This window comes from Panthera tigris, chromosome C1 (assembly GCF_018350195.1).
Source record: "Panthera tigris isolate Pti1 chromosome C1, P.tigris_Pti1_mat1.1, whole genome shotgun sequence".
NCBI lineage: Eukaryota > Metazoa > Chordata > Mammalia > Carnivora > Felidae > Panthera > Panthera tigris.
In genome coordinates, this window is record NC_056667.1 from 84,611,908 (window position 1) to 84,668,550 (window position 56,643).

Here is a 56,643-nt window from a genome sequence, read left to right on the forward strand (position 1 = left end):
AGACTGCTCCAGAGCTAATCTCGTTTTCAGTGACAGCGACAACTATTTCTACGGCTGGTTTCCTGGATCCGCCTCCCCACCCCCTCTCGGGGTCCTTTGCCCCAAAGGACTTTGCCTTTCCTTTCCCAGTTGGACACCTGGCACCCTCCACAACCGGACATGCCCGCAGAAGCCCGCGGGCGGGAGCCGCTCCATCTGACTCTTCCACCTGGAACACATCCAGCAGGAGGCAGTGCCCGAGGTGGCGACGCGACAGTGAAGCCTGCACCGGGAGCTGCCCGCCGGGCTGCCCAGGTGCCTCGCTTTCGGGACAGAGCGGGCAAGTGCCAAGCTGGGGCCGCGGGAGCCGAGCCGGGAACTGCGTTTGCCCGGGCCGAGGCGGAAGCCGGAGCATTTGGGGGACGGGACCGCGGGAACCCGGAAACGCCCGGGCCGCACTAGCTGGCGGCGGCGAAGGCGGCAGGAGCCGGCAAGCTCTGCGCGTCGGGGGTCGCGGGGGACCCAGCGGGGCTCCGGGCGGGGCTGAGCCGCCGCCCGGGGTGCGCGCAGCCGGCCGAGCTGCGCGGGAGGTGAGCGTGGCGCGCTCCTGGCGGGCGCAGGGCAGCCGGCTGCTGCGGCGGCCGGCCGGGGCGCGAGGGGCTGCTAGCGGGGGGCTGGGGGGCGGGGGCCCGGAGGAGCTCCGGGAGGAGGAGGAGGGGGAAAAGGTGTGCGGGGGCGCTGATGGAAAGTCCGAGTGAAGGGGACCGTGTCGAACTCAGCAAGGGTGGGAGCGGGTGAAGTGACGCGTTTGTACCTCCGAGGGAAGACGTGCGGAATGTGCTGGGTGGAGGAGGGAAAAGGGCCCGAGGAAAGGGGTGTGTCAAGCGACTGAAAACGGCGCTGTGAGCCTCAGAGCCCGGGGCGTGCGGGGCCAGGTGGCCCGTGGGCCCGGTTGGCGGTCATTCCTTCAGTGAACGAACCTTGGGCTCCTGCTCCGAGTGTAGCCTCGTGGTAGGCGCTGATCCACCAGACCAAGGACCCTGCGCTCAAGAAGCTGCAGGGACTTAAGGAAATGGAAGTGCTGTCCTTGGTAAGGGTAGTACATAGGCAAGGGCTGTCCGAAGCTGGGTGAGATTAATATCAGAACAGGTTGTGTGTGTGTGTGTGTGTGTGTGTGTGCGCGCGCGTGTATGTTGGGGGAGGGTTCTGAGTGTCGAGGAAGGTAAGATGTTAACATTTATTTAAACCAACTAAACACCTCTCGGGAATGCTGGTTCACATGAGTTAAAGAATGATATTAGATGTAATGGGCCAAAAAAATAATAATAAATGTAATGGGCCTTGCTTAGCAAACCACTTACACTTCATTACTTTATAGTGGAAAAGGCTGAATCTTTTATTATGGCCTATTACATGCAGTATTTGAAAGTGGAATCAGAGTTTTTGGTTTTCCGTCAGCATTCAGCTTGGATAGTTAAAGATGAAATGTGGTAGTTTCTCACTTGGTGCTCTTATTTTCATTGGTAAAACTTGGGTTGTTTCCTTTAAGGTAATGACTTTTTAAGTTTACATTTCTGGTCTTAACATTTCCTCCCAAGTATAGATTCTACTTTTTTCAGCATTTCAATTTGCTTCTCCCCTATTTCATTCCCACTCCCTGTGTGCGAAATGTGGTGCTTCTGCCCTCTTACTTGCACTATAGCAGTGACTTCCAAACTGAACTTGCTTCCCTCAATCTGCTCCTCTTCCAGTCACTCCCTTCCATACTGCTTCTTAAAGATAGGGAGCTTATGCAGTCCCTGGTTATTTCCCTCAGAAATATTCCGTGACCCACTATTGGCTCCCAAACAAACGTAAAATGATTTAGGGTGGCATTCAAACCCTTCAAAATTGGAGCTGTTCATAGCTCCACTCAGATCGATATATCCTTTTCATTTTTTAAAATTACTGTATCCCACACAATTCTATTTTTTAGCAAAACCACAGTACTTGCTTGGAAATGTTATTTCTGAACATGGTCTATGCCTACCTGCCTTGGTCTTTGCTTGTATCCTTTATTTTACAAGGAAGGTCTTCCTTACCATCTTTGTAGAAATTCTACTTATTCTTTAATGCCACCTTCTTTTAAAAAATATTTCTTATTAAGATATAATTGACATGTTACATTATATTAATTTCAGGTGTACAACATAAGGATTTGATGTTTGTATATATTGCAAAATGATCACCACAATAAGTCTAGTTAAAGTTCATTACCACACATAATTACACATTTTTTTCTTCTGATAAGAACTTTTAAGATCTACTCTCTTAGCAACTTTCAAATATATAATACAGTATTATTAACTGTAGTCACCATGCTGTACAGTATCCCCAGGACTGACTTATTTTATTTATAACTGGAAGTTGACACCTCCTTTAAAAAAATTTTTTTTTAATGTCTATTTATTTTCTAGAAAGAGACAGAGAGCAAGCAGGGGAGGGATCAGAGAGAGAGGGAGACACAGAATCAGAAGCAGGCTCCAGGCTCTGAGCTGTCAGCACAGAGCCCGACGTAGGGCTTGAACCCACAAAGGGCAAGACGGTGACCTGAGCTGAAGTTGGATGCTTAACCAACTGAGCCACCCAGGTGCCCCTATACCTCCTTCTTATAAAGCTTTTTGAAGTCTACTATTAGTCCAAAGTATTCTTTTTCTTTCTTTCTTTCTTTCTTTCTTTCTTTCTTTCTTTCTTTCTTTCTTTCTTTCTTTCTTTCTTCTTTTTTTTAGGTTTAATTTTGAGAGAGAGAACAAGGGTGGGGTAAGGGCAGAGAAAGAAGGGGACAGAGGATCTGAAGCAAGCTGTGAGCTAACAGCAGCCAGCCCAGTGCAGGGCTTGAACTCAGGAACCATGAGATCATGACCTGAGCAGAAGCTGGATGCTCAACCAACTGAACCACCCAGGTGCCCCCAAAATATTCTTTTTCTCTCGTGTGCTGAGCTTTGTAATTTTATAATACTTGTTAAATTTGTACTTTACTATGATTATTTGAGGAATTTATTTATACTATCTCAAAGATTTATTACTAGGGTCAAACATGGAACAGAAAAGCAATTTCAGGGATACCAGGGTAGCTCAGTCAGTTAAGCGTCTGGTTCTCGATTTCAGCTTGGGTCATGATCTCCATGTTCATGGGTTTGAGCACCACATCAGGCTCTCTACCCCCCCCCCCCCCCCGCCCCCCACCCCTCCCTTGCGCACAGGCTGTTTCTCTCAAAATATATACTTAAAAAAAAAAACTTAAAAAAGAAGCAATTTCAAATATAATATTATTAATAAAAATCTGAAATAAGGTTATACCAAAACACAAGAATTAATCCTTGTCTCTAGGATTACTTGTATCACAATTTGTATCAAGTTGTTCAGCTTCAGCTTACAGGGCTTTAGCAAAAGGGCAGTTTTTGTTCTTAGTGATTCCAAGTTGGAAGAGTGGGAGAAAATTGAAAATGTTAGTTTGGAGAGTCAGCCAGATATTGAAGGAAACTAGAAGAATTCAGGGTCCAGTCCGGTTTATAGGTAGGTAACAATACCTCAAAGACATTGAACAGGACTAGTATCTGATATCCACAATACTGTGCTACCGAAATACAATTTCTTTTTCTCTACAGTATCTCTGTTTCTGCAAAAATAAACACAGTAAGACTATTTTTTTGCAAAATAGTCTGGTTTCATGAAGCTTGGTCTGATTAGTTATGTAAGAATAGGGATTAACCATCTAGGCTCTTTTAAAGTCTGCTTTGCTGGAACTTTTCAGAAGGAGTCTCAGAGTGGACTTTTAAAAGCTTCTCAAGGCTGGGAAGCCAAGCCAAGGACTCGCCATTAGACTTTGCCAGCAGTACCTTTAGAATTGGGTGAATTCCTATCTTCTGTCTTCTAGAGGTTTCCAAGAGATCTTGAGGTTCTTGGGCCTGCTAGGAATTGACCTTCCTTACTCCCCTGGTGAGTTTAAGAACCCTGAAAGCAAGATACCAAATGGCTTTATTGTTTGTTTTTTGAAGGGACTTTATTGGCTCTATAAAGTCAATCTTAGTTCCTTAAAGCTGTCTGGTCATATCTAATATTACACCCATCCTTCTCAAATGAGACATTCCAGTCAAAACTTGGGCAGTATAGCCTGTGTTTCCAATTGTGTCTTGTTACTGGAGAACAGATTCTTATTCAACTTATGCAAATAACTATGTTGTCATAAATTAAAAATACTATGAGTTTCTAAATTCTGGAGGAACTAGGTAAGAAGAAAAAGATAAATGTTTCAATTCTGTTTACAAAGGTACGCTTTACCAAATTGATGTAAATTATAGAAAGCTTGAGAGAAAAGGTTTCCTTAACTCTTTTATACAAAATGTTAAAGAACCAGTAATGTTTCAAACAAAAACTCATAAAAATTATAATCATCCTCATCTATTTATTCCATCCCATTTAATTAATTCTTGTTTTGCTTGATCTTGGATTAGTAGTTTATGAATCTATCAGTTTTTTTCCATGGAGTTCTGGAAATTCTTCCCCAGTCCAATGGTATGATCTTAAAGTTATCAGAAACCTGTATTCTAGAGTACTTGTGAGAATCCTTTCCATGAATCTTTGAGAACAAGCATTTTTGGATTGTAGCAGCTTGTAAAAGCTTTCATGAAAGCATCAGTGTAAAAAAAAGAACTATCTGTAACTGACAAGTCTTAAAATGGCCATTGTTAAAGATCTGAGGAGAGTTCATTTTAATATAGTTGACAAGGATATTTGGTTATTTCTGTGACACATATTTTAAGATGATAACTGAAATTATGACTGATAGCATTATACCAGGATAAATCAGATTTGTAAGGAACTTCATACAATTTCTGGAACCATATTAATAACATTTATCCATACAGATATAACCTAAGAAGGTTAAATATCACTTCTTATTTGGCAATATTTTCTTTTATATATATATATATATATATATATTTAAGGTTTTTTTTAATTAATTTATTTTGATAGCATAAACTGGGGCGGGGGGGGGGGGTGGTCTGAGAGAAGGAGAGACAGAATCCCAAGCAGCCTCTGGGCCATCAGTGCACAGCCCAATGCAGGGCTTGAACTCACAAACTGTGAGATCATCATGATTTGGAAGCTTAACCAACTAAGCCACCCAGGCATCCCTGACAATGTTTTCTATATAATTTAACATATCAAATACACCTCATTAGTTTGACATCTTTCTTTTTATAAGGAGAGAGAATATATCTTTTGAGATGTTTCAGGGACCCTCTGGAACAAATCAAAGTTCTAGCTCAAAAAGACTTCATTTAGAACTTGATTTTTGGGAATTTTGCCAAACATATTAAGTTAAAGAAAAAAATTTTTAACGTTTATTTATTTTTGAGAGAGACAGAGTGCAAGCAGGGGGGTGGGGGGAGCAGAGAGAGACAGAATCTGAAGTAGGCTCCAGGCTCTGAGCTGTCAGCACAGAGCTGGATGCGGGGCTTGAACTCATGGACCATGAGATCATGACCTGAGCCAAAGTCGGACGCTTAACTGACTGAGGAACCCAGGCACCCCCAAACATATTAAGTTTTAAAATACATGATTAAATGGGATCATAGGTCCTATGAAACAATACTTCGTTATCTATTTAACCAAAGTGACAAACACATTGAAGGCAAATACTGAAAGTTGCATAGTTATATATATTTATATATAATAAATATAAATGAACTCTTTTAATAGAAAAGACTCTGTTTTCTTAAGTAATCAAAGACCGGATAAAGAAAATGGGAAGTACAGGAAGTTATTTTGATAAAACATAGGATCTTTGTTTTCTAGGCAGATTACTTAAAAGGTAAAGGAAAACTTTTCACAATCTTATCAAGAGCAGACCCATAGTCCAAGAAAGCTTTGCTCTTTTAGAAGAGACAAGACTCAATTCTAGTTTTGCATCAATGTACTTTAGATATTAAGGCTCGTTTTTTATAACCTTATAATTAACGCACTCAATTTTAGCCATCATGACCATTTGAAATAGGTATCTCCTCTACTCTCTTCCCAGCTTTCTATATCCGTTTAGTTTTTGTCTTTTATTCTGCTCTTTCTCATTCTAGAACAACGAATTATTCTATGTTAGGGCAAAATTACTCTTTTTTTTCCTTTAGCAAAAACATATCTCCATATCATATTTTTTTCGTACCAAAACACGTCTTACTTTCCTTGTATATACTAAGTCCCCTCACCTTCTTCCTAGTATTTTAATTACATATATTAATTAGAATTCTTAACCTTAATTCTAGTGAAAACTAGGAAGTAATTGTGAAGTGTTTGTCATACACCAACATTCTGTACATTGGCAAATTTATGAATACTTCATTTCCTCATTTCTAGAGCTATATGCTTCCTCATGGTATAATTTTTTCATTGTTTTTCAACGTGGTACAAAACATGTTTGCGAACAGACCCAAATACCCCTGGTTGCTTTTTAATAAGAAGCAAAAAGTAGGTTAACTTACATTCAGTTATTAATGTTTCACCATTTTGCCTTATGTGGGATGATATACATATTCAGTGAATATTCATCATTTCACTTGACTTAGCAAAACTCTAAGGCTGTAAGTTACCAAAGATATTTGGTAAACTTTCAAGCAGACATATTATAAAAAAAAAATTGTTGAAAAGTTCATTTATGAATTTTTATATTTTTTAACTTTTTTACATTAAACTTACAGTTATTTAATTTGGTTGTTTTAAATAAATATGTTTAAATTATTCATGAAAATTTCATGAGATGGCAACTAGCCATCTTATTAAATTACTTTTCCTGCTGACCAATTTTGTAACACAGAGATAACATATGCTTATTTGACTAGTAAACCCAGGTAGAAAAGCTGTATGTCATTTATATTTAATGCTGACAACTCTGGAGATATATCCATTTTTTGTTTGGCTGGTTTGGTTTTTTTTTTTTTTTTTTGCTTTTTTGAACTAATTCAACAATATTCTTATTTGCCAAAGATTAACTGAGTCATGTGAACTTAAAATTTGAGTTAGTTTCTGTATTTCTCTGAGAGAATACTAAATTAATATAGCACTTCTTTTTCTTTAATTCAGTTAAATTGAGCTCTTTTACAAATTAATTTTGGCAAGACCATCCAAAGGTAGAAAAATGTCACACATCTAAAACATACAGAAAAACACAAATAGAGATCTTACAGCTTTTCTTTTAAATTCTTAAATTATTGTACCATGTGTCAGGTACAATAATACAAAAATCTCTAGTTTGTAAAAGAACAGTTGGATCCAAATTGTGTTTATGGCAGATGGAAGAAGATAAGGTTACCTGCTCAGATGGCTAAAGCTTTTTACAATATTTGTTGAGAAGACTTTGAAGATTATTCATTTGCCCAGTTTCCAAATAGCTCCATTTCCCTTTTCAGCATCAGGTAGTTGCTTCTGGGTAGTTTTCTCTGACTCCTGCTGCTTCAAGTTCAAGTGACAGTAGGCATCTGAGGGCTGAAGTGGGAAGGGAGAAGTCTTGCACGTGGACAGAGGGATGGAGGAAGTAGGGGCCTGAAGAATTCAGGGAACTGAATGGAAGATCTGAAGGTAGCGAAAAAAGGAAGGGGGAGTGGAAACCATGGGAAGGGAGAGAGGTCTTAGAGGAACAAGTTTGGGAAGATGTTAGGTTCCCCAAAGAAGCCAGTGAAGTTCCAGATTATCCTCAGTAAAATCATGCCACCAAGAGGGAGGTGGACAGAGTTGGCAGAGCATATGGTCCAGGGGTTCAAGAAGAGGTTTCAGTTGACTGTAAAGTTCCCATGGGAGGAACAGGATGAAATAGAACAAGAGCGGCCTTAAAAAACAAAAAACTCCCATCAGGCTCTGAATATCAGCTTCCAGTTAGACTAACTTTTGACCAGAGAGCTCCTTTAAAAAATCCCTTCAAGGGGTGCCTGGGTGGCTCAGTCGGTTAAGCGGCTGACTTCAGCTTGGGTCATGATCTCGCGGTCTGTGAGTTCGAGCCCCGCATCAGGCTCTGTGCTGACAGCTGAGAGCCTGGAGCCTGTTTCGGATTCTGTGTCTCCCTCTCTCTGACCCTCCCCTGTTCATGCTCTGTCTCTCCCTGTCTCAAAAATAAATAAAACGTTTCAAAAAAAATTTTTTTAAATAAAAATAAAAAATCCTTTCAAATATCTCATTATCTATCAGGTTTCAGCTGGGATAAACAGTAAATATTCCTGGCAGTATTGAACTCCTTTAAAAATATTTTTTTTCCTGGGATGCCTGGGTGGCTCAGTCAGCTGAGCATCCAACTTTGGCTCAGATCATGATTTCAGGGTTCATGGGTTTGAGCCCTGCATTGGGCTCCATGCTGACATCTGGGAGCCTGGAGCCTGCTTTGGATTCTGTGTCCTCTTTCTCTGTGCCCCTCTCCTGCTCATGCTCTGTCTCTCACTCTCTCTCAAAAATAAACATTAAAAATAATTAAAAATAAATAAAATTTTTTTCTTTTTTTTTAAACCAAGGGTATACCTATCAAGTGACTCAAAACCAAAACCAATACCATTTATAACTTAATGAAAGAGACATCCCCAAAGAAGGTAGAAAAGTTGCAGCCCTCCAGAACCACTCCCAAAGATAGCCAAAAGAAAGAGACAACACCTCATCCCACCTCATCCTACCTCCCCCCCCCCCCACAGCTGGCAACAGTGAGTAGGATGCTAGTTTCCAATGGGATGTGACCCACATTTCTGTCCAGCTCCTATTCTATATTCTGTATTCTTATATTCTTATTCCATATTCTTCTGGCTCCTAACCTGATGGTTGAGCCACTTTCACACTCAAGAACCAATAACCAGCATGCCCCAGGCAAGCAGAAAGCCAAGCCAAATTCTCAGGGCACAAAATGAGGCAAATAGGAAACTAATAGCTGTACCTTGGGAGACAAGGATCAGTAACCAATGGGTACCCCAAACCAAATTCCCAAGACTGTTAATTCAGAGAACTAATATTTACAAGTGTTTTTCTTCTGCTAATCTGAATTTGGAAAGGAAGGGACAGTGAAAATTTACCTTCCTCTCTGGACTGGGCATTACTGACAAATCAAGGAGAGCTGGTTTTGTAAGAGTTCTTACCGTTTCTGGCTTCTGCCAGTTCTTCCGGGGTCCATCTGTAAGCTCTAGAGTGAGCCGGGTGTCTCAGCAATCCCATCCTTTGCCACCAGGGGACATACAGGGGAGGAAAATAATTTTCCCTCTGATATTCTGAGTTCCTAGCTAAGACCCTTACAATAAAAGATTAACAAGAGAAAAACAGTTTATTAACATGTGTTCTCCATGTATACAAGGTATACATACACACTCAGGGAAAATTAGAAACTCATAGAAATAGCTTTAGCATTCAGGATTAAATACCATTTTAAGAGGGAAAAGAAAAGGGACATGTAGGTTTCATAGGGGAGAGTAAGTGATTTTTAGGAAAGATGAATGGGCCCTTAGAAGAACAGATTGGAGGTAAGATAGTTTGTGACAAGGTTTATCTGGGTGTGGTGTTAATTTCTAATCTGCTCTCCTATAGTGACTCAATCCTCCCTGGTTGATGAAACCCCTTTGGGGAGGGGATTTATGACAACTGAGTTCCTTTTAGAGGATTTGTTTTTAGGCAGATAAGGGAGGTTTGGGGAAAGCCTCCCCTGCTTTTGCTGTTAAAAATTGTTAAATGCCCAGGGGCACCTGGGTGGCTCAGTCAGTTAAGCATCTGACTCCTGATTTCTGCTCAGGTCATAATCTCACAGTTTCATGGATTTGAGCCCTGCATCAGGAACACTGTCAGTGCAGAGCCTGCTTGGGATTCTCTGTCTCTCTCTCTCCACCTCTCCCCAACTCTCAATCTCTGTCTCAAAAATAAATAAATGAACAAACATTAAAAAATCTTTTTTCTAAGTACCTACAACTGAAAACAGCCAATATGCTAAAGTGGCATATTTTTGGGGTGGCATGTTCTATTTCCTTTCATCCCCATTGTAAAGATGAGAATATTAAAGGTCAGACAGGTCAAATAATTGACCGTAGGGTCTACACACACTATTTACACTGTCTCAGTTATATTTGAAATGGTTATAATTTGTATCCTCAGATGTGCCTTTCACTCAGTAGGAACTCAATATGATGAATGCATGACTGGATAAACATTAGAACCAACTCAGTTGGTTAAAGCCCAATCTTATCATTCAGTAGCTGTGAAGTACAACTTTTGAACTTCTTCCTTCTGAAAGTTTTAGAGAAGGAACTTTCTATTTGATATTAATCTGTGGAATTTTTGTGCATGTTTAGGAAACTACAAAAAAATTAAGAGTAAATTCTTGATCTGTCTGGGTAACTGAAATCAAACCAACAATTACTAATGTCATTGAACATCTCCATTTGAATATTATCAAACCAGCAGTTAATATTTTTATTCATGTGTATGAATTTATTATTAAAGTTCAGATCAATGTGAATTGGTAGTGCAACATTAGATTTCGACCCTCTAAACAGCAAGCATATTCTAAGTATATTCAACTTGTCTCCTTTAATGAAAGAGTGTAGTGCTGTGGTTATATATTTTTAGTGGATTTTTAAGTGTCTTTTGCTATGTAGATTTGAGAGTGTTTGGTATACAATATGAGAGTTTTTACTTTATAAGCTTGAATGTTATCCGGCTTCTCTACCTAAACTGGCTACTTAGAATTCTTATTAGTGTATCATTTTTTAGATACCACTCAAAACCCAAAGAACCAGTTGCTGTCTGAAGATAAATGTTTTGATTGAAAAAGTATGCTGGATCAGGTAATATAGTAGAAATTAGAGCTTAAGATGAAGCAGAAACTCTTACGTCACAACAGGTAAAATGCTAAAAAAAAAAAAAAAAACATTTTAATAAGAGAGTGCCTACATACAACTTTATACCTGCTTTACCTACTTTTTCTGTAAAAGTTGGATGTGAAGTTTTTTCTAAACTCATGTATTCTTTAAAGCCAATTTTAAACATTTCTAGTAGTATTTTTTAACATGAGTAAATCTTATAAAGATATTCAATGAATATTCAAATAAAGCATTGTATTTTAACCATTTTATCTGATTGATACCTTGTAATCCTCATAACTGTGCCACATGTGGGGTACATACTGTTTTTCCTCCATATTATACATGAATGAGAGGAGGGACAGAGAGGTTAAATAGTTTGCTTTATTTATCAAGTGGTGGGGACAGAATGTGAAATTAGGCAATCTGAGTCCAGAGGCATACTCTAATTTACTATGCTGACTGTCCCTCTAAAACTTAGACTTCCTTAAACACTGAGCCTTCACTGTGAAGACCATGCAAAAGACTTACTGCAAAAACTCATAAGCCATGAATTGGTAGCTTTGAAAGAAGTCTTGCTTTGTATTTGAGCTCTGACATGTTATGCAAGGCATATAGGTATTAAGTAAATTATATACTTAATATCTCAGAACCTACAGAGTTTTAAATCTATAAAATGAGTGATTCCTCCTTTTACAGATTAAATGAGATTTATTTATTTATTTTAAATTATTTTGTTTTTAGTTTATTTTTTGAGAGAGCAGGGGAGGGGCAGGGGAGGGGCAGCCCAAACAGGCTGCACATAGCACAGAGCCCGATGCGGGACTCGAACCCACAAACCATGAGATCATAACCTGAGCCGAAATCAAGAGTGGGACGCTTAACCAACTGAGCCACCCAGGCGCCCCCAGATTAAATGAGATTTAAATGAGATGATGCCTGTAAAGCACCTAGTGCAATATCTGATGAGCTGTAGGGTGCTCAGTAAATGTTCTTTTATTAATTTAACATCTCTTGTGAAGTTACAATTATTAGAAAACATTTCATGAGAACCAGTTTCTGCATGGGTGCCTCTACCTTTTATGTATTATACAGAGAAACTTAATTCACAAGGATCATTCTAACCTTCTGAGAATTTACTTATTGTGGAGTTTACTTATTTTATAAATCCAATACAGAGTAAACGCCTAGTATGTGATAGGCACAGGTAAGGAAATGCAAGATATACAATGATAAATGAAACACAGAAGTGCATATATGTCAACAAATTAGATTAATAAAATTTATAAGTGGTATTATAAAATACAAGTATAAAATTACATTGGAATATAGTAGAGGGAAGGCTTCAGTCTCCTTGAAACTTAGGAAAATTTCACTGAGAGTAGACTTGTATCTTAAGGCCTATAAATGTACAAGTTCTACAGGTAAAGAAGAGGAAAAGTTTTTTAAAAAGGGATATTTGTTCAGAGAATGCACGAAGAAAAGTGTCTGAGACAGGTCATAGTTTATGGCAGGGAATTTAGGTTGGGGCCAGATTTGTGAGGGACTGCGTTATGTGAGTTTGTATTGTATCTTCTATTTGTAGGGAGTTAGTTAAATTTTACAAAAAGAGAAGGAATGTGATCAGGTCTACAGTTTATTAAGACGTCGGCTATATGGAGGATAGAGCTGTGAGAGTCTGAAGGCTGTCCCATCAGTTAGTAGGCAGAGTGCCATGAGACTTGAACAGTAAATATTGAATAAGCATAATCAAAATGTACTCATAATCTGTGTATGAACCCATATATACGTAATCTCCTAAGACTGTAGGCTTACCTGGGAGTGGTTGCAATTTCCTGTTTAGAAAGGGCGGTGGTTAAAAAAACCACCACTACACAGAATTTGAATTCTAATAATGGAATTTTGTCCTTAGGGGAGGGTGGTAATCTTTCCTTAAATACCCAAGCACAGTTAATAGCTAGAGTTAAAAAAAAACAAAATTTGTCCTTGACAGTCTGTCAAACTATAAACCCATAAATACCAGCTCATTCTATATGTTCTAATTTCAGTTAAATTATTTTAAACATGTTTTTCTAAAATTTTTACCATTTGTGAGTGGTGCAAAGAAAAACATCCTAAGGTCCCTGATCTTTCAGGTTTTTCCTCAGGCTGAATTAAATAAATGGCTAATCATCATTCTTGATTATCCTTGTACATTTTAATACTTAAACATTTGAAAAATGCTGTAACCTTGTTATTAATGTTAGTGCTTGGGTAATAACACTTACAGAATTATTATATTATGTTTGGTTTTCTGCATATACATAGATATGTTTTAGATGGCATGTTCTGACTCATGTAGTATAACTGTAACTGGACAATAAATCATGTTTATTTAAAAAATTTTTTTTAAACTTTTATTTTTGAGAGAGAGACAGATGTGAGCAGGGGAGGGGCAGAGAAGGAGGGAGACACAGAATCCAAAGCAGGCCTCAGGCTCTGAGCTGTCAGCACAGAGCCCGACGCACAGGGCTTGAACTCAAAAACTGTGAGATCGTGACCTGAACTGAAGTCAGACGCTTAACAGACTGAGCCACCCAGGCGCCCTGGACAATAAATCATGTTTAAAGGAGTCAATTTGAAAATAGTCTAGTGTGAACAGAAAATTTTAGATTGGGAATTGTTTTCTAGTTTATAAACTATATCTGATTATCTGCTATGAATATTTTAGGTTATAAAAAACAAAGACATGAATAAAAATGTGATGATCTGTGTATTCTTTGTCTTTCATGTCTTTTAAGATAAGAAAGAAATGGATGTTTTCTAAAATAAGCACTAGTAGAAGAATTACTTTGTAACATTTAGTTAAGTCCTTACCTTCCCTATAGAAATGTTATTAACCATTTAGTTTTGTGAACCAAGTGGATGGGCTTCAAATTTTCCGTGACAGAACATCACTAGAGTAATATCTTATTTATTTGGTATCCTTGATTTTTTTCCTGAGTCTGGCATTTAGTTTTAAAAATATTTATTAAGCACAAACTGTGTGAGAGGAACTGTTGTATGCACTCTTCAATGTAAACCAGTTTCCTGGTAACTGATTTATTCGTTTGAGTACTGAAAACTTAATTTTATTTTCTTAAAAAAATTTGTTTTTAACATTTATTCAATTTTGAGAGACAGAGAGTGAGTGGGGAAGGGGCAGAGAGAGAGGGAGACACAGAATCTGAACCAGGCTCCAGGCTCTGAGCCATTAGCACAGAGCCTGAGACAAGGCTCAAACTCACAGACCTGCGAGGTCATGACCCCAGCTGCAGTCAGATGACGCTTAACTGACTGAGCCACCCCTGTGCCCCTGAAAGCTTAATTTTAACCAGTCTTCCTCCTAAACATTTTAAATGCTTTCTGCCTAGGTAGACATAGAATGGAGAACAATTAAAAATTTAAAATATAGATTCTTGTATTGATTTCCTGTGGCTGCTGTAACAAATTATCCCAGCTTGGTTGCTTAAATGAAGAGAAATCTATTCTCCCAGAATTCTGGAGGCCAGAACTCCAAAATCAGTATCATTAGGCCGATAATCAGAGAGGCTGGTAATCAAAGACTCTGGAGGCTCTAAGGAAGTATCCATTCCTTTCTTCTCCCAGTTTCCTTCCTTGGTTTGTGGCTGCATTACTCATGGACAAGGCCAGCATCTTCAAATCTCTCTCTGGATCCATCTTCACACTGCCTTCTCCTCTTACGTATTTGTGTTCTCCTTTTCTGTCTGTCTTTCATAAGGACACTTGTATTTAGGGCTCATTTAGCTAATCCAGGATAATCTTCCTGTCTCAAGATCCTTAACTTAATTTCATTTGCAAGATCCCCTTTTCCAAATAAGGTATCATTTACAAGTTCTAAGGATTAGGACCTTTATCTTTGGGGGCCATTATTCAGCCTACTACAATCCTCAGACATATTTTAATATCTGGACATGTGCTAGGATATAGAGATTATAAAAATATACAGAATGTAGGATCCTGGGGCCCTATGAAGTTGTAAAGTCAATTTGCTTTTTATTTCAAGTCCTTGACAGGATCAGACTTTGGATTTCTTTTTTAGAAATACTGACTTTGTAGCTAAAAGAGGTAAGTTGTTTTAAGGCAGTCATGGAAACTTTCTGATACCTTGCTTGAACCATGGTCTGTGAATTTAGGGTCTCAAGTTCATTATTTTTTTTCTCCAAGTCTTCTAGTTACCTTGGAAACAACAAATGAACACCATTAGATGCCAATTTCCAGTAAAAAGTTTGTGGCAGCAACTACTTGATCACCTAAAGCCTTATGTTGATTATAGGTATTTATAGACGATAATTTTTTTTAAGTTTATTTATTTATTTTGAAAGAGAAAGAGAATACCCGTGCACACACTGGTGGGGAAAGAGCAGAGAGAGGGGGAGAGAGAGAATCCCAAGCAGGCTCCACGCTCAGTGAGGACTTGACGTGGGGCTCCACAATCGTGAGATCATGGCTTGAGCTGAAATCCAGAGTCAGACGCTTAACCAACTGAGGCACCCAGGTGCCCCTACAGGGAATAATTTAATTTCTGCCTTAACATGATGAACTACCAGTGGCTCCTTTACCACTGGTAATAGGATCATTAATGGCCTTAAATCTAGTCAGGTCAGAAAAGTGATTCCAAATTACTATCACTGTGGTTCTGTTACCCTAGAAACCACATTTGGTACCAAAAACTGTATCAGGGTTCAATAGAGAAACAGAACCCTTCACTATTATAGAATAAGGGATTTATGATAGGAATAAGACCTGTGACAACTGTGAGAGAAGCAGGGGAGTCACGGTCAAAAAAGAGAGTGGTGAAGGATTCCTGAGAAGTCACTAAGCAGCCTTCCTGAAAGACTAGTGTGTATACTCAAGTCAGAGCTTTCAAAACCATCTAGGAAGGAAAGCATGTCCTGTAGCCAGAATAGGATCATGTAATGGAGCTGGTGGGAGAGTGTAGAGAAAGCTATCCTCTCTTTGTAGCTGTCTTTCACTGTCCACAGTCAAGAGTCTGGTGGAGAGCCTGAGTCCACTCTTACACAGTAAGATCAGCAGTTGTGAGGAAGAGCTGACCCAGTGCAGGGAAGAGTGAAGATAACTGGAATCTGTTTCTCTGTTTCTGTTTTACCACATGTAATCCTGCAAATTTTCTGAGAGTAATGGCTCTTGCATCACTCTTGTCTTCCTAGTTTTGTGCGGACTTTGTGTTTAGCCAGTTCTAACCTAGCACCATACAGAGTAAAGGACTGTTTGAGTTTATGAGTTTAACGAAGTTGACATAAGGTATCATAATTTTCCTATGATATTTTTCTCTAGCACCTTAGGTTATAGCAGTTTACATACTTATACTATTTCTTTTTTTCTTTAAGTTATAATGTTTATTTTTGAGAGAGAGAGCACATGCATGCATGGGGGAGGGGCAGAGAGAGAGGGGGACAGAGGACCTGAAGCAGGCTCTGCGCTAACAGCAGAGAGCCCAATGTGGGGCTCAAACCCACGAACCACAAGATCATGACCTGAGCCAAAGTCGGACACCCAACTGACTGAGCCACCCAGGCGCCCCTCTTTTTTTTTTTTTTTTTTTTTTTTTTAATTTGGGAGAGTGAGTGTGTGTAAGTGGAGCGGGGGAGAGGGGCAGAGGGAGAGAGAATCTTAAGCAGGCTCCACGCTCAGCATGGAGCCCAACGTGGGGCTTGATCCCATGACCCATTAGATCATGACCCAGTTGCCCCTCAAAGGGGATCTTAGAGCTATACTGTTTTCCAAATGACTGATATTATATAAAGAATACAATAAATAATACTGAACAATTTTAAATCTAAAAATTAGAATGCAAATATGTTTTATATTTGTATAATTGAAGAAATATTTGAGTACTATTGATTTTACTGAATGTAAGAATGGAAATTCTGTAGTCCTGAAAGAATAAGTTAAAAATTGACAGTACTATTATTTACATATAGGTGATATTGCCTTAGGTAAACAGACATTTGACACGTTGAGGAAGAAAGGGAAGGAGAAACAATGAAAAGTTGTTTTACTTAGATTGTAATAGGAACTTTAGGTAGTAAAGAGTTGGTTATTAAGTGTTACTGAGCAGGATTGTGCTTTTCCTTAAGCACTTAAAAGTGAACTAATTTAGTGGAAGTTACTATTTCTATCATAGAAACAAAATTGATTATACCGATAATGTAAATTATCTTCAGTTCATTTTTCTTTCACTTTAATAAAAAAAGAAAGCTTTTGGATTTTCCACAGGATTATTATGGATTTCAAGTATGATGTATTGTTGCTACTTTTAGGGAATGCAGTAGCTACGTTTGAGGTAATTTGAAAGGAAGATATATAGATGCCAGTGTCAGAAGTAGAGGCAGTTGTGATAAATTTTATTTGTCATTATTTAGCATACAGTTATAGGTTGCAGTTTTAAAGTTTGGCATCATGGAGGATAATGGACAAAAAGTTGCAGCTGAGGTCAGTATTTCTGTATGTATTTATTTACTTTTTCTGTTCACACTTGGGAAAATCTTAAAAGATCTGTTTTTACCAATAGATATTTCTGACTAGCATATAATATGAACTTATATTTTCCTATCACTTTGTAATTTGTGTGTTTTCATATGTACTGTATTATGTCATTAACAGCTAGTAGATTATTATATTGTACTTAGGGAGTAGTATATTTCAGAACTACTGTTTAGAAAATGTAAATATAGCTTACTCTAAAAACCATAAGTTAAGAAATTTAGTCTTTTATTTTTACAATAGAAGGAAAATTGATGTGCAGAATTTCTTAGGTACTTAGTTGTCTGTATAAAAATCTATGTAAATTTTATTACAGTTTAAAAATACTGACTAAACATTTGGTCTCTTAGGACTTTTAGTAGCTGGAGATGCATCAGCAAAATACGAATATGATTATTTTTTTTTAAATTTTTTTTTTTAACGTTTATTTATTTTTGAGACAGAGAGAGACAGAGCATGAATGGGGGAGGGTCAGAGAGAGGGAGACACAGAATCTGAAACAGGCTCCGGGCTCTGAGCTGTCAGCACAGGGGCCCGATGCGGGGCTCGAACTCACGGACCGTGAGATCCTGACCTGAGCCGAAGTCGGCGCTCAACCGACTGAGCCACCCAGGCGCCCCTATTATTATTATTTTAAATGTTTATTTATTTTGAGACAGATTGTGCCTGCATGCAAGTGAGGAAGGGGCAGAGAGCGAGGGAGAGAAAATCCCAAGCAGGCTGCACGCTATCAGCATGGAGTCCAGCACGGGGCTCGACCCCAAAACTGTGAGATCATGACCTGAGCCAAAATCAAGAGTCAATCACCTCAGCCACCCAGGGGCTCCCAGATATTATTGTTGCAGTAGAAACAATGAGCTTCATATACAGACCTAAAGATTATACATATACATAGTAAGCTTATGGAATAAGTCTGTAGCCAGACTGATTTTCAGATTTACACACAAGGCCTTATCTAAGTCTGAAAAGATGAGTAGAGATTATTGGTATATAACGTTTTAAAGATTTCAAAACTTAGTTAATGCATATCTAATGTAATTAATGATGGTTTATACAACTAATTTCTCACTAATCCTGACTAATTTGGAGGTAGAGGTGGTAGCAGAAGTGTACATTAATGATACTTCATGTAATGTGTGTTGTTTAAAAAATTTAAGCCTTTAATTCAGAATTGGCTGACAATGCATTATAAAGCAAGGATCTTTGGAAGCTATTTTAAAGAAAATTAAAGACATCTAATTAGCATATCAGATGTACTTAATTTGTACCTTCTAGTGTGCTTGTAAAACCTTTTTGTTCTTGGGGCGCCTGGGTGGCTCAGTCGGTTAAGCGGCCAACTTCGGCTCAGGTCATGATCTCACAGTCCGTGAGTTCGAGCCCCGCGTCGGGCTCTGTGCTGACGGCTCAGAGCCTGGAGCCTGTTTCGGATTCTGTGTCTCCCTCTCTCTGACCCTCCCCCATTCATGCTCTGTCTCTCTCTGTCTCAAAAATAAACGTTAAAAAAAAAAAATTAAAAAAAGAAAAACAAAAAAAACCTTTTTGTTCTTGGGGCACCTGGGTGGCTCAGTCTGAGTGTCTTGATTTTGACTCAGGTCAAGATTCCAGGGTCATAGGATGGAGCCCAGTGTCTAGTCCCCCCTACCTTCACGCTCCCTGGCTAAGCATAGAGCCTGCTTAAGATTCTCACCCTCTGTTCCTCTCCCCTACTTCCACTCTCACTCTCAAAATAAAAAATAAATAACTACCAAGAACCTCTTGGAACTCTAAAGAGGCTTACTAATATTTTTTTGTACAAAGTGCAAAAATATTTTAATTAAGCCATCATCCAAACTCATCAAGTTGCAGTGAATGAAGTTATGTTGTACATATGTTATAAAATGGGATTTAAAAATAATAAAACTAGGAGTGCCTGGATGGCTCTGTCAGTTAAGTGTCCAGCTCTTAATTTTGGCTAAGGTAATGATCTCATTGCTTGTGAGTTTGAGCCCTGCATCAGGCTCTGCATTGACTGTGTGGAACCTGCTTCAGATTCTCTCTTCCTTTCTCTCTTTGTCCTTTGCCTGCTCGTGCTCTCCCTCTCTCTCAAAATAAATAAGTAAACTTAAAAAAAAAATAAAAAATAAGAAAACTAAAAATAAATAAATAAATGAATAAATAAAAATAAAACTAACTTTATAAATACCAAATTTATAACAATTCAGAGGAAAAACAGTGATTGGAAAGCAAGTGCAAGTTCTATTAGAGTGACTAACCAAACCCTGAAATACCCCTTGTGCAAAGGACTTTTATTTTATTATTTTTTTAAATGTAATTTACTGTCAAATTGGCTAACATACAGTGTGTACAGTGTGCTTTTGGTTTTGGCAGTAAATTCCCATGGTTCATCACTTACATATAACACCCAGTGCTCATCCCAACAAGTGCCCTCCTCAATGCCCATCACCCATTTCCCCCCTTCCCCAACCCTCCCATCAACCCTCAGTTTGTTCTCTGTATTTAAGAGTCTCTTGTGGTTTGCCTCCCTCCCTCTCTGTAACTTTTTTTCCCCCTTCCCTTCCCCCATGGTCTTCTGTTAGGTTTCTCAAGTTCCACATATAAGTGAAACATATGATATCTGTCTTTCTCTAACTTATTTCACTTACCATAATACCTTCCAGTTCCATCCACATTGCTGCAAATGGCATGATTTCATTCTTTCTCATTGCCAAGTAGTATTCTGTTGTATATGTAAACCACATCTTTATCCATTCATCAGTTGATGGACATTTGAGCTCTTTCCATAATCTGGCTGTTGTTGAAAGCTCTGCTATAAACATTGGGATACATGTGCCCCTGTGCATCAGCACTCCTGTATCCCTTGAATAAATCTAGTAGTGCTATTGCTGGGTCATAAGGTAGTTCTATTTTTAATTTTTTGAGGAACCTCCACACTTTTCCAGAGCGGCTGCACCAGTTTGCATTCCCACCAGCAGTGCAAGAGGGTTCCCGTTTCTCCACGTCCTCGCCAGCATCCGTAGTTTCCTGTGTTGTTCATTTTAGCCATTCTGACAGGTATGAGGTGGTATCTCGGTGTGGTTTTGATTTGTATTTCCCTGATCATGAGAGACATTGAGCATCTCTTCATGTGTCGGTTGGCCATCTGGATGTCTTCTTTGGAAAAGTATCTATTCATGTCTTCTGCCCATTTCTTCACTACATTATTTGTATTTCAGGTGTTGAGTTTGGTAAGTTCTTTATAGATTTTGGATACTAACCTTTTATTCGATATGTCATTTGCAAATATCTTTTCCCATTCTGTCGGTTGCCTTTTAGTCTTGTTGATTTTTTCCTTTGCAGTGCAGAAGCTTTTACTCTTGATGAGGTCCTAATAGTTCATTTTTGCTTTTAATTCCCTTGCCTTTGGAGATGTGTCGAGCAAGAAATTGCTGTGGCCAAGGTCAAAGAGGTTGTTGCCTGTTTTCTCCTCTATGGTTTTGATGGTTTCCTGTCTCACATTTAGGTCTTTCATCCATTTTGAGTTTATTTTTGTGTATGGTGTAAGAAAGTGGTCTAGTTTCATTCTTCTGCATGTTCCTGTCCAGTTCTCCCAGCACCATTTGTTAAAGAGACTTTTTTCCATTGGATGCTCTTTCCTGCTTTGTCAAAGATTAGTTGGCCATACATTTTGGGTTCAATTCTGGGTTCCCTATTCTATTCCATTGGTCTTTGTGTCTGTTTTTGTGCCAATACCATACTATCTTGATGGTTACAGCTTTGTAGTAGAGGCTAAAGTCTGGGATTTTGATGCCTCCCACTTTTGTTTTCTTTTTCAATATTAGTTTGGCTATTTGGGGTCTTTTGTGGTTCCATACAAATTTTAGGATTGCTCTGGCTTTGAAAAGAATGCCTGTGCAATTTTGATTGGGATTGCCTTGAAAGTGTAGATTGCTTTGGGTAGTATTGACATATTAACGATATTTATTCTTCCAATCCATTAGCATGGAATGTGTTGTTGGTTTGTTGTTTTTTTTTTTTTTTTCCATTTCTTTGTGTCTTCTTCAATTTCTGCAAAGGACTTTTAGAAGTACTAGCAGTGTGGGGTACCTAGGTGGCTCAGTCGGTTGAGTGTTTGACTCTTGATTTCAGCTTAGGTCATGATCTCATGGTTTGTGGCATTAAGCCCCACATTGGGCTCTGTGCTGAAAGAGTGGAGCCTGCTTGGAATTCTCTCTCTCCTCTGTCCCTGCCCTTCCCTCTACTCATGGGTGCATTCACATGTGCATACTCTCTCTCTCTCTCTCTCTCTCAAAATAAATAAAACATTAAAAAAAACCAGTATTGGCAGTATGATTGCTGTATCAAATCACACATACACAAAGATTGCATTTATATATTGTTGTTATTTAATACAATAATTAAACAACAAATAATTGTACAATAGTTCATTATTATATGTGTTATATATTACTATATACACTCAAAGTTTATAATTTAAAAATTCAGTCAGGGGAGCCTAGCTGGCTCAGTAGATTTAGCATCTGACTCTTGATTTTGGCTCAGGTCATGATCCTAGGGTCATGGGATTGAGCCCCACATCAGGATCTGCTCTGAGTGTGGAGCCTGCTTAAGGTTCTCTCTCTCTTTCTCCCTCTGCTCCTCCTATTCGTGCACACACACACTCTCTCTCTAAAGTGAAACAAAATAATAAAATGAAAAGAAAAATTCAGGCAAAAGTTTTAGATGAAAAAATTGAAATTAGATTAACAGAATTGTGTGTTTATGTGTGTTAGAACTGGAAGAGACTTGAAAACTCATATAAAATGTTAAATTTTAGAAAAAGAGCTTAAAATTCTTGTGGTTGATATAATGTTTAGAAACGACTTTAAAATTTTTAAGAAAATTGATAAATTTATTTTTTTTAATTTCTTTTCAATGTTTATTTTATTGAGAGAGAGAGAGAAAGAGCGCGCGCGCACGCGCTTGCAAGCGCAAGTCGGGGCGGGGCAGAGAGAGAAGGAGACACAGAATCCAAAGCAGGCTCCAGGCTCTGAGCTGTCAGCACAGAGCCTGACGCACAGGGCTCAAACTCAGGAGCCTTGAGATCATGACCCGACCCAAAGTTGGATGCTCAACCGGGTGAGCCACCCAGGCACCCCTAAATTTAAATTTTTAAAAGGAAAAGAATGCTAAATGTTTATCAGTAGGAGAATTGGTAAATAAAAGGTCTACTCATTTGATGGAGCATTGGAGTTGTTAAAAGCAATGAGCTAGGTCTGTGTATCAGATGCTGAATAAAGTAAGGAAAACGCTGAATAAAGTATGCAGTTTGTTGTTATGTATATATATTAAAGTACTTATGGCTTATGATTATATCTATATATGTATAAAGAATTTTTAATAGTAGACTAGAAATATATACTCTAAACTCATAATAGGTTCCTACTGAGGAGGGGGAAAGGAATGGGATTTAGAGTTGTGGCTTATTGGGGGACTTTGACTTTAATCACTTTAATCGTAATGTTATTCCTTTACAAAAGGGAAGATAAACAAATGTGACAAGATTGAGACTTATCAGTTCTGGGTGATGTAATCATAGATGTTATGTTCTTGGTACTTTTGTTTTTAAAAATTTATTTTTAATGTTTATTTATTTTTGATAGAGAGCATGAGCAGGGGAGGGGAAGAGAGAAAGAGGGAGACACAGAATCCAAAATGGGCTCTAGGCTGTGAGCTGTCAGCACAGAGCCTGACACAGGGCTCGAACTCACAAACTTCAAGTTCATTACCTGAGCCAAAGCCAGATGCGTAACCATTTGAGCCACCCAGGTGCCCTGTTCTTGGTACTTTATTGAATTTTAACATTCCATTTTTTTCCTTCAAGAAAGGAAAGGAAAAGGTGGAACTTTGTGATTACAAGACTTTATTTTCCATGTAATAAAGAAGCCCAAAAGGTTGTTAGAATACTTTTAAGTGGAAATATGAAATGGTCTAGGTGCTTTATTTCACCTTTGCTACTAAAGTCCTGCGGTTTAGGGTTTTCCAAAAAACTGAAATAAAAATTATTGACAGAATCTATACCAGATATAGATGTTTTTGGGTAATTGATGATGGTTGAAGTTTTTACTAATTAAGTTTTCTACATTTTTCTTATTTTTAATATTTTATTTGTTCATTTGTTTATTTTAGAGAGAGAGCATGAGCAGGATTGAGGGGCAGAGAGAAAGAGAGAGAGACACAGAGAGAGAGAGAGAATCCCAGCAGGCTCCACATTCAGCGTGGAGCCTGACGCAGGGCTTGTGACCTGAGCCATAATCAAGAGTCAGAGGCTCAACTGACTGGACCACCCAGCCTTCCCAGTTTTCAACATTTTTTAAAGAATATACTGGCTTTTTAAAATAATTAAAAGTATTAAATGCTATTTTCAAAAAACAGAAGCCAAAACAAAGCCATCAGAATGAAATAGTGTCATTTACTTTAGTAATCAAAAAGAGTGCATTTTTCAGGTCTTAGCTGTTAAAGGTGAAAGTGGAACATCTAAGCATTCTTACTCTTCTGATCCTGCTATAAATCTGAGAGCCTCACTGAACCCCCAGTGAGTTCAGGGAGCTTAGTAACTAGAGACCTTAAAAAATGTGGGTAGCAATTTGTTGACTAGTTCATAAGGCTTTGACAGTGAATTGAATAAAGCTACATTTATGAGAGAACTTAGTACAGTTCCTTGTTGATTATTGGTATGCAAATTTCTTAGATAGAAAATTTTAATGAAACAATAATATGGAAACCGGAGGATTAGCAATTCCTGAAAGGATAAAAAAAGGGGAATTAGGTAGCAAGAGAAGAAAATGTAGGGAGGACTAAAATTAAATCTTAAATATAAGATTGTTTAGAGGTTGTGTTCAATAATAATGAGAAACTGTTGTACACTTTAAAATGAAGAAACAGTATTAATCTTATAAATTATAGAAGTGGAACATAATCTTCATTTTGGTAGATTTCTTATTTATGAATTTGCTGTGAATTTATGGTTTGCATTAAATGAAAATATTTAGTTTTACCTGTATTGTACTCCAAAACCAACCTATGTATTTGTATAATCTTAGAAATACTCGTATTTTTTTCCATTTTGAGTTTATACATTCCTTAGGCAGAATTATAAATTAAATTGCAATTCTTTACAGTTGATCTAGTACCAATGATCATTTGATTGTATATATTTTACTTTTCAAGTTTGTATTAGAAAAACAATCCAATTTTTTCCTGCTGTGTGTCTCCTTTCCTCCTCCTCCAGAACACTTCACTTCTGACATTTTTGGTCATCAAATGTTGGGGAGGAGATGTGGTTTCCTCACCTCAAGCCATTCTCTGTGACACCAGCTGGGTATCCTACAATTTAACTTGTATTCTGACACTATCTACCTGCAGATAGTGTCAGATCCTATGGATTGGCGTTTCACTCCCATAAGACTGCTCCCACCCTAGTTCAGATGCCAGTCGCAAGTAGTAAGTAGGTCACCAGATTACCCATAACTCTAATTTGGCTACAAATGGGAGGTTCCCACCATCCCCTCCTCAACTTGGATTAACTTGCTACAGTGGCTCATATAACTCAGAGAAACACTTCCTGTATCAGTTTATTAAAGGATGTGATAAAGGATACAGATGAACAATTAGATAGATACATAAGTACCAGGTTTCAGAGGGCCCTGAGTGCAAGAGCTTCTGTCCCTGTGGAGTTGGGATGTGTCATCCTCATGCTGTGTATAGCTTGTTATCCTGAAAGCTCTCTGAACTTCATACTACTGGAATTTTTATGGAGTTTTCGTTACATAGGCATGATCAGTTGATCACCCAGGAAATGACGAGGGTTTCAGGAACCCTGTGTCAGGAACCAGGGCCAAAGACCAAATATTAGAACAAAAGATGCTCCTAGTGCTCTTATCACTAAGGAAATCACAAGGGTTTCAGGAACCCTGTGTCAAGAGCTAGGGGCAGATACCAATATATATTTTTTCTATTATCTCACATACTTAAAAAAATACATTGTAACTGTATTAATAATTAAGATCTGAATTATCAAGGCAAATGTACTGATGTTGTACATGTTTGGAAATGGAAAAGCAAAATAGTAAAGATAGTACATCCTGGCTTAGAATCTGACCTTTAAAATTCATTTGAAAAGAAAGTAGGGCACTGCTGTTGTAACAGGTACATTTTTACGATCTTAGTTGCACAATAAACAAAGACTTCCTTGAATAGATTTTCCAGGAGAATCAGATGCCTATGCCAAATGTAGATTGCTGGGAACTTGCACTACTTCCACACAGAGATAAAGTCCATCAGATGTCCTCTGGAATTCTACAGTAACACATAGTGAGAGCTAGGGAACCTGGTATTTAACTATATAACTTAATATTTCCAATTAGTAATTATATGACCTTGAACAAGTCATCTAACTTCTCTGTTCACTATTTTCTTCAGTTTAAAATGAAGAGATTTGTACTAGATGATTTCTAAAGCATCTTCTATCTCTAAAATGCCGTAATTTCATTTCACATTAGGACTCTTGCTAATGCAGATTTACAAAAGTGAGATGGTTAATACATAAATCTATGTATTCTTTCCTCTAGGTTTGATGCTCTTATTTATATATGACAAAAAGAGATATATTATTCAAATTTTCTCTCTGATATTCATATAAAGTACTTAAGGTAATTTTTTTCAATCATTTTTTTTTCACTATTGAAAATTTTATCCTCGTATTTATGGTGCTACAATGTTTGGATTTGGAGCATATTCAATTTGAGATAGGAACTGCTAAATTTAATAAGCTAGACTTTGTTCCTTCAAGGATAGGCTCTCTCTGTTACCATGGTACTTGGCCTACTATAGGCACCAAATAATGACTATTGGATCTATTTGAATATATTATATTGCTATTTTAATGATTATGAGGTGAGGAAAGATAGTGGATCATATAACTAGAGCCATAAAGGGTGGCTTGGTTGTGAGAGCTATAAAGAAATATATAATAAAAAGTGTTCATATTAACAAAACTTAGGATGGAAGATGGAATCATGGAAAGGATAGAATTGGCCTGAAGAATAGACTAACAAAACATCATTGGTATTAATCCAAAGGAATTAGAGCCAAAATCAAAGTATGAGGAAAGCCTGTTGAGGAATGCTACTACTTAGTACATCCTCAATCTTTTTTTTTTTTTTAAGGTTATTTATTTATTTATTTATTTATTTAGAGAGCAAGTGCACGCACACGAATGGGGGAGGGGCAGAGAGAGAGAATCCCAAGGAGGTTCTGCACTGCCAGCACAGAGCCCGCTTTGGGGCTCCAACTCACAGACTGTGAGATCATGACCTGAGCCAAAATCAAGAGTTAGATGCATAACAAACTGAGCCACGGAGGCACCCCTGTCCTCAATCTTTGATCAACTTTGTTGATTTGTGATTTACACACAATAAGATGTATCCTTTTTAAATGTACAGTTCAGTGAGTTACAATAAGTGAATAGAATTGTATAATCATCACACAATCAAGATACAGAATATTTCCATTATCACCAACAATTCCTTGCTATCCCTTTGCAGTCAACCTCCAACGTCAACCCCTGGCCATAGTCTGAATCTGTCACTGCAAATTACTTTTGCCCTTTTTAGAATTTCATAAAAATGGATCATATAGTGTATACAGTTTTATCTATAAACTTTTCTGTTTAATTTCTTTTTAAGATTCATTGATGTTTTACCATACATCAGTATTTCATTTCTTTTTATTGCTAAGTAGTATTCCATCATGGATGTACCACAGTATGTTTAGTAATTCACCTGTTAATGGGCATTTGGGTTATTTACAGTTTTTGAATGTTATAAATGAAATTCACATGAATAATTATATACGAGCATTATCGATAAATGTTTTCAGATCTCTTGGGTATACCTAAGAGTGGAATTTCTAGGTCATTTGAAAAGATTATTATTTTTTAAAATAAACTACCAAAGTGTTATTCAAAGTGGTTGTATCACTTAATAGTCCCACTAGCAATGTAAGACCTCTGTTTGCTCTAAACCCACTCCATTGCTTGGTAGCATCAATTTAAAAATTTTTGCCATTCTAGTAGGTACATAATGGTATCTCATTGTGGTTTTAATTTGTATTTCTGTAATGACTATGATGTTGAACATCTTTTCATGTGCCTATTAGCCATTCATTCATCTTTTTTGATGAAATGTTTATTCAAATCTTTTGCTCATGGGTTGTTTGTCTTGTACTTACTGTGTTGTAAGAGTTCTGTATATATTCTGGACACAAAGCCATTGTCAGATAGATGTATTGAGAATATTTTCTCCCATCATGTGGTTTGCCTTTATTTTTATGGTATCTTTGGAAGAACAGTTTTAAATTAATGATATCCAATTTATCCATATTTTTCTTTTATGGTTTGTGTTTTTTGTATCTAAGAAATCTTTGCATATTCCTAAGTGTCTGCATTTTTCTCTTGTTTTCTTCTTGAATATTTATAGCTTTAGCTTTTATGACAGGTCTGTGATTCATTTCTAGTTAAATATTTGGTGTGAGATAAATAAGGATAGAGATTCACTTAAAAATGGAGCTCCTGGATGGCTCAGTTGGTTGAGTGTCTGACTCTTGATATTAGTTCAGGTCATGATCTCACCTTTCATGGGATCAAACCCCATGTAGGGCTCTGTGCTGACAATATGGAGCCTGCTTAGGATTTTCTCCCTCTCAGGTACATGCACATGAACTCTCTCTCTCAAAATAAATAAACATTTTTAAAAAATAAAAAGAATACAGTTGTCTTGTTCTAGAATTATTTCTTTTTGTTACCATTGTCAAGGTCATTTGACCAAATATGTATGGACTTAACTTCTGGACTATATTCTGTTCCATTGATCTGTACTTCTGTCCTGTGTCAATACCAGTTTTAATTATTAGAGCTTTATAGAAAGTGTGGACTTTCAGTTTAACTTCTTTATTTTTTCTTTTCAAAATTGTTTTGGTTGTCTAAGTCCTTTGTATTTCCATAGAAATTTTATTTTTAAAGTTTATTTATTTTGAGAGAGAGTGCTCATGAGTGGGGGAAGGGTAGACAGAGAGGGAGAGAGAGAATCCCATGCAGGCTCCATGCTGCCAGTGCAGAATCTGACATGGGGCTCGATCTCACAAACTGTGAGATCTGTGAGAACATGACCTGTGCTGAAATCAAGAGCTGGACACTCAACCCACTGAGCCACCCAGGTGCCCCTCCATATAAATTTTTAAATCAGCTTATCAGTTTCTACCAAAAACCTATAGGGATTTTGCTTGGAATTGCACTGAATCTTTACATCATTTGGAAGCAAATGATGAGTGGAGGAGAAGTGAACTGGCCACACATACTGCATTAAGTTCTTCCTCAAAAGAGGCTCTTGGTGGAGCATCTCCATGTTTGCAAGAGTTATGGTGGTTGATACTATTGTTCAGATCTTCTGTATTCTTACTGGCGGGTTTTGGTGTGCATGTGTGTGTATTCTATTAATTACTGAAAAAAGTAGGTTAAAACCTCACATTATGTCTTATGGCTTTACCTGTTGTTGTTTTTTAATATGTTAGTTTTTGTCCCATGTGTTTTGAAGCTATGTTATTAGGCACATATTCATTTATAACTGGCTATATCTTACTGATGTATTGACTCTTTTATCATTATGGAATGTCCTTCTTTCATTCTAGAAATAATTCTTATGTAATTGTTTTTGCCTGATCATAAGTTAGCCTCTCCAACCTCAGTCAGTTAAGTGTCTGACTTCAGCTTAGGTCATGATCTCATGGTTCATGAGTTCAAGCCCCACATCAGGTTCTCTGCTTTCAGCACAGAGCCTGCTTTGGAGTCTCTGTCCTCCTCTCTCTCTGCCCCTCCCCTGTTTGTGTTCTCTGTCTGTCTCTCTCAAAATAAATAAATAAACTTAAAAAATTTTTTAGAAATTAAAAAAAAAAAAAAAAAGATCTGGGGTCGCTAGCCAGTTTGTCTTATTTTCTTCACCTTCCTGAGTCTTCTAGTACTTACTTTTTGTCTTTGGTCCAGGGTTTATAGTTATGATTAGCAGGAAGAAAAGGGTGGAATGCACTTACTCATTCTTGTCTGGAACCAGAAGTCTCATAATGATTTTTAATAAATGTTTCTGTATTTTCTAATTTTGTTTATTTGCCCTAATTATTTTGTTTTTCAGGCAAATGAAGATAAAACAATGTCTGCCAACCTAAAATACCTTTCCTTGGGAATTTTGGTCTTTCAGACTACCAGTTTGGTTCTAACGATGCGTTATTCTAGGACTTTAAAAGAAGAGGGACCTCGTTATCTATCTTCTACAGCAGTGGTTGTTGCTGAACTTTTGAAAATAATGGCCTGCATTTTATTAGTCTACAAAGATAGCAGTAAGTTTTTTGGTTTTCTGTTTTCAAGACATTACAATTTACTTGATTATTTTGGTGTTATTTACATATGATATATATATATATATATATATATATATATATATATATATACACACATACATACATTCATATGTATACATATATATATACAGATACATATATGTATATTGTTAACTACACATTTGAACACTGTTGCCTTATCTAATGTCCTACTATTACAGACATTTCAATATTTTTCATTTTCCTAAGACAGTTTTAGTCTAGTAACGAAGACATTTTATTCTGATCTATATCATGATTCATGTCTTCCAGTTAATGCTGTAAATATGAAATATAGCTTCTTGCATTTATAATAATTTGAGAATAAGTAAATTCTATATAGTTCTGTAACTTTTAGAAATTTAGAGAAGTCACAATTTTTTACTAAAGTCAAGCCTTTTTATATTATTTGTTGCATTGGTTAGTCTAGTGGTGACTAATTTGATACATTTTAAGAAAAAAACAACTTTATTGAGATATAATTCATATACCATATAATTCACAGGTTTTGAAGTATAAAATTCTGTGTTTTGGGGTATATCGCATTATTCTTTGAAATTGTAGTACAATATATTTTTACACACATATATATCATAAAATTTACAACTTTAACCACTTTTAAGTATAATTCAGTGGCATTAATTATATTCACAATGTTGTACAACCACTAGCACTATTTCCAAAACTTCATTCACACCAAATAGAAACTCTGTAACCATTAAATAATAATTCCCATTCCCCTTTATCTTCAGTACTTGGAAACCTCTATTCTACTTTCTGTCTCTATGAATTGGCCTGTTATAGATATTCCATCTAAGTAGAATCATACAATGTTTCTCCTTTTATGTCTGGCTTATTTTAAACAATGTTTTCAAGTTTAATCCATGTTGTAACATGTATCAGAACTTTATTTCTTTTTTTTAATGTTTATTTTGAGAGAGAGAGAGAGACATACACACAACATGCACCTGTGAGGGCAGATGAGGGAGGGGCAGAGACAGAGGGAGAGAAAGAATCCCAAACAGGCTCCATGCTATCAGCGCAGAGTCCCACGCAGGGCTCGATCACACGATCTGTGAGATCATGACTTGAGCCAAAATCAAGAGTCAGATACTTAACCATGTGAGCCACCTAGGCACCCCAGAACTTTATTCCTTTTTATGACCAGATAATATTTCATTGTATGTATATGTGTGTGTGTGTGTGTGTGTGTGTGTGTGTGTGTGTGTGTGTATGTATGTGTATATAACATTGTAGCCATTAATGTATTGATGGACACTTAAGTTTTTTCCACCTTTTGGTATCGTGAATAACACAATGAATACTGAATAATTAATATTGCAATAGAGGCATAAGTCTCTGCTCAAGTCCTTGCTTTCATAACTTCTGAGTATATACATTGGAGTATAATTGCTTGGTCACATGGTAATTCTGCATTTAACATTTTGAAGAGCCACCAAACTTCTCCACAGTTACTACAACATTTTGTATTCCCATTGGCAATGTCCGAGGGCTGAAAATTCTCTACATCCTTACTTGTTATTCAAAAAAAAAAAAAATGTATAGGGGTGCCATGTGGCTCAGTCAGTTGAGTGACCACTTTTTGATTTAGGCTTATGTCATGATCTCACAGTTGTGAGATTGAGCCCCATGTCAGGCTCTGTGCTGAAAGCACAGAATCTGCTTGGGATTTTCTCTTTCCCTCTCTCTCTGCCCTTCCCCACCCCCACATGTGTGTCCATCCTTTTTCTCAAAATAAATAAATAAAATAAAATAAAAAATGTATAGCCATTCTAGTAGGTGTGACATTGTATCTTATTATGGTTTTGATTTGATTTTCCCTAATGACTAATGACGTTGAGCATCTTTTCATGTGCTTATTGACCATTTGTTTATCTTTAGAGAAATGTCTGTTCAAGTCTGCTGCCTATTTTTTAAATTGTTCATAAATTTAGTATACTTTTGAATCTATTATGGTGGCCAGTGTGGCTGTAGCATATTGATCAAGGATAAGAATGGGACAAAGAGAGATTGAATTGGCGTTCAGAAAACACAATGCAGCTTTGTAGGCTACAGATATGACCATAAAAGCAAAAGGAAATAATTGAAATTCAGTTTAAAATATGTCCCATTTTGCGCATGGAAAGACCAGTACAGTAGTCATATTGACAGTAGAGGAGATGCAAGAATAGGTTCAAGAAATCATATATGGAAGTTATGGCACTAGTCCAGGCAAGAAGATGATGGTAGCTTAGATGACATTGGTAGAGAAGAGATGATGTTTATGCGACATTGTTCTCTGAACAGGAGGTATATGCAGAACCACCTCCAAAGGCTGAAGGAACTCAAAGACTAAAGAAAAAGGCTGACAAATCCAGCTTGATGAGGGTGTCTTTGGTAGCTGCAAGAGGAGTAGATCTCTGCAACACCATCTCCCTTAAGGCCTGCTTTTATCGCCCTAGAGGTTGGGGAGTACATGTTGCAGACCATCCAAGAGGAAAATGTTTAAGAATGGGTGTGTGTCATAGGACACCTGGGTGGCTCAGTTGGTTAAGCATCCAACTTCAGCTCAGGTCATGATCTCACAGTTCCTGAGTTCGAGCCCCGCATCGGGCTCTGTGCTCACAGCTCAGAGCTTAGAGCCTGCTTTGGATTCTGTGTATCCCTCTCTCTCTGCCCCATCCCCACTCATGCTCTGTCTCTCTGTCTTAAAAGTAAATAAAACATAAAAAAAAAAAAAAAGGAATAGGTGTGTGTCAGTCATATCTCCAAGACAGATCATATCATGGACATTATATCCTAAGGATGTACTTAAAAGTGTGATTTGTTTTTTAATGTTTATTTATTTTTGAGACAGAGAAAGAGCATGAACGGGGGAGGGTCAGAGAGAGGGAGACACAGAATCCGAAGCAGGCTCCAGGCTCCGAGCTGTCAGCACAGAGCCCAACATGGGACTCAAACGCAGAGTGTGAGATCATGACCTGAGCTGAAGTCGGATGCTTAACCGACTGAGCCACCCAGGTGTTCCAAAAGTGTGATTAAACAAAAGGAAAGAGTGTGTGTGTGTGTGTGTGTGTGTGTGTGTGTGTGTGTGTGTGTGTTGGGGGAGGCGGGTATTTACGGCAGATTTGTCCAAGATGGCATTGATTTGGTTCACACAGATTTTTTTTAAATTTTTCTAATGCTTATGTATTTTTGAGAGAGAGAGAGACAGACAGACAGACAGAGTGAGAGTGGGGAAGGGGCAGACAGAGAGGGAGACACAGATTCTGAAGCGGGCTCCAGGCTGTCAGCCCAGAGCCCGATGTGGGGCTTGAACTCACAAATGGCGAGATCATGACCTGAGCTGAAGTCAGACACTTAACCAGTTGAGCCACCCAGGTGCCCCGGTTCACACAGATGTTGGTTTTTTTGTTTTTTGTTTTCTAATTTTTTTTTTTAATGTTTATTTATTTTTGACAGAGAGACAGAGCATGAGTGGGGGAGGGGCAGAGAGAGAGGGAGACACAGAATCCGAAGCAGGCTCTAGGCTCTGAAGGGTCAGCACAGAGCCCAGCGCGGGGCTTGAACTCACAGATGGTGAGATCATAACCTGAGCCAAAGTCCGACACTCAGCCGACTGAGCCACCCAGGCACCCCCACACAGATGTTTTTAAACTATAGTTGACATGACTTGCTAGCAGAGTAGGTGTGTGAAGATCAAGGAAATGGGGAATCCAGTCTGAGGAATAATTCCCAGGTTTTTAGGTTAAATTAAAAAAAATTTAATTAAAAAAAAATCTAGATAAAGATTGACATTTATGACTTTGGTACTGTGAATTATTTCAAATAAGATACAAAGAATAAACATTTTTTTAACATATATTTATTATATTATTGAGAGACAGGGACAGAGCATGAGTGCAGGAGGGGCAGAGAAAAAGGGAGACACAGGATCCGAAGCAGGCTCCAGGCTCTGAGCTGTCAGCACTGAGCCTGGCGCAGGGCTCGAACTCACAAACCAGGAGATCATGACCTGAGCCAAAGTCAGACGCTCAACCGACTGAGCCACCCAGGCGCCCCACAAATGAAATTTTAAAAAATGGATGATTTGGGGTACATTAAAATGAAAAAATGCCTGTATATAAAACCAAATGAGAAGATAAACCAGAGATTGAGAGAAGATATTTACATCACATGTATCCACCAATAATGAACATCCAAAACATCAAAGAACTTACATAATTCAATAAGGAAAAGACAAGCATCTCAACAGAAAAGTGGACAAAAGATATAAATAAGCAGTTTACAGAAGAGAAACCGGGGGACTCTTGGGTGGCTCAGTCAGTTAAGTGTCCAATTTCAGGTCAGGTTCATGAGTTCGTGCCCTACGTTGAGTTCTGTGCTGACAGCTCAGAACCGGGAACATGCTTCAGATTCTCTGTTCCTCTCCTGCTTGTGCGCACATGCTCTCTCTCTGTCTCTCTCTCTCAAAAATAAATAAATAAACTTAAAAAAGAGAGAGAGAAACCTGAATGGCCAATAAATATATTAAAAATTTCTAAAATATAAATAAATATATAAAAATATATTTATGTAAATATATAACAATATATAAATATAGATCAACCTTACTAGCAAGCAGAGAAATCAAATTAAAGCCACAGACACAATTTCAATACCCTCAGATTGGCAAAAAGAAAAAGCCTAACAATACCAGGAATTGGAAGGAATAAGGAACAAGACCTTCCCTGAACTCCTGTTGAGAAAAATATGTCACAGCATTAATTATTTTAAATTTTAATATAATTTTAAAAATGTTTAAGCTAATATTTTAGATTTTTTTTTCTGCTAAATCTAAGAAGAAATCTTTTGGTAACTTTTAGTTACCTTTTATTTTACTATTATTATTTTAGGGTAAGGAAAGGGTAAATATCAGATATTAATCTTTAAACATTTTTTCCATTAAAAAAAGTTTTCATAATCAAAGTTTTCAAGTTTTATGTTAGGAGAGAAAATCAGCTATGAAGTGTCATTATTGGTAAAGTAGTAGGATCCTTAGATTTCTCCTGTCTTTAAGGGTTTATGTATCTCTTAAAGTTCTTTGGACATTTTTTTTTGTGATTAGTACTGTAGGCTGGCTAGCTTGAAGTCCATTTCCAACCCCTTTCTCCCTTTGTTGTTTCTCATATGGAGACTATGAAAGAAAAGACGACATTGCCCAGCTCCCTTGCTGCAGGGGGTAGCTGTGCAACAAAATCCTGGTCTGTGACAGCAAAAGAAGATGCCCACTAGGTCACTGTATCCTCCTGTTCTTTCTTGCTGCCTAAAAACAAGAACCAGACACAACTGCAGTGATCATGTGGTGACCTTGTTGCAATAATCATGTAGACAATAGATGAGAAGCATGAAAGTAAAAAGCCAATATAAATGGAGAGTGAGCTTAGGACCCTGATGTCATCACTGAGCTGCTTTGGACCTGGCCCTGGCCCTTTGAGGATGAGACAGGTCCCTTTGAGGTTGAGCCAGTATTCACTGGGTTTTCTGTTGTTTGCAGCCAAACCCACTCCTTAGTTGTTTTACTGTCTTTTTATGATTAAAGTCTTCACAATTATTAATTGGTTTGAATGGCTGGTGATAAAATGGAATGCACAAAATACAAGTTTTTATAATGTTGCTACTATAAGAATACTTAGCTAAAAAATTAATACTTTGAGCGTTTGGTTATCATAAATATATATGTGCAGATATGTATGTATACAATATGTAAATACATATAATCAATTTGCTTATGTTTCCTAATGAAAGAGTATAAGGATAATGTTCTTAATATGCTATGTTATAATATTTAACTTTTGAAAAATTAGTATCATTAAAGGTATATTTCAGACCTAAAAGTATCTTAACATGTAGGCCTGTTTCCATTTCTTATAGGTGAGAAAACTGAGGCCTTGAGAGAGAGTATGTAACTTATTCAGAGTTACTTAATTATTGGTTTTACCCATTTCATCTGTTTTCTAGAATGTAGTCTAAGAGCACTGAATCGAATACTGCATGATGAAATACTTAATAAACCTATGGAAACTCTGAAACTTGCTATTCCATCAGGGATATATACTCTTCAGAATAATTTACTTTATGTGGCACTATCAAATCTGGATGCAGCTACTTATCAGGTACTTAAAATATATTTCTAGTAGTTCTTTTAAGAAGCAAATAAACAAACAATAATATTAGCTCTTTTCTTTTTCAGGTCACATATCAGTTGAAAATTCTTACAACAGCATTATTTTCTGTGTCTATGCTTAGTAAAAAATTAGGTGTGTACCAGTGGCTCTCCCTAGTAATTTTGATGACAGGAGTTGCTTTTGTACAGGTAACTATTCAAGATAAGTACACCTTTCATTTTTATCACAGTTTCAAAACCTTATTGTGCATGGAGGATACATTTGTTATTTGTTGAAGCGAGTAAATTTTTATTCTCACAACTGACATATTTTGAGGGCTTCCTTTGAGTAAGATACTACATCGGGACTGCAACTAATGAGAAATAAAAGTCTTATATAAGTTATTTTACTTATTAGTCTTATACTCTGTAGGTCCATCAGTGTTGTTGCAAATGGTAAGATTTCATTCTTTTCTGTACCTGAGTAATGTTCAGTTGTATTTATATACCATATGATTTCACTCATCTGTGGCATTTAAGAAACAAAGCAAAGAAAAAAAGAGACAAACCAAAAACAGACTCCTAACTATACAGAATAAACTGATGGTTACCAGAGAGGAGACAGGTGAGGGGGATGGGTGAAATAGGTGTAGGGGATTAAGAGTACACTCCTCTTAATGAGTTCTGAGTAATGTACAGAATTGTTAAGTTACTATATTGAACACCTGAAACTAATATAACACTGTATGTTAACTATACTGGAATTTAAACAAGGGAATGAATGAATGAATGAGTGAATGAATGAATGAATGAATGAAATTTTTAAAATTAAAATAAGTAAAAATCAAATTATCTGACACAAATCTAGTTAGGGAAATAAAATCGTACATAAAACAACACTGATTTTTACTGGATGTCTGGAGCTTTTGAGATTATTTTATTAAAAAAATTTTTTTAAGTTTTACTGATTTATTTTGAGAGAGAGAGAGCAAGTGGGGAAGGGGCAGAGGGAGAGAGAGAGAGAGAGAGAGAAAGAGAGAGAGAATCCCAAGCAGGCTCCACACCAGCAGCGCAGAGCCTGATGCAGGGCTCAAACTCACAAACCATGAGCCAAAGTCAGACACTTAACCAGCTGAGCCATCCAGGCGCTCTGCATTTGAGGTTATTAATTACTCCCTTCTTATTGTTCATCAGCTTCCCTGATACCATTCTTTCCTGGTTCTTCTCATCTTCCTAATAATTCTTTATTGGGCTCCTTCCTGGGGTCCTTTTCCTTGATATTGGGGTTGCTGGTAGGCTTGTTATTTCCCTTAAATTATGTCCTTATTTTTGGAGACTTCATTCTGTAGGTTTTTATTAACACATATATGCTCATAGTTCCTTGGTCTGTGTCTCACCCATAATTTCAGATTTGTACATCTAAAAACCTGTTGGACATCTTAGTTCAGTTATTCAATAGGCTTTATAAACTGAGCATATCCAAAACTAAACTTTACCTTTTCCTCCACCGAAACTATTCTTGCTTGTATTTTTTTCCCTCATTATTTACTCTGCCTGGGAGTTGTCTTAACTCTTCCTTCTGCCTGTACATCTATTCAGTCACTAAGACTTTGCTATTGCTGCTTTGTAATGCTTCTTGATTCTGTCCTTCTCTGTCTCTTCCCCAATTCATGTCGTCTTGTTTCTCATGTGATCATTTGCCTCCTGATTTTTTTTACTTCAGTCTTATCCATCCCTCAAAATTCTAACTCCAGTAGTCACCACTATGGTTTGTCTAAAAACAAATCCAATCATGCCAATTTCCTGCCATCCAGAGCCCTCCTCCCCGATCACTTTCTCCAGGGGTGCTATGTCTATCTTGAATAAATATTTCTGTTATTTATTTTTTTTTAATGTTTATTTATTTATTTTGAGAGAGCAAGTGAGCAGAGGAGGTGCAGAAAGAGGGAGAGAGAAAGAATCCCAAGCAGGCTTCATACTGTCAGTACAGAGCCCAGAGCAGGGCTTGAATCCGCAAACCATGAGATCATGACCTGAGGCAAAACCAAGAGTAGGACTTAACCAACTGAGCCACCCAGATACCCCTAGTTAATGTATTTTAAAATGGGTATTACAAAAATATAACTGCCATTTCAAACCCATATTTTCATAGATATTGCTAAGGATAAGCTAAAGTAGGTATTACATTGTAAAAAGTGAGGTGTTTTAAATTAAAATATCAAGGGGTCTCTGGGTGGTTCAGTTGGTTGAGTGTCCGACTTCAGCTCAGGTCATGATCTCACAGTACATGAGTCGGAGCCCTGCGTTGATCTCTGTGCTGACAGTTCAGGGCCTGGGGCCTGCTTTGGATTCTGTCTCTGCCCCTCCCATCCATCTCTCTCTCTCTCTCTCTCTCTCTCTCTCTCTCTCTCTCTCTCTCTCTCAAAAATAAATAAATATTACAAATTTTTTAATTAAAATATCAAGTAAGAGTTCAAGTGGAACACAGATTTAACAAAAGCCATGAAGATAATTTCAGGAACGCTGAACTATGGGATAAAGCCCACAGTGGTTAACATGATACCATATGGGACGGGACTTCCATAATAACCAACAGCTCCAGAATCATTTTTGCTGCTCCAACAGTTCACACTTTGAATTTCTACAACTGAACTGCTTATAGAAGCTGTTTTGTGCATCTGTGCATTTACTCATTCTCTTTCTCTTTTTTAGGGAATTTTTTGAAATTGTAAGTTGTAACAGTAATATCACTATGGGAAAAAAATAAAATGATTCTAAGATTTTCTTTCAAAAGCTCTCCTCTGCAATCCCCAAGAATGGTATTGGTTGCATTTTTATCTTAAGGTCTGAGAGTGCACTCTAAATATGTACTTTGTAAAATATCTTAAGAATAAACTACAGTTTTGTTTTTCTTTTTGTTCAGTGGCCCTCAGATTCTCAGGAGCTTGATTCTAAGGAACTTTCAGCTGGCTCTCAATTTGTAGGCCTCATGGCAGTTCTCACAGCATGTTTTTCAAGTGGCTTTGCTGGGGTTTACTTTGAGAAAATCTTGAAAGAAACCAAACAATCAGTTTGGATAAGAAACATTCAACTTGGTAAGTTTTAAATGCTTTCTAAAGTTATCTTTTTTTCATAATATTTTTTAATGTTAGACTTAAAGATTACTATATATCTTTAAATAAATAAGCCTCCCATAAAATCTCACTGATACAAATGTCTGGCAAGGGGCACCTGGGTGGCTCAGTTGGTTAAGCATCCGACTCTTGATTTTGGTTCAGGTCATGATCTCATCATAGTTGTGAGATGGAGCCCCAGAGTTCTCCATGCTGGCCATGGGAGCCTGCTTAAGATTCTCTCTCTCCCTCTCTTTCTATTCCTCCCCCCCAGAAACAATGTATTTAAAAAATAAACAACACCAAAAAGCATTGTGTTTTAAATGAATGCCTGTTATTCAAGAATATGGAATTTTAGGTCTGTGACATAAGGGTATATATAGCCTATTTCTGTCCTCACTATTTGAAGACTTAAGAACTTTATTCTTGGTTGCTCCAATTCTCAGAGAAGATGTTACAAATAACATACTCTCTTCCTGGGGGGATAAGGAGATTAAGATACTTGACAAATGTCAATTATATGATATAGTGTTATCAACTATAGTCACCATATTATATTTCAAATCCTCAAGATGTGCACTTTAATTTTTTTTTTTTTAACGTTTTTTTTTTATTTATTTTTGAGACAGGGAGAGACAGAGCATGAACAGGGGAGGGTCAGAGAGAGGGAGACACAGAATCTGAAACAGGCTCCAGGCTCTGAGCTGTCAGCACAGAGCCCGATGCGGGGCTCGAACTCACGGACCGCGAGATCATGACCTGAGCCGAAGTCGGCCGCTTAACCGACTGAGCCACCCAGGCGCCCCAAGATGTGCACTTTAAATAGCTTACACAATTTTACTTGTCAATTTTACCTCAATAAAGCTGAAAAAGAAAAAAAAAGAAACTTAATAGAGGAAGTTTGAAATGATGAAACTTTCATTTTGTTTTAAAATCTTAGTATACCTTTTTATTTCAAAATATTTTGTTTTAGGTTTTAAATTCTGTAACATTTTTTTAACTGAAGGTAAATAGTTTATAACAAACAAAAAGACCTCACATACTTAAGGATTTCATTTGAACAAATATTTAAACTATTACAGTATTATAGTGTTTAATTTCTCATACAAAGATTCCAGATATAGTATTCCAGGTATATATTAATTTTGGAAAATGCTACATGTGAGAGACAGCTTCATTGCAAATCAACCATTCTATTTCAAGTCTCTGTTCTTGTGACTTTGGAGCTCATGTTTGAAAACTGTTTTTTGTTTTGTTTTGTTTTGTTTTTTTGTCTACATCAACTTAACAAATTTACCGTGTCTCTCCTGGTAGCAGTCAGGCCCTCCACAGTGAATGTCTGTACTCCTAATGGCCTATATTTTAAGTCAAACATTCCCAAACAACCTCTAAGCTCTAGTCCATTTTTCCAGCTGTTTTCCAGTAATGTGGTAACAAACTGAACCTTTATATTTATCACAGGATTTGTTTGTTTCTCTGCAAAATTTTATAAATGTATCAAGTTTTCTGTTTTTTGTTTTATGTTTTTTAAGAATATTCAAAGTAGGGGCACGTGGGTGGCTCAGTAGGTTAAGCATCGGACTCTTGATTTTGGCTCAGGTCATGATCTCATCTCTCAGGTTCGTGAGTTTGAGCCCTGCATTGGGCCCTCTGCTGTCAGCACAGCCTGCTTCAGATCCTCTGTTTCCCTTCTCTCTTAATAGCATTTCTCAAGTATCAAACTATCAACAATTAGCAAATTGATAAGGTCCAACATTAGCCAGAGAGTGAATAAATAGGAACTCTTATTACCTATGGTTGCCAGGAATATAGATTGATATAACCTTATTGGATCTCAATTTGGGGGTGTTTAACAAAATTTTATATAAATGCTTTGATGCAAAAATTCCACTTCTGAATAAGAATTTATCCTATGAGTATACTTACACAAGAGCACAAAGATAGATCAAGGTTATTCATTTTAGCATTGGTTACAGTTGTAAAAAATAGACATGTAGAATATTGCTTAAATAAATTGTCTGTATGATTAAATAGTGCAGTGATTAGGATCATGGAGTCCAGAGCCACACTGCCTGGATTCAAATCCTAAGTCCATCACTTACCAGCAGTGTGAGTTCAGACAAGTTTAACTTCTCTGTGTATCAGTTTCTTCATCCATAAAATGGGCATAGGAGTATCTGCCTAATAGGGTTGTTGTAAGTTAGCATACATAAAGCACTTAGAACAATTTGTGGAACATCATGTTATGTATGTATTTCATATTATTATTATTATAATCATCCATAAATGGAATATTGTACAACTGATAGAATGCTGTAGATCTGTATATACTGACATGTATATAACCTGTATTGGATACCTTTTTTCCTAATTAACAAGTGTTGTTTTATAATTAAAAAATAGAAACCTAATTAATACTTTCATAAGTGTTTCTTATTGTATTTTTTATTTTTGTAACTTTGTAAATTTGTATTACTGTCATGTTCAGAATTAGACATCTTAAAATGATTGATGTATACCTGGAACTAATATAATACTGTATGTTAACTATATTGGAATTAAAATTAAAAACTTAATTAGAAAATGAATTGGCATAAATAAAAGAACATTTCATATCCTTTCAGTTCCTTTCCATCATGGAATACTTCAAGTAGTTATGTCTTTATAAAAACATTGCTTCATTCTGCACTCTGACTACATATCTTACCAGAGACTACTCCTGATAAATGGCCTCTATAGGTTTCCATTTCTTTCTTTATAGTTTGTGTGTGTATAGTTTCTTTGTGTGTGTGTGTGTGTGTGTGTGTGTGTGTGTGTGTGTGTGTGAATATATAAGAATATAGAGCTAGCAATAGGAAGATATGAGACACAATGAATATGCCAAAAGTGAGCATTTTCCAGATATTTGAATGAGACAGCCATGTGGTCATGTAATTTAAACATTATAGTTTTTAGTGTTCCAGAGTTGGTAATCTCTGTTCTTTTTTATATTGTCTTTGTCTTACAGTTATAATATAGTACAAAGTATAATTTTGTTAAGTTTATATAAATACCCAAGTAAAAGATTTTTAAAGTAGTCAAATTTTATCAAAAAGGAAAAGCTAAATATAAAATTTAGAATACCAGTGGAAAAATATCCCTCCAGACAAACTAAATGACACATGCCATAAAATTTACTTTTTTATAGGTTTCTTTGGGAGTATATTTGGACTAATGGGTGTCTACATTTATGATGGAGAATTGGTGTCAAAGAATGGATTTTTTCAGGGATATAACCGACTGACTTGGATAGTTGTTATTCTTCAGGTAAAGCATTTAAAGTCTTATATTTAATGCTAATAAACTTTATTTTAATATAGAGAATCAGAGTAGCTACTGACGTATGATGGGAGGGAAAAAGATCCCTCCTGTTAGTGCTCTCATTATATCTAGTTTATTCTGGGAAGTTAAAATAGAACTGGTCTTAATGCCACAATGAAAACTTACTTTGAAAAGGTCATAAATGAACTTTATGGTATTTAAATTTGGCATAATGAAAATGCAAGTTTAAGAATTAAAGAGTTGAAGTTAGAGGTAAATATAACTTTTGATTTTTTTACAGTTCTTGTTGTTGTATATGATCAGCCCATTAAGGCTCAAAAGCAGATCTAGATATTTAAATCTGTAACAGGTACATATTAAAATATTCCTATCAAATTATCTCAGTTTATAATTTGAAATTGTTCAAGGGTTGAGTAATTTCATCATGAAAAAAAGAAAACAACTTGATAACGCTGGAGGATACAAAAGTGAAGATACAAGTCACTGCCTTCACAAAGCCTTTCTTTAAGAGGTATTTGAAGCTGTAGGAGCAAGCTCTCTTACAGAAATTGCGTGAAGGTGGCAAATTGTGGTTGTGTTTTGAAAGCAGGAAGTATACTTATATTTTTAAGATAGGAGAAGAGACCAGGATAAATGAAAATTCAGAGGAAATATAAAATACAGATAGGGTAAGTCAGAAGAGTTTGTATGATGGCTTTTATCCTAGCAGAAGGAAGCCTTCTTCCTATAAGACTTGAGTTAAATAAAGAAGGTTTGGTATAGTTGGTATGATTCCATAGGAACTAAATAGATGATTGACTACATTGCCAGGAGGTAAAGGGACTCAAACATCAATTTGTAGTGAGCTCAATTGGCATAATTTGTGACTCTCACTAATAATAAGCTTCTGTCTTGTGAGGAAGTTATTAATGTGGGTAACCCAGATTTAGGAGTTTATAACTAGAGTTTGGCAGAAAACAAAACTATGTTGTATGGTAAAACCTCATTATTTAAGCAGGTACAATTTGGAATTTGAGAGGGATTTGGCAGAAAGTTCTTTCTACAATCTTTTCAGGAAGAAAAATCTGACAGCAATAAAAAGGGGATTGAAGGGCGAGGAGCTAGAGGAAAAAAAGCCAAGTTAGGAGCCTATTGAAAGACTAGTAAAATAACTTAAATTACACTTTATTTTTACTTCAAAAGTAAGAACATTTCATTGATCCAAGTGACAGTCTTCCCACATTTGTCTGAACAAGTGATGCTTAGTTACTGAACTGGTTGAGGATAGATGTTTTATTCACAGTACAGTTAAACTAATATAACAAACTGCAGATTATGCTGGTAGGTACTTCAGGTAGCTTTTGTAATAAAAGGGCTATTGAACAAAACTCTATGGTCATAAGAGATGATTTTTTTATTATTATTATTTTTTAACATTCATTTATTTTTGAGACAGAGAGAGACAGAGCATGGACGGGGGAGGGGCAGAGAGAGGGACACACAGAATCTGAAACAGGCTCCAGGCTCTGAGCTGTCAGCACAGAGCCCGACGCGGGGCTCGAACTCACGGACCATGAGATCATGACCTGAGCCGAAGTCGGCCGCTTAACCGACTGAGCCACCCAGGCGCCCCAAGAGATGTTTAATAAAAATCACTTATTGGGTCACCTGGGTGGCTCAGTTAAGCATCCAACTCTTGATCTCTGCTCAGGTCATAATCTCACAGTTCATGAGTTCAAGCCCCACGTTGGGCTCTGCACTGATACCGTGGGGCCTTGTTGGGATTCTTTCTCTCTCCCTTTCTCTCTGCCCTTCCCCTGCTCTCTCTCTCAAAATAAATAAATAAACATTAAAAAAAAATTTAAGGGGTGCCTGGGTGGCTCAATTGAGCCTCTGACTTCTGTCCATGATCTCACGGTTCATGGATTTGAGCCCCATGTCAGCCTTTGCACTGACAGTGAGGAGCCTGCTTCGGATTCTCTGTCTCCCTCTCTCTCTCTGCTCCTTCCCTGCTTGCTGTCTTTCTCTCTCTCAACAATAAATAAACATTAATTTTTTTAATTAAAAAAATAAAATCACTTATTACAATGGGATTAAATTTATAGGACAAAAGTCTAAAGTTTTATTGAATAATGAGATTGTTTGGAAAAGCAATTTTATATATGTTTGTTTAATCTTTTAAAACTTTTGCAGGCACTTGGAGGCCTTGTAATAGCTGCTGTTATTAAATATGCAGATAATATTTTAAAAGGATTTGCAACCTCTTTATCCATAATATTATCAACACTGATATCCTATTTTTGGCTGCAAGATTTTGTGCCAACCAGGTAATATATTTTTTTCTATTGCTTTAAGTCTCCAAAATATATAGAAAAGTAAGAATTCTTAATAAGATCTGGTATGAAAAATCTTGTTTTATTACAACTTTTGAAGGATCATGGAAATACCGTAAAAGATCCTTTTAACTATCTTTTAAAAAAAGATTGCAAACTAAATGCATAAAAGAAAATCTTCCACTGGAAAGTTTTTTATACAAATTTGGCTAGCCAGAATTTGCCCAACAGATTAAAAAATTTTTTCCAAACTCTTCTCCAAAGTAAAAAGTCATATAAAAAAGTTAATAAGTCATATAAAGTCATAAAATAAGTCATATAATGGATTTGTATGTGTGGAATTTATGTAGATAAAGCCAGGAGAGTAAATGACATTCTTGAAGAGAATAGTTAACATAGAGAATGTGGCGCAAGAGAAAACTCTTTTCGATGGTGGCAGGAAGACGTGGTTGGTTGGGAAGGGAATTGCAAGGGAAGACAGAAGACCCAGGATGTTTGGTGTCGTGGATGCCAAGGGAGGAGACAGAGTTAGGAAGAATGAAGTATGATAAATATAGATGGTATTGAAGGTCCTATCATTTTTAAAATTTATAATCATAATTTTAATTTCTAATTCTGGAGTAATGAGATTATATTTTAATGGATTCCAGGATACTATACTTGGTTTTCCTCTAACTTCACTCCACTCTTCATCTTCTCAATTTCTAAACTTTGGAATCTGAAGGCTCTGCCCTTGGACCTCTTATTTACACTCACTCCCTTAGGTGATCTCTATTCTCAAGGCTTTAAATGCCGTCTATATGCTAATAACTTTCACATTTTAATTTGAATTCCAAGCTTGTATATATAATTGCCTATTTGACATTTTCACTTGAATGTCTACTACATAATTCATTCCCTGTCCCTATAAGGGTTTCCCAATTTAGTACATGGTAGCATCTCCATTCTTCCAGTTGCCTAGGCCAAAATCTTCCTTGACTTAAATAGGAACACAGTTTATCCACAGTAACCTAAGAGAAGGCAGAGTCTATGGATATGGATGTATAGACAGACTTAAAAAGGAAAGTTAAAACGTATGGAAGTTCTTTACCTCCTGAGTGAAGTAAGAAGTAAGGTCATCAGCTTCTCTTTACCCTTCTCTCATACATCATTCTAATCTAGAAAGAAAGCCTGTCAACTCTTCCTTTTTGGTATCTCCAGGGTCAACCATTTCTCACAACTTCATTGCTACCATCCTGGTCCAGGGCACACTCATTTATCATCTTGATTAAGGAAATAATCTGTTGATGTATCTTCTTGCTTCTTCTCTTGGGCTGTGCTCCTACAATTTTCTCCATTCAGCAAACAGACTGATTATTTTCTATGTAAATTAGATCATATGACTCCTCTGTTCAGAAACCCTCTGCTTTCCATGTCATCTAAAAGTTGTCATCATTAATGACTTATTTGATGTGGCCCTCAGCTACCTTTCTGTCCTCATCTGATAATCTGATACTACTTTCCTCTTATTCGCTTTTTTTTTTTTAAAGTTACAGTAATCTCTTGGCCATGGGCTTTGATTTATCCTTCAGTCATCTTGGAATACTCATCCCCTATGTATTCACATGACTAACTTTCTCATATCCTCAGGTCTCGGTTCAAATGTTACTTTATCAGGAGACCTCCCGAAATAAAAGGGTACCCCCCTCCATTCTATCATTCTTTCCTCCTTTCTTCGGAAGATTTATTACCATCTTATAAGCAAGGCCAGATGTTGGCCTATAAGAGGTACTCCTTGTGTCTGAATGAATGTTCAAGATCTTAAAATTTTAATACAGCTAGTAAAATTCATTTGCGTCACTAGAGTGAGATAGGATTATGGGTGGAATTTGGCAGGAGAAAAATATAATATGCCCTTTATATTTCTATATTGAACATTTATGGTTTCCTTTTTCTAGCAACCTGGACAATAGGTCTGGGACATGCATGTTGAGATCTGTGATTTTTATGTGACATGAGTTTAAAATTACTTGTTTCTAGTTTGGTATGGGAATGAATTACTTAGCTAGTGAGACTAGCCTAACAACTAGGATCTATACCTTAATTATTCTTTAGTTACTCTATTCATTAAGTGGGGGCAGTTATGCGCTTTGTATTATTTGAAAATGTTTGGAACTATAGATTTTTAGGGTACATTTAAAAAAGCATACCTTAAAAAAAAAATCAAACCTCATATAAGGCTAAGTCAGGGTGTTAACTTTAAATCTTTGAAACATGCAGGGAATGAACAAGTAAATGAAAGGGGAAATCAGTAGAGGGACAAAATAGTGGTGTGTCAATAAGATGTATACCTGCATGTAAATCCATGTTTCTGAGGGTCTGTGTAAGGTATGTTGCGATGAAGATAAAAAGAGAAAAGACAATGATACCGTTATTACTGAATGAATGAATGTTTTGACACTGAGCCGCATGAAGGAGATGGATTATTTTTCCTAAAATATAACTAGACCCTCTGTCTTTGTATATTCTTATTTTTGTGAAGAGCATCTCTTAAGGAATAAATCCATGACCCCTATTCCAAATGTATTAATATATTTTCCATGGTTACCCCCATTTCACTTCCTAAAACGGTTTTCGTGTGTGTTTTGGTTTTGTTTGTTTTGTTTTGTTTTGTTTTGTTTTGTTTTGTTTTGCTTTGGTTTCTCAGAAGTGGTACCCCTATACTTGCTTTTCTGGCTGCTTCTTTGGTAATCTGTCAATCCTTATTCACTCTCTCATTCATCTTATCCACTGCCATGTCTTGTCTGTCCTCTCTATGAAGATAAGTCCCAACTTCAACTCTAGATCCCTATTTTCAGCTGACTGCTAGACATCTCTACTGATATCACATCACCAGTATTTCCTTTCCTAACTTATTTTTCTTGTGTTGATTATTTTGCTTTTTAGCATTAACCATCCTTGCATTTAGGCTTATTTATTCTTTTATCAAAAATGTATTAAGTGTGTAGTATGTGTCTTCCTTTCACTGTACCAGATCCTGGAAAAACCTAAATTTATGAATGAGATATGTTTCCTCTCTTCAAGGAGGTCACAGTGATTAGAAAGTTAGATATGTGAATAAATAAATGAGAACTTTATGATTAATACATTATTGAAGTATATATATAATTCTGTTGGAAGTCAGGTATTCAAATCTTTGAGATAATCGTTGTTTTCTAATAGTTTTTCCCCAAGAAAAATTTTTCTCTCAGAACCATCTAAAAATAACTGTCTTGACAAGCAGGGGTTTCCTGACATTATTAGGTTTTCTAGTAGATCCTGTTAGAGATTTCATAGAATGGATTCCTGCAGGGGGTAGAAAATTGGATCAGACAACTTTTCAGTTGAGTGTGTATTCCAGAGGTTCAGAAAGCTAAACAAAGGTCAGAATGCCTGACAAAGAAAGTTTTCAGTCAGAAGCTCATCCAAAGCCTAATAATTATTAAACATTCCTATGGTAGTAATTTTCTTCAAGATGTATTATAAGAAGTTTATGTTATCTTAATCTTACCTGTGTACCTGCATCCAGGGCTTTTGAAAAGTTACCCATTTATGTCAAGTCAACACTAGATATTTATCACCACAGATAATTATTGAGCTCCTTCCATATCCTAGGCACTTGGGGTATAATGATGAATGCTGAGCAGATGGTTAAGCCGGGGTGTAGACGTGTAAATAATGCCTTATTTAATACAGCATAGTAAATGTTATCATAGAGTACATCTGCCTAGGGGAGTGAGTCTTGGAGACATTAGACCTGAGGTATGAATAATCAGTTTTCTTGGGAGAAAGGACATTGCAAGCAGAGGGAGTAGCATCTACAAAGACACTGTCTTGAAAGGCACGTTGTGTTCACCGAATTACAGATGGGGTGGGGTGGAGTGTGGAAGATGAGGTTGGAGGGACCACATTAGGAAGGGCCCCTTTGCGTCACAAAAAGGGTTGTGATCTTTTCCCTTTATAGAACAAATGTTTATTGTTGTAAAGCAGGAGAGTGATTTTGAACTGTTAATAGAAACTTTAAAACCAAGACAAATACATGTCTCTATAATAGCACTTTGAAGAATATACATCTTAAGAGTTAAGATTGGTATTCAGTTTAGCTCCACTTTAAGTTCTAGTACCAGTTTAAGTTCATTTCCAGTTTATAATAAGGCATATTATATCTATGGGCAGATAAAATAAAGAATAAACCAAGTATACTTGCATTTAATCTAATTTATTTTTGTAAAGAAAGCATCCTATGTAAATTGGTCCTGAGTTTTGCTTATTACTACCTTGGATTTTAAACTGAACTTTACTTTGGTCTGAAAAAACTTCCATTTTCCCTTTCTACCTTCAAATATTTAAAAATTGAGATCTTTTATTATTCAGTGTATTGCAGGCAAAAGACATGTTAAGGGGAAATACAACATTTAAAACATCTTTGTTTTGGGAGACAATACAGTGCAGTAGATGAAAGTACAGGCTCTAGAGTCAGACAGACCTGGATTTGAATCTCGTCTTCCATTTCAAGTTGTGAGATTTTAAGCAAGTTACTCTAACCCTCAGTTTTCTCATATATTAAAAAAAAAAAAAAAAAATGAGGGCAATACTAATACTTCTTCATAGGGTTGTTATAAGAACTAAGTGAGATAATGCATGGAAAATACTTGGCTTGAATACCTAGAATGTAGTAAGTATTCAGTATTTGTTAGTCATATTACTGGAACATTTTCCCCCAAGTTATAATTGTTTTTACAAGTGAAGAAATAGAAAGAAGTTGTTTGCTTTTAATCTGATTTTCTCTTTTTATTTTTTCTTCATCTGTTTAGTGTCTTTTTCCTTGGAGCCATCCTTGTAATAACAGCTACTTTCCTATATGGTTATGATCCCAAACCTACAGGCAATCCTACTAAAGCATAGTATATACTATCTTTAACTGGTTTTTCACAATGGTGCACTAGGAATCTCAACATTAATCTTGCATAGAGGACTTCTACAGATTCTAAGAAGATATCATCACGCTGAATCTCATCATATTCAAATGGTTTGAAAATATAAACATTTAAGGCTAAAATATGTGTATATGTTAACAAAATACCTATTACATCTAGAAATCAAAGCTTGAAAGTACTTCCAGGGATTAGAATAATTATTGGAAAAATAATTATTGGAAAAAACTTGAAATCTGAGTTTAAAAAGATTTTACCTTTTGATTGCTGCAGAAATGTCCTATGCACTCTTTGCAAGAGCACACAACAAATGTCCGATACCAATTTTTGCAAATTAGATCTATTTAATCTTATTAAATGTTTTTTATCTTTTTCTGTACAGATATATCAAATCACATGGAATATTCAAAGTTTGAAAATTATAATTATAATTGCCTATAAAGCTGTGAAGAAATAGAAGTATGATTTGAAAAACATTTTCATGTATCTGAGATTTTTATATTTATACAAAAGATTACTAAAGAAAGGATTGCTAAATGTTATTTGTTCAACTACATAAAATTTGATAAAGTTACGTTCTGGGTCTAATTTGTCAGAGAATAAAATTCATATTTAAATTTAATGTAGAGAAGTACACACATCTATTTCTCCATCTACGTTTTAAGATCTAGTGCTTTGAAACTGCTGAAAGCAATCCAGTTGCTCCTGTGCTAGAGAGTAGCCAGAGACTTTTGCACTAATGGAGTTTTGTCCTTAATCTCTTAACTATATTTCTTTTCTGTAAATCAGATAAATCCTTAATATTACTTTAAATTAAATTTCTGTATGTGGTAATTTCCATTGAAGTTTCAAAATGTAATTTAAAGGAAATAAATACTTGTTTAATAATTTAAAATAATTATTGTCTAACATCTCCACTTGGAGAATTTTGAACTATCAAAGCATATACTGTATACATCTAGAATGTTTTTAAATGAATATTTTACTCGTTGATCTGTAAAAACTTCCTTTAATTAAAAACAACAACCAAAATAATTGTAGTATACATGTCAACGAATTGAGACCAAAATGACCTTTCTTAGAGACATTCCAGATTGCCATGATATTTCATTATTTTAAATGGTACCATAGCTATAACTCAAGGCTGCTCAGAAGAACTTTTTAGGCCTCTCATAAACCCACCATCCCCAGAAATAGTGTGGTCACATGTCTAGGAGAGGTAGCCAATTCTGAGTCCCTTTCTGTGGCCCTAAAAAGCTGCTGGGAAGGAACCACTACTTTGCTTTTAAGATAGTGGTTTCTTTTCCATTTTGATTAGCACTGGAGTTGAGGTTGTAAATTACATGTGTTATTTAATAAGTTGGTTCAATGGAGAGAAAATATAGCAAAAATGATAAGGTGAATTGGTGGGCAAGAATACTTTCTAAAATTGGAATATAGGTTTAACTTAATTATTGACTATATAGACAGAATTAACCTATTGTGTATAAGAAGTATTTTACTTTATTTTTTCATTCATGCTTCATATATTTTTAAAAGTCTCCCATTCTAATAGTTAAAAACTGTAGAAAAGTAAATATTTTTATATAGTTATAATGGATTTTGTTAAATAGAATTTGGCTCAAAAATACCGTGTCACAAACTGTTGGATACTTTTGGCTAATTAGGACTATATTACTTTGCTTATGCATACCTAGTCTCTACAGGACACAGGCCTAATCTATTGCATTCAAAGCTTAAAAGTGTTTAAAAGTACAAAATACTTTTAAATCAGTTTCCTGGTAATTCCAAACTGACACTAACCAAACTTTCTGGAAGCCTGACTTATGATTTTCAGTGACCACCTTTGAGAGCATTTGTTTAATAACTTTACCACATTTTGAGCATGGTGTTTTTAACACCATTCTGATGTACATCTTACTATCTACTGCCAAGTGAAATCTAAATCCTGCAAATGCACAGAATTCAAGAGTAAATATAAAGATTTATGTTCGGCCCACATTGAAGTACTAGTTGGGTACTTACATATTAATTCAGTGTACATTTACAATTAATTGTTAATTCAGGTTTAGTCTGTCCCTTCAAAAAATGATACAAGCAAATATTGGAAATCAGACAGGTTAGTTACCATTGTAATATATTTTCAGGTGTCCAAAATAACAGTTTTCAAGATTCTCAATAAAGCTTATAAAAATATAATCAAAAGTTGTGACAAAGGACAAAATAGTCTAAAGCATATTTTCAAACGAAACATTTATTAGACAAGCTTAGTTTATATTTTGCTTATAGGTTTGAAGATGTTATTAGAGATTGGGTTGTGTAGCTTATAATTTTTAATTCATAAAGAAAGAATCATATTTGAGAAGATGGGCCTGTAGGCTATATCATGTCATATATACAGATAATGCCATTTTCCTCTGTGTGTGGTGTGTGTTTTGATGACCTCCAAAAGCCTTATTGTATCAATCTTTTATAATGATGACTCCTTTATTATTTAAATTCTTACTTTTTGAAGTTTACTTGTTATCTCTTAACTACTTTGTTCATTATAAAAATGTGCTAACTCATGGGAGAAGAGTGCCAGTTGATGGTTCTATTAAAAATTAAGAATATGGTATTTGGGAAGAAAAGTTTGAAATTCAACATGTAGATGTTTCAACACAGTAGTATCACCAGTTCTTTAATAAGTATTTTTAGAGAAGTTGTAGGCTACTTTTATGGTGGAAACTGTAGTTTAGAGGTGCAAAACTTAAATGTTTACATAAATTTATATTGAATGTCACAATTTCATAGAAGGAAAAGTAGTTTGATATTTAAGCTAGATTCTAAGGAGACAGAGTTTGAAAAGAAACTAATTGACTTTGTACCCAGTAGACTTAATGTAATATTGATTATTCTTAAGAATTGATACACTTTTCCTACATATCAAATTATTGGACTTTTAAAATGTCATTGTATAGTCATTCAACTGAGTTTTGTTTTGTTTTTAAAAATAGGGTTTAGCATCTCTTGTTTTACTTACACTTTCATTGTTATAATATTTAATTACACATGGATGTATGCTTTACGTAAGAAAAGGTTTATAAAAGTTATTTATGCTATATTGAAAGTCATCTTAAGAATCGCCCAGATATGTAGCATATTTAAAGAAATTACAGGACCAAAGAAAAAGCACCTTTATCAAAATCTGGTCCTATGTGCCTTGCTTTACCAAATACCTGACTTTTCTGGAGGATATTACTGTAATTCACAACTTTGGACACATGGGAAAATTAACATCTTAAGAATAACTATAATTCAATTTTTTGGATGTTTCAACATTTGTTCTTTAAATCCATTATCTAACAGAATATTAAAATAGGTATATTATATAAGCATTAGTAAACAGTACTTATTTAAATAAATTATGCACCATTGCTTCATCATTGAGCTTTTGAAACTTTAACAAATGTATATAGATGTCATTTTGTTATTTTATTTCTTATTATGAGATATAATTTACTGTGATTTTTAAAATATTTTTTTAATGATTTGAATTCTGATTTTGTTTATATGTCTGTGTATTTCATTTGTTTAGAAAGATTCCTTTGAGTATGGAAATGTGATTTGTATATTTAAATTTTTTATGGACATAATTAGAGGAATGTATAAATTGGTCTTTTGTTAAATGGCTTTTTAATTGATAAATTTTTCTTTGTCATTTTTTGGTATGCAGTCATTATCTAGTAGATTTATGAAAAAGATTATTTTCATAATTAACTCTATATAAATTTCTTCCTATAATTCTTGTTTCCCTTTTCACCTGTGTTTGACTTAACCATGAATTAGTTTCCTTTCTATATATCAGAAATGACTTCCTGATCTTTTCCATCATCTCTCGTTACCTTTATCATGTGTGATCTTCTTTCTTTTTTTCTAGTCTGTGCTCTAGCATGAAAGACTGGGTTTTATTTAAACTAGTTAGAACTTCTCTACCTGTGTGATAATAACCTAATTTTTTGTTGTTTTAAATAAATTATCTGTTTGCCAGCCTCAAGGTTAAGTAATTATAGTGATTGGTATATATTCTCTTCATAATGTGAATATAATTGCTTCTATTGTGACTACAATTCAGTGCGTAGAGATCAAATGATAAGCAATATAAAAGATTTCATTCCCACCTCTATTAGTGAAATATCCTTGTACAAAATTGTACAAATGCTTTGTTTTAAACATCACTAAAGAACATCAATATTTAATTTTATTTTATTGTATACTTCTCTTTGGTTTCTTGTGAAAAATCTTTACATTTTTTTTGGAATTGGAATACTTCTTTTGTTGGAAGTATATCACAATCCTTGAATCCCAGTGCCATGCAAATACACCTCCTAATCCAAATCTTATGGATAACTACTGCCATTCAATAGTCAGACAGTGACCAGCATTTGTAAATGGTCTTTCTTATGGTTAAAAGTTTTGAATTCCTTCAAAGCAGGATTGATTACATATATATTCCAGAAAAGAAAATAGCAAAGAATAAATAAATTGCCTTCACATCCCAAGGATTTGAAATTGTACTATAGTAGAGAGAATCTCGGTGACTGCAAATTCAGGGATTTCCCAAATTTACCTTCAGGTTCAATAATCCACTAGAAAGACAGAACTCCCTGAAACCTATTCTATTCATAATCATGTTTATTACCAAGAAAGTATACAAATTTGAACCAGCCAAAGGAAGACACATATAGGGTGGAGTCTAGGAGGGGCCCAGACTCCTTTCCAGGTGTCTACTCCCTGTGGAATCATGGACCGTGTTATCTACTCCTGGCCACAATGTACATACAGTATTGCCAGTCAGGAAAGCTTACTCTGCTTTGATGTCCAAATTGTTTTTAATTTTTCTGTTGTTTGTTTATTTTTGTGAGAGAGAGAGAGAGAGAGAGAGACAGAGTGTGAGTGGGGGGAGGGGCAGAGAGAGAGGGAGACAGAATCTGAGGCAGGCTCTAGCTCTGAGCTGTCAGCACAGAGTCTGATGCGGGGCTCGAACTCAAGAACCATGAGATCATGACCTGAGCCGAAGTCGGATGCTTAACTGATTGAGCCATCCAGGCGCCCCTGGTGTCCAAATTTTTATCAAAGCTTTCTTACTTGGAATGATTGATTCTTTGCCCACATGGTTGAACTTACTAGCTCTGTCCCTCCCTGGAAAACTGACATCAAGTTATAGGGGCTCATTCTGAGTCATCTTGTTAGCAGAAATTATCAGGTGTGAAGTCCTAAAGATGTAGGCCAGAACTTTGTTTGGGTAAGGCCAAATTCCTTACTACACAGTGACCACTTATGTCTATACACATTCTTCTGAACTGATGAGGATGGCACAAACAATGTCAATTTGTTTATAGAGACTTTTAATTTATACTTTATCGTTTTAATTTGAGAAATGTCAAATGATTCTAAACATGTGACTTGGGGGTAGAAAAACATATTTGTAGTCTGATACATTGCTAAGTAGCACATATAGTATTCATTTAGTTTTCAGTTCTGATGTTTAATGACAACCTTATTAAATGCTGAACTATTTTAAAGAACAATACATTTAAATTAATTTATAGATATTTTATACTGTATATTAATGTACATTGTGAGCTAATTTTATTTTATTTATTTTATTTTTTGCCAATTGAAAATTACAACATGAATGCCTCTTTGGAGGGACTTCTTTTACTGATAATTATTATTTTTTTTAAGTCTGCTATATGGTAGTGTAGTAATTTATTCTGCCCATTAGTAACTAATATTTGAGGACATTTATAATATTAATGGAATTTAATCTGAGAAGTTCAACTTTTTTTACATTTCATTGTTGCGTATTAATAAGAGATAGTCAAAATAATTATGGTACAAATTATTATGTCAAAAACATAATAAATGCTTGGTGTTAGTCAACAATTCAATTTTTGGCTTAAAGTTCTTTGCAAGAAAGAACATTTGGTTTATTTCACTAATAGGAATATCTCTTAATGCTAGGATGGCCTCTTCTTGGTATTTCTTCTCCTCTGGAATTTTAGTATACGTTACCTATGTATAAATGGAGTTGAGTGAAGAGGTACCATTTATTCCAAATAAGAGTACATAACCAATTACTATTGTAATGAGAGATAGACAGATAGGGAGACCAATAAGCCTAAGGAGTTTAAGACTCAGAAATAGAAGCCCACATGAGATATATGATGAAACCAAATAGGGAGTTTAAGGAAAGAACAAAGCCATAAATTGCTCTTTCAGGCGATGGCGAGGATGAATTTTCCACCATTTTCCCTGTGGCTTTAGATAATCTTGGGTCTTGGGGCGCCTGGGTGGCTCCATCAGTTAAGCGTCCGACTTCGGCTCAGGTCGTGAACTCACAGTCTGTGAGTTCGAGCCCCGTGTTGGGTTCTGTGCTAAAAGCTCAGGGCCTGGAGCCTGCTTCGGATTCTGTCTCCCTCTCTCTCTGACCCTCCCCCATTCATGCTCTGTCTCTCTCTGTCTCAAAAACAAATAAACGTTAAAAAGAAAAATGTAGATAATCTTGGGTCTTTCAAGCACCCACTCAGGCCCTTCCTGGCAGCTCAGGCAGCTCAGCACCAAGTCCATTTTTAGCTAATTTTAAATTACCATTAACCATTGCTATTATAAGGACAAGTTAATAGAATAAAACTATTACCATTTGTTACTTTAGATGACAGTACAGATTCACTGTTAATTGATAGGTCCACATTTGCAGTCATCCTTTGCTAGGGTTAAGCATCAGCCCTCCATTGGATCTAGCCAACTTTTCATTTATGAATGTATTTACATGTATTCATTTAGGACTATTAATATGTAAAAATAACTTCTTTAAAACAAGTAACATACTTTTCCTTTGGAAATAGTTTACTAGAGATACTCACTTTCATCCTTTTTAAGTAGACCTCACTGAAGATTTAAAAGAATAATGGATATTGTTAT

At 36.2% G+C, this 56,643-nt stretch overlaps 1 protein-coding gene and 1 pseudogene across 3 annotated transcripts; one reads left to right on the top strand and one right to left on the bottom strand.

Moving 5' to 3' along the window:
* The first annotated feature begins 445 nt into the window (after positions 1–445).
* Positions 446–53,181, top strand: SLC35A3 (solute carrier family 35 member A3). 3 transcript variants are annotated; one of them, XM_042997988.1, is made up of 8 exons: positions 446–569; positions 29,591–29,795; positions 35,835–35,989; positions 36,067–36,189; positions 38,903–39,074; positions 42,280–42,398; positions 44,586–44,719; positions 49,558–53,181. In XM_042997988.1, the coding sequence occupies exons 2-8, from the start codon at positions 29,609–29,611 to the stop codon at positions 49,646–49,648; spliced, it is 981 nt and encodes a 326-aa protein (XP_042853922.1). In that variant the 5' UTR covers positions 446–569; positions 29,591–29,608; the 3' UTR covers positions 49,649–53,181. The 3 variants fall into 3 exon arrangements, with proteins under 3 accessions (XP_042853922.1, XP_042853921.1, XP_015398147.1); XM_042997987.1 differs by lacking the exon at positions 446–569 and adding an exon at positions 20,394–20,423; XM_015542661.2 differs by lacking the exon at positions 446–569 and adding an exon at positions 25,977–26,059.
* Positions 53,182–55,551: 2,370 nt separating this feature from the next.
* LOC102962476 lies at positions 55,552–56,042 on the bottom strand (annotated as a pseudogene).
* Positions 56,043–56,643: the final 601 nt, after the last annotated feature.

Excerpts from the sequence above, each read along its gene's own strand:
- SLC35A3 (XM_042997988.1), top strand. The coding sequence starts at position 29,609 with ATGTCTGCCAACCTAAAATACCTTTCCTTGGGAATTTTGGTCTTTCAG. Across the intron at positions 36,190-38,902 it reads CAGGAGTTGCTTTTGTACAG|TGGCCCTCAGATTCTCAGGA; the intron begins GTAACTATTCAA and ends CTTTTTGTTCAG. Across the intron at positions 44,720-49,557 it reads CAAGATTTTGTGCCAACCAG|TGTCTTTTTCCTTGGAGCCA; the intron begins GTAATATATTTT and ends TCATCTGTTTAG.